Source organism: Erigeron canadensis, chromosome 8 (genome assembly GCF_010389155.1).
Source record: "Erigeron canadensis isolate Cc75 chromosome 8, C_canadensis_v1, whole genome shotgun sequence".
NCBI classification, from domain to species: Eukaryota; Viridiplantae; Streptophyta; class Magnoliopsida; order Asterales; family Asteraceae; genus Erigeron; species Erigeron canadensis.
In genome coordinates, this window is record NC_057768.1 from 49,637,261 (window position 1) to 49,709,349 (window position 72,089).

At 33.5% G+C, this 72,089-nt stretch overlaps 6 protein-coding genes across 8 annotated transcripts; 3 read left to right on the plus strand and 3 right to left on the minus strand.

Annotated features, from left to right (window-relative positions):
* Positions 1 to 27,812: 27,812 nt before the first annotated feature.
* LOC122578492 (protein STAY-GREEN homolog, chloroplastic-like) lies at positions 27,813 to 30,029 on the plus strand. Its single transcript, XM_043750465.1, has 4 exons — positions 27,813 to 28,099; positions 28,193 to 28,366; positions 29,259 to 29,426; positions 29,538 to 30,029. The coding sequence occupies exons 1-4, from the start codon at positions 27,986 to 27,988 to the stop codon at positions 29,895 to 29,897; spliced, it is 816 nt and encodes a 271-aa protein (XP_043606400.1). The 5' UTR covers positions 27,813 to 27,985; the 3' UTR covers positions 29,898 to 30,029.
* A 2,366-nt stretch (positions 30,030 to 32,395) lies between these two features.
* On the minus strand, positions 32,396 to 33,596 carry LOC122578362. The gene has a single exon (XM_043750311.1). The coding sequence runs from the start codon at positions 33,454 to 33,456 to the stop codon at positions 32,500 to 32,502; it is 957 nt and encodes a 318-aa protein (XP_043606246.1). The 5' UTR covers positions 33,457 to 33,596; the 3' UTR covers positions 32,396 to 32,499.
* A 712-nt stretch (positions 33,597 to 34,308) lies between these two features.
* On the minus strand, positions 34,309 to 35,678 carry LOC122578363 (expansin-A7-like). The gene is made up of 3 exons (XM_043750312.1): positions 35,284 to 35,678; positions 34,862 to 35,171; positions 34,309 to 34,762 (listed from the first exon to the last, which is right to left on the minus strand). The coding sequence occupies exons 1-3, from the start codon at positions 35,462 to 35,464 to the stop codon at positions 34,450 to 34,452; spliced, it is 804 nt and encodes a 267-aa protein (XP_043606247.1). The 5' UTR covers positions 35,465 to 35,678; the 3' UTR covers positions 34,309 to 34,449.
* A 197-nt stretch (positions 35,679 to 35,875) lies between these two features.
* Positions 35,876 to 45,533, minus strand: LOC122578514 (glyoxylate/hydroxypyruvate reductase HPR3). Its single transcript, XM_043750488.1, has 2 exons — positions 44,995 to 45,533; positions 35,876 to 36,526 (listed from the first exon to the last, which is right to left on the minus strand). Exons 1-2 carry the CDS (start codon positions 45,424 to 45,426, stop codon positions 36,002 to 36,004), a joined length of 957 nt encoding a protein of 318 aa, XP_043606423.1. The 5' UTR covers positions 45,427 to 45,533; the 3' UTR covers positions 35,876 to 36,001.
* Positions 45,534 to 51,108: 5,575 nt separating this feature from the next.
* On the plus strand, positions 51,109 to 52,940 carry LOC122579592. 3 transcript variants are annotated; one of them, XR_006320668.1, is made up of 4 exons: positions 51,109 to 51,412; positions 51,782 to 51,897; positions 52,003 to 52,504; positions 52,646 to 52,940. XR_006320668.1 is itself a non-coding variant. In XM_043751781.1 (3 exons), exons 1-3 carry the CDS (start codon positions 51,287 to 51,289, stop codon positions 52,430 to 52,432), a joined length of 672 nt encoding a protein of 223 aa, XP_043607716.1. In that variant the 5' UTR covers positions 51,109 to 51,286; the 3' UTR covers positions 52,433 to 52,598. The 3 variants fall into 3 exon arrangements, 1 of the variants encoding a protein (XP_043607716.1); XR_006320669.1 differs by having other exon boundaries at positions 52,668 to 52,940; XM_043751781.1 differs by lacking the exon at positions 52,646 to 52,940 and having other exon boundaries at positions 52,003 to 52,598.
* A 3,151-nt stretch (positions 52,941 to 56,091) lies between these two features.
* Positions 56,092 to 58,272, plus strand: LOC122579600 (geraniol 8-hydroxylase-like). The gene is made up of 2 exons (XM_043751797.1): positions 56,092 to 57,024; positions 57,348 to 58,272. The coding sequence occupies exons 1-2, from the start codon at positions 56,140 to 56,142 to the stop codon at positions 57,954 to 57,956; spliced, it is 1,494 nt and encodes a 497-aa protein (XP_043607732.1). The 5' UTR covers positions 56,092 to 56,139; the 3' UTR covers positions 57,957 to 58,272.
* Positions 58,273 to 72,089: the final 13,817 nt, after the last annotated feature.

A 72,089-nucleotide genomic window follows, 5' to 3' on the forward strand; every position in this document is an offset into this window, starting at 1 on the left:
TGTGAAAAAAACGCAAAAAAGGTATCATTTCTATGAGAAAGTCTTTCATATATTCAATATTTCATCACTAACTCGTTAATCTTTTTTTAGAGTGAAAACCAACGGTTAGACTTTTTCAATTTCTTAATAGTTAGTTTTGTTTTTTCTATTTTCTTTGAAGGTTGTAACTTCATTTGTGTGGTGTCTTTTTTTCTAAAGATTATGAGGTCATGAAGTTTATTTTCCTATTTGTTTTATTGGACTTTCTTGTTACCCTTCTATAGTAATAACATCTAACACAAAAGTCCAAAGTCTAAAATATTAAGCCTAAAATATAAAAATGGAGGCCTTTGTATTTTGAGGGTCTTAAGCTCATGTCTAACCTCTTTATATAGTAAAGTCGGCACTGGTCACGGGTTCGATTTTGTGTTTTTGTCAGGTCACGGGTTTGTGCAGGTCGGACGGGTTTTGACTTGTACATGACTAGTTTGCATACGTGAATAAAAGCATTCATATGTGATCTAATACATGATAACAAAGTTCCCATAGTTCTCATAAATAAAAAGGCTTTCACAAAAACATTCTCATATATACACATACTAGATTATTATCCGCATAATATGCGAGAAATATATATAATTAATGACAGTTACTTTTTTATAATATCATAAGTTGACAAATACTAAACAGGTAAAAATTAAACCACTAAAAAACATGAAGTTACATTAGTGGTGGTTTAGATTTACGTTAACAGTGACCAGATAGTTGAAAAGTCTTGCTAAGTAAGGTTTTCGTTTCTTTGGATGTCTTTCATATATTCAGTCTGCATTGTCATTGTACTTGTGTTTTAACGTTTTGTTCGAATAATTTGGTTATTCACTAAAATTACTAAGCGATTTAATTATTAATCTATATATCGCATGTTGTGTTAATCTAACTTAAAATTATGCATAATATAATTACCATTTTCATACAGTTATTTTTCAGATATATAATTGTGATAGCTTACTATACACTCCATATTTGTTTTTTAGTTCTTAATTAAGAAAGTCGGTTTGACATCTGATGTGTTAAATCGAGTAATAAAATTTATAAACACGAATTACTAGAAAACTGACTACAACACACTTGCGGGCAGTGAACCCGTTCGTATGCAGTATAGCAAACCGGTAAATCTGAGGTCAAACACAAGGACTTTGTTAAGCAATTGTTAAAGTAAAATGATTCAAAAGAAAAGGGGGGGGGGGGGGGGTTTATGGCCAAGTTTCCATGTTGCAAAAGTTAGTAGTAAAGTCAGTAATCCCTCATGATTAATCGAAAAGATAATTTTGGTTGTAATTTATGACTCAAGAGATTTAAAAGCCATCCGTCTTCACTTCGCTCAACAACATGTTTGGATTGCACATTAATGAAGTACAAATTCAAATTAAGTTGATAATCGTGACAAAATAAAGACACAAACTGGTACCACCAACGTTTGTAAAATCATTTACATCACCTAATTAGTCAGTTTCTTTGTAAAAGCTGGTACCACCCATGCTTAAAACAATTTTCCTAACCAACTAGTTTGTTTGACTATCAAATTAACAATTGTGCCTATGTGAAGATAACGTGGTACCACCAACGGTTACATAACACGTTGACAAAATAACTCCATTTATTAAAAGACATTCACTATCATACCATGAACTAGTGATAATTGTTTATAGACAAACAATTAATTGAAAATCACATATATATTCGACTAGTACCACTAACGAAGAACACATATGCCACCAATGTCAAATAATAATTAATAAAGAATTAAATCATCAAGATCTCGACACAACGAAAATTGAAATTAACTTTGAATTATAAAATTGTGTAATCCTACATATTGAATCACTACATCAAGACGGATGATAGAAAATTTAGCTACTCATATTGAAATATATAAAACAAACAAGAATGGAAGAAATCATATTATACCAATTAATTGAAGAAAATTCGGTAGCAACAATGATTGTAATCCAATGCTGAAAAGATGAAAAACCAAATAGCTTGTTTGCCTTAAGAATATTGAGAACAAGAGTATTGCCAAGAATCCACCCTACTTGCTGATCAATTAAAGTCTCTCGATGCCATTATTGATTATCGAGATTACACAGAAAGTGAGCTTGCCCTCTGGACAGAAACGAAAAGGAAAATACAAGCCCTTGAAAAAGCCAAAATGAGTGAACTCCGACAAAAAGCACGGGCTAAATGGATCAAAGATGGTGATGACAACTCGGCTTTTTTTCATGGCTTCATCAATTGCTGGCTCACAAAGAATCGAATTAATGGCCTAGAGATCAATGGAAATTGACACATTGATCCACCATCTATCCGAGATGAAATCTTCAACTTTTTTCAAAACAAATTCAAGGAACCACTACCACAAAGATCGAGAGTCACCTATATGGGCCTAAAAACCCTATCCACCAACGGCGCCGCTTTTCTCACATCCCCTTTCACCCTACAGGAAATCAAACTTGCTGTTTGGGACAGTGACAGTGACAAGGCACCCGACCCCGATGGCCTTAACTTTGGCTTCGTCAAAAAATTATGGGACATCTTACAGATGGATCTTCTCAACATTATGATTGATTTTTATCACACGGGGACCATCAGTTGAGGATGCAGCTCCTCTCATATTATCCTCATACCGAAAAAAAGTTCGGTAAGATCCCTCAATGATCTCAGACCCAAAACCTTGATTGGCACCATTAAGAAGATCATATCAAAAATCTTGGCAAATCGGCTCAAACAAAAGATATCCAAGATTATATCGCAAACTCAATCGGCTTATATGTGTGAAAGGAATATCTTGGATGGCCCACTAATTCTAAATGAGTTGATTTCGTGGCTTAAGAAGTGCAAACGCGAAGCTTTCTGTCTCAAAATCAATTTTGAAAAAGCGTTTGACACAATATACTGGGAGTTGACGCTGTCTATCATGGAACAAATGGATTTCCCGAGACGATGGATCATATGGATCAATGGCATACTCTCCTCAACCCGGTCTTCAGTGCTCGTGAATGGATGCCCAACTGCAGAATTTAATTGCGAGCGAGGCGTCCCCCAAGGTGATCCATTATCCCCTTTTCTTTTCCTGATTGTTTTGGAGGGCTTCTCAAATATTATACAGCGGGCCGCTAACCTGGACCTCAACAGTGGAATTAAACTTCCCAACTATGGACCTTCCATTTCCCACTTACTATATGCTGACGATGCGATTTTGATCGGGTCATGGTCCAATGCTCACCTCCTCAACATCTCTAGAATTATGAGATGTTTCTACTTAGCCTCTGGTCTAAAGATCAATATGAAGAAATCTTGTTTTATGGCATTAACCTACCCTCTGAAAACATCCTTACCTCTGCCAACATACTAAATTGTCAAATCGGCCAGTTCCCCATTGATTATCTCGGTCTCACTGTTGGTGCCAACATGAACCTCATTCGATACTAGGCACCAGTTATCCAAACCTTTGAATCTCGACTTTCACGCTGGAAGGCCTCATCCCTTTCCATTGGTGGAAGAATAACCCAAATCCGCTCTGTGCTTGGACAACGTCCCAACTTATTACTTCTCGTTGTATAAGGCCCAGGTATGTATAATTTCCAAACTTGAATCTATTCGTAGATCTTTCCCTTTTGGGTGTGGGGGGGGGGTCGGATATAAATAAAAAGATATCTTGGGTTGCATGGGATAGGATCACTGATCCAATTTCATCGGGCGGGTTAGGTTTGGGTAAACTGCATGTGAAAAAGCTCTCCTTATTGGCTAAATGGTAGTGGCGATATCGTAATGAACCTCACTCCATTTGGGGACGTGTTATTGCCTCTATTCACTTTTCAACCCGTAACTGTTCATCTATTCCTTTTAAACCAGGCCTAAACTCTTCGCTTGAGCCTTTTGATGTCTCTTTGGAAAGACTAATCACAGGTACTGTTGGTGATGGATTGGCTATTCGCTTTTGGATTGACTCATGGGTAGGAGATACTTCGCTCTGCAACACCTACCCGGACCTATAAAAACTAGAACGTCACAAAGGATGTTTCATAAGTGAAAGACGTAGATGTACAGGCTTGTATCCTCGGTGGGAATGGAACTGGAAGCGCACCCCTTCGATTCACAATGAACTTCTACAGCTACAAGACATGCTTGCACAAGTCTCAACACTCCATCTATCAAACTCTCAAGACACCTGGAGATGGAAACATGATAATACTGGCTGTTTCTCAACCAGATCTATCAAATTCATTCTTCAATCGTTTAGCCTCGGTCCTCACCACTGGATATTTCCTTGGAACCGCCTGGCACCCTCCAAAATTAATATTTTTGGATGGCGCCTCGAGATGGATCGTCTGCCTATAAAAGAGCAACTTCTAAAAAGGAATATCCATCAACCCTCCGTTGTGTGTCCCATGTGTAGCCTTCACAACGAGACCGTCTCCCACTTGTTTCTTCATTGCAGCTTTGCAGACTCACTATGGTCAATCACAACTACCTGGTGCAAAATACCCGCAACAAAACCCTCAAGCATCAAAGAACTACTCGGCCTGCACTAAACACTCCGTCTTCCATCAAAAAATGGGAGGCTGCTCAATCTAGTAGTATTAACCTACTGCCGGACTATGGAAACTCAGAAATGATAGCATCTTCCGGAATAAGACTCCATCCCTTCGTTTCACAGCAAAAGAGATCAAAACTTTGAGCTTTCTATTGCAATCAAATAGAGCTACAAAAACGTGGTTAGATTGGACAAAATGGTCTTCATTTAACATCTAATCTTGATTCCTAGTTTACTCTGTATGTTCTTTCCTTTCAACCTTATTGTATGCTTTACTAGCAAATGTTAAAAAGAAAAAAAAAAAAAAAAAGTCTAATTTTTGTTATAGGAATATCATTTACCCTTTTGTTTTATTTTAACAAATTAAATTAAAATAAAGCACATTTGAGGATGAAAGCTGAGCCAAGTCGAGCCGGGACGGAAGATGTGCGTAAGTAGGGAAGGGGTCATGATCGACAGCTGTAGCAGGGGATGTCATATTTTTGAGCAATAGCATGGTCCCATACTAAAGTATATTGAACCCCATATATATATATCGATTATTGATTATTAAATTGAGTTATCAAAATAGAGCCGTCTTTTTCAGCACCCCCTTTAATTTTATTTGTTTCTATATTCAGTCCCTCTTCTTTCCTACAACACCTTTTCTCTTTTTACTTTGGTCCCAACTCAATTCTCAAAATGATATTACGTGACCTTCTTTCTTTGGGCATCTGTCAGCTTTTAATTAATACCAGTCTTGTATCTTTATTATTATTAGTTATTGTATGTGTTTATGGCGTAGAATAATCATAGATTTTTATTAAAAAATTTGTTAAAAGTAAAGGTTAATTACTAAAAGTTATACTACTAAACATAAACCATAAACCAAAGGTAGTATATGAGTTAAGGGGTTAATAACTATGCTTGTAGCACCAGCCTACTTCAAGAGTTTGTGAAGGGGGATGATTTTGTATTTACATATATGATTTTTATGGGGGAGTTTGTGAGAGGAAACATGGAATGCTTCTAGTAACATATTGGTTTTCTCATTAGTTAAACAAAATGATTAAAAATTACATCACGTTACATTGTTAAACATTGTGTATATACAGTACCTTTTTACGATCCAGAGACACTGTTGTATTGGTGACAGTGTGGAAACAATCACTCCAATTAAAGAGTGGTCCTCACATTTCTTCGTTTTTCTCTAAAGCTTTAGCCCTTCTCAAAATTAAAAAAAACACACTATTTCGGAGTATTAGCTTATTTATTTCCATTTTTTTTTCTTTCAAAAAATTACTTTTATTCATGCAACACTGTGCAAAATTGACAAGTAAAATTGTGTATATCGAAATTACATCAATTCTCCCATCCTAAGACACCTAAACTTAGGTGTGGAACCCCTCACATACTAATATTTTATTATATATTATTAAATGAATAAATGTTTGGGCCCATGATTTTTATGGTTTAAAAAAATTAATATGTGAGTGTCCGACATCTACGCTTAGGTACCTAAAAGCCTATGAGAACACTTAAAAACTACATTTTGATGCATTAAAAGTCTATTAAACTGAAATAGTGCATAACAAATTATCATTATTTAAGTGTTTAACAACACATCGATCCGTCAAAATCGAAAAAATCACGTTTTTTGTTGGACGCATCAATTTGATGAATATGCATCCAAGATGGATGCACAAAAAAAACAACGTGATTTTTTCGATTTTGACGGATCAATGTGTTATTAAACACTTAAATAATGATAATTGGTTAAGCACTATGTTAGTTTTATGGACTTTTAATGCATCAAAATGATGCTTTCAAAATGTTTTATCTCACAAACCGTAAATCGTTAGGCGAAACAAAAGCATGGGTAATCTTAAAATTTCGTCCACTTTCATTAGAGATACAATTCGATATACTTTTGACCACTTTTTAATTTTCGTTTTTTTTCCTCTTGTAATTGTGTACCTACACATGTGTAAGATCATTGTTTTCACATGTAAATTAGTAAATGAACATATGTACAGAACAATGAAGGTTAAGGGCGGAGCCATGGTGGCCAAGGGCGGAGCCTATTAGTCCATGGCGGAGCCATAGCGGCTAAGGGCGGAGCCCGTTAAGTAGATCACCCATCACCGGTCACCCTCTATGACCTTTCACCCTCTATGACCTTTCACCCTCTATGACCTATTACCCTCAATGACCTATCATCCCCACCATCTTTGGTTTATGAATATCCTTAAGGGCGAAACCCGCTCAAAATTATAATTTTTGTTCAACCTACACATGTGTAAGTACCAAAAGAAAATGAAAATTAAAAAGTCATAAAAAGTATATCGAATTAGATCTCTAATGAAAAAGGACGAAATTTTCAGACTACCCATGCTTTTTGTTTTATCTAACGATTTATGGTTAGTGAGATAAAACATTTTGAATGATTTGAGTGGATTTTATTATTTAATTGAAGAGAGAGAAAGAGAGAAAAAAGTGTGATCCATAATAGTTCTTGAGTTCTTTTTTTTTATGAGTTTTCAAAATAATTCAACCCTTCGTATCTAATTATCAATGTTTATGAGTGAATGCAAATAGGCCAAAACACTTAAACAACAAAAATACACCTTAAGGTATAAAAATTCAACTTATAAAAATACAGAATAACAAAAAATAAATAAGCAAAAATGAGTTTTAATAATGCAATAAGCTAAAAAGGTTTGTAAAAAACATGATCTTTTATAGTTAGCCAAAAGTGAAGCAACCGTTTCTTCCCCATCAATTTTTTTATTTTCATCGTTTAGGCCTCCACCGAGTTTTTCTTTTACGTAAATAGTTATAAAACAAAACACGCATAAAAAGTCTGAACTTCATACATAAACAATGATAACACATTTGTACCACAAAAACACAAATGTAGCGACGGTCATATAAATGTGTACATCGAAACACACATGTGTCCATGTCGTTCCATTATCACATACGAAAGTTACACCTGTACCAAGTAAAAACTTTACTTAAAATTATTATACACTTGTGAATATCACATGTGTACCAGTTTTAAAAGTTATAATTTTTAAGATTATTATACATGTGTACTAGCTAAATCATATATATCAGCTAAAAACTATATAGTAAAAATTATTGTACACTTGTGAATAAGATTATTCACATGTTTACCAGTTAAAATGTTTACAGTTACTAAAAAGTTTAAGAATAAATGATATATCTAAATTTCTTTTAATTTTTTGTAATGATTAAATAAAATATTTCCAATATTCAGATAGGATATTTGTGTTTATCAATTAATTATAAAAAAAATTAATTGATGATAAAAAAAAGTTGACAAATTCATAATTGATCACGATTTATCTGCGAAGTCCGTTTCTTTTTTCCTTTTTTCTTGTATTCCTAGTATACCCTTCTTTCAAGTTTTATGTGTTTGTAAATTAATTATGGTTAACTATAATTAAATAAATGCTATAATATCATCTTGTCCCTTCATCTATTTGATCTAATGAACCTAATGAGTTCTCGACAAATAATTAGTTCTCAGAATATCTCTCCTATATATATATATATATATATATATATATATATATATTATATATATATATATATATAGGTAGGGTTAATGTGAGAACCACAAATATGAAGATAACCGTGAGAACCACTAGTTTTCCTCCCTCTTTCTTCTTTTTTGTGTGGTTTTTTATTTTTTTAACTTTAATTTTCATTTTCTGAAACTTTTTTTTATTTTTTATTTTCTTTTAACAAAAACCCATTCAAAATAATTTTTTTTTTTTTTTGTAAAAAATCATATGGGTTACGTGTTAAGAAAACGTATGGATACGGTACGGGCGTTGCCCTACATCCGTTCTAAAGGGGTTGTCACCGAATGCATATGAGAATGGTATGGATTTGATAGGCAGCGATCCAAGAGATGGTGACGTTTGTTACGGTACGGGCGTATAGAGATGAGTTTTCAATGGTTCTCGCGGTTCTCACCATATATGTTGGTTTTCACTTGATCCCTTCACTATATATATATATATATATATATATATATATATAGGGTTTGAGGTTATTTTGTGAACTCATACAAAAAAAAGAATTCAAGAACAATTCTGGACCACACATTCTTTCTCTCTTTCTCTCTCTTCAATTAAATATGGAAATTCATCCAAATCATTCAAAATATTTTATTTTTGTTTTCTTTTTGGTACTTACACATGTGTAGGTTGAACAAAAATTATGATGAGAGCGGGTTTCGCCCTTAAGTATATTCATAAACCAAAGCTGGTGGTGATGATAGGTCATTGAAGGTGATAGGTCATAGTGTAATAGGTCATAGAGGGTGATAAGTCATAGGGGGTGACCGGTGAGGGGTGATCTACCTAACGAGCTCTGCCCTTAGCCGCTATGGCTACAATCTATCACACCCCACCTTAGGCGGAATCGTAGGATATGACGAAAAGATATAGCAATAGCACATGGACTTTATAATAGAGTCATACTAAATGAAATTCAAATAAATGTAAATTTCACAAGCGGAAAGTCTAGGCAACACGCCTCAAATATCAAAAGAAGTAGCAAATTGCAAATAGAGTTTAATGTTTCAAATGCAATCTAGGAGTCCATGAAGTATCTCTTTATTGGTCTTCCTAAAGTCCATAAGCTCACTCTCCTTAAGCATTGTTATTACCTGAAAATGAATGCCGAAAATGTCAACATAACGTTGGTGAGTTCGTAGGTTTAAAGGAATACAAATGAGTTTGTTGTGCATGATATATGAGGTTTGGACAATAGTGTAAATATAAACATGTAGTAGCATGTATGCATACCAAATACCGATCAATGCCATCATAGTTTTCCAACAACACAAACTCATCACTGCTTGCCAACAACACAATCACATCACTACTTGCCAACATCTCAATCATACACTGTAATACCAACAACTACCAGCTGGAGTATATAGTTGGTCGATAGATTTCAAATAGTCTTCAATAGATATCAACAGACATCTATTGCATCATCGAATCAACACAAACAAGCTAGCATACATATTTCATAATTACACGTATTTGTCCAAGAAAACAAACAAGTTTTGGCACAACTAGTAAAGAAATGAAAAATGTTTTGAGCATCATTTTCCCCCAAACAAATAAAATAAAAAGGGGCCACGAAACTCACCTCAACAAGCAAATGGTTATGCAAAGTCCAACAAGGTCGTTAGAATCTACACAACATATATATATGAACAAATTACAATTATGGACATGGTCAAAAACCATCCATTGTAACCCGTATTTGATGAAATACACATATGGCTACTTTCAAAATATTCACAATCTGATTCTTCATATATTATTAAGTTACAAGTCACATAACTTAATATAGAGTATTTGTTTTAATGATTTATGATTATATTCTACAAGCTTATATTCACTGGGATTTTTTGGTAACTTTATCAATTTTTATTCTAGACCAAATGAACTAACCAAGACCTTAAATTTTTACCACTGTAGCTTTTATATGTTAGTTACTTACATGAATTTTTATGGAATTTGTTTTGTACTTAAACTATTTTTAAAAATTCGGTAATTACAGACTAGTTAGAAAAGTCACTGTTTGCGCAAAGAAAAGTTTTATAAAAGTTAAAGACTTTTAAAGCTTCAAAAAAATCCATTCTTTTTTCTATAAACTTTTAACACCTTAAACATGTTCCTGGAAAAGCATAAACTTCCAGATCTCAAAATTTTCGACTCAAATCTGTTCGGAAAACTCAGCTTTGCGCAGTTTTGTTATAAAATTTGTTTGACAACCTTAAACTTCATATTTTTACACGAAAGAAATTCCACCAGAAAGTAGACTTCCTGAACTTAATTTTAGACACCAAAAACGTGACTTAACCATTTTCCATGACCAAGATACGACCTTTCAAAGTTAACAAACTGAATCTGTCCAGATTCTGGAATAACTCAAACTTACTGTTTAAAGACTACTACAAATAAATATTTATATATAAACGTTCAAATCTTTCCAACACCTATTTAAATATGTTATTATAATTTCCATGTCTTCATAATTTGATTTCTTAGATTATATTAATTACTACACTAAAATTAATACGTAAACTTTTAAGACTAATGCGATCTATACTTAAAGTTCTTGATTTAACCATAAAAAGACATTCATTAGTTATTATAAATTTTGCCATAATATATTTTCATCAAATAGGCTACTTATAATAAAAGATCAATAAATAAAAAAATATATTTATATATATGAAAAGAAAAAATAAGTATATTTTACCCCAAGATTGATGATCACTCCTTAAATACCTTAACAAAATAAAATATAATCTATAAGAATTTTAACCGTAGATTTTTATATAATAAGATTCTTTTAAAATAATAATAATAATAATAATAATAATAATAATAATAATAATAATAATAATAATAATAATAATAATAAAAGTTAATTTAGACTCACCAAATCCAGGAATTCTCTAGGATGAATGCTTTGAAAAAAAAAGTTTATAAAACTTTGCCTTGGTGATGTGCTTAGTTGACGGCAGGAGCAAACAAGGAGAAGTTTGTTTTGGGTTTTTGTTTTTTTTATAACTAATAATCCATATATATCTTATATGGTAGAGATAAGTATTTGATTTAGTTTATAGTTAGGATATAATAGTTTATAATCTAGCAAGAGTTTTAAATGGAATATTAATTCCTCACAAGTTTGTGAGTTTTTGAACTTGCTGGAGTTGGACTACAACTCGTTTATTTGTATTTCACTTACATTTATATTAATTCATGGTAACTTCTAATTTGGTTACTAATTATCTTATATTTTAGTACTATGTTAATTTGAGTTTATTTCATCAATAATAATAATTATTATTATTATGACTAATCTAGTTTGTTATAAACTTTAACTCACCACTAAGTAGTGTATACAGGTTTATAAATGTTTAGAAGTAAATATGACGAATAGCTATACGACTAGAGATAACGGAAATAATTATAACCGTCTAAGTTGATGAATATAAAGTGACTAACTCTTAAGATGTTAGAATTCAAGTAATAGGAGTTACATATTGGAATGATCAACATATCTCTATGCTTGTTATACTATGTAGACACATTCACTAGTCAAGAATTTAGAAATTCAAGTTGGAGGCTACAATAAATTTACCGATTTTGGTGACGGATGTCACAGCCATGGACTGACGGGCTTTGCCCTTGGTCACCATGGCTCTGCTATGGATTAACGGGCTCTGCCCTTAACCTTTATTGTTGTGTACATATGTTCATTTACTAATTTACATGTGAAAACAATGATCCTACACATGTGTAGGTACACAAGTACAAAGGGAAAAAACAAAAATTAAAAAGTCATCAAAAGTATATCGAATTAGATCTCAAATGAAAGATGATGAAATTTTAAGACTACCCATACTTTTTGTTTCGTCTAACGATTTATGGTTTGTGAGATAAAACATTTTTAATGATTATGATGAATTTTATTATTTAATTGAAGAGGGTGAAAAATAAGGGCGCGTTTGGTTCACAGAATTTGATGGAATTTGGTGGAATTGGAATTGAATTTCATTCCTTAGTGCGTTTGGTTATTCAAAGACTCTACAAGGTATATATATATTATATATTTTTGTCATTACTAGCTAATCAACCGGTTTCAACCCGGGTTAACTGATAGACGTTTTGCAAATAAACCGAATGATACCCGGTAGCTTTACAATATGTTGTCGAAAAACAAAAATAAATGGAAACAAGAGTTGTATAGTTGTGGACATACGTTAAAACACATTCGGTTCCCAAAAAAACAAATTTATCGGGAAAAAAAACATACCATAGTTTCGACCTATTGTACGAAAAAATAAGGTGATTAAAATCTTAAATAATAATATGGACATTTAATAAAAATCTATATTAATGATGCATATTTGAAAAAAAAATCTATTAAAAAAATATATTTTAAATTTTAAATAGAAAAATATGATGATGTCATAATTAAGTTAAGGGGATGTGTGGTAATACAAATTTTAAAAAATCTTATGTCATCATAATCTTCCTTTATTAATATAACTAGTTAATCAGTCTGGCTTCAATCCGGGCATTTTTAATAAAATTTTAAAAGCAATAAAAATCTAAAAAAATGTATATAGTTTTTGTTATTGATTTATTATAACTCAGCTTGAAGATATTAAATTGATTAACACAATAATTATATATATTACTACCTATTGCATTAATAAAACATAAAAAAACATTTATGATATTATATAAAAAGTATTTATTTTGTTTTTTAATAAAAGAATAGATTTGTAGACATCATAAATAAAATAAAATATTTTGAAAATATTTAATTGGTTATTTATCTTTAAAATTTTATTAATTAGATATGACATCATAATCAAAATAAAAATATTTAAAAAAATTTTGTAGACATGTCACATCATAATTATTTCTAAAAATAATTTAAAAAAAATTCTTCTTTATTATATATAAAGATAGATAAATTTCTATTAAAAAAAAAAAAGCCATAGATGTACATTCATACCTTTGTTAACTAGGGGCATTTGAGAATCTTGTTTCGTTTCTATCTTTTCAAATTGGCCAATACATAATTGTCACGATGCCTTTGAACATCTCTTTCTTTGTCCTGGCAAAGCCAAAGTAATCGTGAACTAATTAAAGTTATACAGTAGTTCTTTAACATCAAAAACAGAGAAATTAGTTGCATTAATGTACATGGAATTTACAAACTATATGTCACATTATACCAACATTGGCACAAGTTTACCTACCTTTTATCTATATTTAAGTTATAAGTTGGTTTGAAAACTAAGGACAAGTTTTTAGATGTTAAATATTTTTTTTTCTTTTTTCTTTTAAGATGGATGTTATTATTTATATATAATGAACAAATTAAGTGAATTAAAATGGTCAATAATTAAAGCAAAAGATATACGAGTATTTATTTTAATCATTATCCAAGACTCATCTTTTTCTATATTTTTTTTTTCCTTTCTAAATGCTCTAATATTCACAAATACGTACGTTGTTCTGCCATGTCTCATCGGATGTGAATCCTTATCATGATTGAAAAAAATAAATAAATATTGATTTGACACTAATTAATACGTCGAAATGTCAAGTCACATTCACATCCTGATTTAGACACTCGCAAGTCGCAACAAATCAAATATTCCAAGGACTTTATGACATGGCAAGTCTTAATGATGGCTTTGTAGTTTGTATATGGGTAAGAGAAACGAAACTGGATGCCATTAGACGTGAAAGGGCCAGAAATATGTTCGTTGTTGAATTTACCTCCGGCCAATATTGTCACATTGAAATAAATTAAATTTTAAATTGATATAAAGGCAGTCACGTCGCATTGTCACCACAAAAAGATTAACTTTTTTGGGCACTAGTGTATTCCAATTAGTCTTGACACTATTATTAAACGAAAGACGTTCATATCTTTTTCCTTAAAGAAGCAATAGTGAATTTATTATTTCCATCAAGATTCCAAACCCAAGTGTCCTCCTTCAGCTGATCAAACTCCTTAGGAATCACACTTAGTAATTCTTGCATCCAAGAATTTTCGCTCACAAGTCTGAATGGTCGACGCCAACTCCAATTCCACCCCGTTATATCTCTCCGTCTATCGACAGTACACTCCTTATCCTTTTCAAGCGCAAACAATCTCGGAAATTGCTTAGCCAAGTCGAGTTTCCACACCACAAATCTAACCACAATCTCGTTTTTTTTCCATTGCCAACAATTCGACTAATCAAAGTATTATTAAAAGACGGGAGTTCATGTACAAATCTAATCGTGTCGACAATTCTAGACCACGTACCTTTGTTTTTGGCAGTAAGGTTAGAAAAACAATCCTTCCCATGAAATGCAGCGAGTACACGAACCCAAAGAGTGTGTGGATTATTTAGAGCATGCCACCTCCATCTATATAATAGCGCATGATTCATCGCTTCTAAGCTTCCAAAAGCGATGCCTCCATCATCTTTTGCAGCCAAAACTGTTGCCCATTTAACCCAAGAAATCTTTTTTCTATCTTTAGAACCACCCCAAAAGAAAGAGCATCTGATGGATTCTAACGTCTTATTCACTTTCTTGGGCATTTAATATATAGATAAATAGTGAATTCCAAGTGATCCCAACACGGATGAGATGAGAGTCGACCTGCCTCCAATGGATAACAAATTAGCTTTCCATTTTGAAAGGCGTTTTTGGAACTTACTCGCAACCGGAACCCAAGAGCCAACTCTTGCCGAGCTTCCACCAATCGGGACACCTAGATATTTAAATGGGAGAGATTCTTCTTACAACCAACCAAGTAAGCCATCTGATCAATCTCGTTGACATCAACCCCCACTCCAATAATAGAGGACTTTTCGAAGTTGATTTTAAGACCAGAGATACAATAAAAGAATTTGAAAGCTTTAGACATGACACTCAAATTCTCCTTGAACCATTCTCCCACTATCATAACATCGTCTGCATAAAAAAGGTGAGACACTGTAATGTTGTTAATGTTAGCACATCTGAACAACCCACACTTTACCAGATTATCAATAGCCACATGGAGTCCCTCCATCACAATTATAAATAAAAAAAAAAGCCATGGGATCTTCTTGCCGAAGACCTCTTTGGATGGGGAATTCCTCAGTGGGGCTTCCGTTAACAAGGACCGAGGCTCTTCCAGAAATAAGACAAGCCTTGATCCAATTAATCAACATGTCACCAAAACCCATAGCTCGCATAACAATGATTAAGAAATCCCATGAGAGCAAGTCGTAGGCTTTTGCAAAGTCAATCTTGAAGAGCATTAGATGTTTCTTCTTCTTTTTGTACCAATCTATCCGTTCATTTAATAAGAGAGGACCATCTAAAATTTGTCTTCCTTTAGTGAAGGCAGATTGTTTCTGGCTGACAATGGTATCAATAAGAGAGGACCATCTAAAATTTGTCTTCCTTTAGGACGGCTCGCCAAAAGCTTAGCAATAATTTTATACTAAAGACCATCTAGACTAATCGGCCTGTAATCAGACATAGTGATAGGATTGCTAACTTTTGGAATCAAAGTGATGAAAGAAGAATTACATCCTTTTAGGATATTAGCTTTATGATAAGACTCCTGTATCATATTGTAGATGTCGGTGCTTAAAGAATCCCAGTGCCTTTTAACAAAGGCAAAAGAAAACCCGTCGGGACTGGGTGCCTTATCAGCACCACAACACCACACCGCAGCCTTTATCTTTTCCATAGAAAACACTGATTCTAGCCAGCTTTACTTTTTCCGAAGAAGAAAGCTGGTTAAACATGCTCTTATCGACAGAAAAAGGAATTCCTGCAAAACTTTTAAATTTGTTAGCAAAATGTTCATGGAAACATTTTTTTTTACCTGCACTGGATCAATAATCCAGACGCCATTGTGCTTAATCCCATGTATATTGTTGTTCTATCTTTTCTTGTTTATTATTGCATGGAAAAAACTTTGAATTCTCGTCTCCCTCGACACTCCACTTTATCTTCGCCTTCTATTTGAAATCACTATTATTCCTTTGCTCAAGCAAGTGTAGTTCCATCACAAGCGATCTTCTCGATTCGAACAAAATGTTATTTCCTCCAACATTGCTTATTTCAGCGCCTATTAATGCAATGTCTTTAGTAATTTCAGCTTTGCTTCGGTCGTTCTTTTTCTCATTGCGCCAAGACTTTATATCCGCTTTGAGGTTCTTTACCGAACAAAACTATCACAATTGGAAACCCCACCCGTGTTCTTCCAGCAAGAAGAGACAATGGCATCAAAACCCTGACAATCAAGCCAAGAGTTAAACATCTTGAACGAAATGGGACCAAAGTCACATGCTTTTTGAGACACCAGCAAGGGACAATGACCTGAAAGGATATCATCCAACGCTACAAGACATAAATGTGAAAATGAGTCAAGAAAACTTTGGTTCACTAGCACACGATCCAATCTGCTAGCCTTCTTTCCATTCAAAGAGATTCTTGTATATTTGTGTCTACCCAATGGTAAGTCATGAAGTTGACCCGAGGAAATGAACAAGTTGAAATTCGATGCATTAGCACTAGAGAATGTAGAGCCAAACCGATCTTCTGGACATCTAACTGAATTGAAATCACCACAAATAAAGTACTTGCCTTCATTATTATCCATAAAATACAAAATCTTTTCCCAAAGTTCAACCTTTTCACTTTCTTGTTGAAGTGCATATACATTAACCATAAAACACCTAATATCACTAGCAATCCATTTTCCTTTCACGAGGATAAATCTCTCGAAAATGAATGAATCTTCTTTAACAAAAATCGATGGATCCCAAACAAAAAGTAAGCCACCCGAGTGACCATTCGCCAAAAATTCAACGTAATCAAAATTAAAATTGCCTCATGTATTCTTCACTCCCCACTCATCCGAAACAGCCATAAAAGATTCTTGTACAACTATAAAACTTACTCGATGTGTATTAAGCACACCACTAAGACTTTCACGTTTCTTTGCACATCCCGTAACACACATAACTTGCATTTCATCAATTCGTTATCCATAAAAAGATCCTTAGCGTCCATGGTTAAAATTAAAAGCAAACTTACACATGGAAGGAAGGGTCTTCGATTATCTTCATCATCAGATGTAATCACCCCCGATCATCTATGACGCTCATCTTCATCTCTCACAGCGGTGGCGTAATCGCCAGCGATAATCAGTTCCGTATTTTGGTGGATACGGTACGGGAGTTGCCCTTATTCGATGTAAGGGGTTGTCACGGGAAACATATGAAAATGGTATGGATTTGATGAGCAGCGATCCAAGAGATGGTGGTGGCTGGATACGGTATAAGCTCCACTCTTGCCGTTTTCGGTGTCATGGTAGGAGATGATGGCAGTGGCGCTGGTCAGAGAAGATGGTGGTGGCGGTTAAGTCGCCGGAGAAAGATAAAGGAGGGAAAAACAGTGACACCCGGAGAGAGAAAAGTGTGTTGGTATGTGTTACAAATCGAGAGGGTGGAAGATTTTTATGGGTGGGATGATCTCAACCATTGATGAGAAAAAAATGAAGGATCATGATTTAATCTTTAGATCTCAAGGAAATTTATGGTTTCAAATGAACAAACCCCTATAACATAATATTTAAAACAAAGACGTTAGGGATCGTAGAGAACTCCACACACTTGGATGAATTGTAGATTATTTCGAATGGATTTAAAAGAATGAAACTAGAAATGCTAAATGCAAGTCTCGAATAGTTAGCAAGGTTGACAGCTAGATGCGAAACCAGGATTTTACGTTGAAGGGGGCTCAACCGTATTGTTTTCCGATTGTGTATATAATATAATGTAAACGACATAACCATTTAATAAAATGTTAGTAGTATTTTATGACGATAGTTTACTTTTATGGGCCTAATGTAAAGGTTTTACTTGCACTCTCATGGCTAGAAATCAAATATTTTATAGGTTGGAGGTGGCTTGGTTCGAAAAGACCTTTATTTCGGTTGGCTATGAGTTAGCCTTGCAATGAAAAACATGGATTACAGTTGGAAGGGGCTAAAACCCACCAGTCTCCCTACTGGCTCCGCCCCTCTTGACAGTGCAAATCCAGTTTTACGCGACTTGAAGTTGCGAGAAATTAAAGAGTGTAAAATGTGATCTAGCTCCAGGATAACCATGATTGAATGAGTTTTAGACTTTTGGGTATACCTGCTGCATTTCAGTGAGCATGGTCTGTTGGCCCAGTATAAAAAAGAAAAAAAAGGTACGAAGCTGGCCCAATAGAAGTGTAAACTGTAAAGTGTTGTTGGCTGGGCTTGAAATGTTTTGCCAAAGACCGAAATAAGCCACCATTAGGGGGTTCATGTTCGTGACCAAACCTGAAACTTAACGTTGGACACATGCATGCATGTTTTTATTAAGAGAAAAATCCATAAAATATATATATATATATATATATATATATATATATATATATATATATATATATATTTACTAAAATCCTTAATAAGGGCTATCTATTTAGTTTTCATATTTTAAAAGGATCTTATTTCTAAAAATTTCCAAATAAAGGTAACATTGTTCGTTAGTTTTTAACACCAATGAAACTGCCTAATAAAGACACAACATTTAATTGGGATAAAACTATGTCCTTCAGTAAAACTCGAACTTAATTAAGTCTTGCATTACTAAGACTATCTCCAATGCTAAGGACGCCCTGAGATGTCACATCATATCCTTACAAATCCTTACTCATTCTTATAAATCCTTAAAATCATATAATTTTATCTCCAACCATACAAACATTCTTACATATCCTTTAACTCCACTAAAAACAAAAAAAAATATAAGTTATGGCACCTAAGGGCATGCCCTTAAGGGCATGCATCAAAAAATCTTTAAGTTTGGACAAGCTTCAACCGCAAAGGATATACAAGAGCACCTAAAGGCGTCCAAAAACATCCTCATTGGAGATAGTCTAAGAAACTTGTAACATAGTTGTCAAGGCAGACAAACACCAAATCGTCCTTAGATTTTATCGGATCTCCACTTCACATGATAATGCATCCGAAGCACATGCTAAAGCAAAATAATACCACACATATGACATATCTCAAACAATATACATAAAGTAGTAGTTAATAGTTAATGTCATACAACCCAACAACAAAGTGAAACTCACAAGCTTAAAAGATAGGCGACTTTTGTACATTAAAATATAAACCATTCATTGCTTTCTTTAACCCATCATTATAACTTAATTCACAATACCTTCTTCCTCTGTACTATATCCTTTGTCAACAAAGATTTGTTTTAATACCATTCTCATCCAAGGACACCATGCATTACGTATACCACATTCTATATAGTCTTCCATTGAAAGTATAACATGAAAATCCCCCAAATTTCAAAGAATTATATTATACTTTGAATTTTTTTTATATAATTAATTACTTAATTAGATGACTCTTGATAATACTTAACTCATACATTATTGTTTGAGAGTCAAACTATACATAGTGATTGTTTTGAAGCATTCTTTTTATAGATTGTCCAATAGTGCAAATATCAATAACGGACCACTTTTTCCTAGGTTGCTTCTACGACTCTCACAAGAATAAGCAGGGCAGGTCAATCACAGTTTTAACACTTGTTATGTGAAAACAAACCTTTACGGAACTGCATCCATCAGTAATGTAGGCAGCACTCGGGGGCATATCATATACGACGGCTATTATTACCTAGTACAAAAGAAAGAAACCAGAATTTATAAATAGCATTATAAGAAGACATTGATTATCGATCAAAACATAAAAAACATGAACCTATTATACCCATTTTTCTTAGATAATGACTAAAACACAAACAAATTTAATCATGTCGATAACTAAACTATACATGTCGGTCATACACATTTTTTTGCGTACGAATAGCTTAAATTAACCAAAAACATTGAGGGTATAAGTGAAGAAATTTATGATTCAAACAACGAAATAAAGAAAATAAGGTAGATTTATCTAGAAATCAAAGGATTTGTTATATATAATTTGGATTCAATACATAAACTAAAAATAATTTGGATTCAATACATAAACTAAAAGGATTACCCATAAAGGAAACAAAATATAAATTATATCTACATCTAATGATTTTGAATACATCTATCTTGTGATTTCCTGGTGAAATTTTTTTTTTATGACTAAAGGCAATAAAAGTAATTAAATAACACAATTTTACATGTTGACTAATGGCTGTTCTGGACAATGACGATTTCATCACGTGAAACGAAAGGAAAAACTAAACTGAAAATACATCATAAAATTATAGGAGAAGAGAGGGTAATAACAAATGTGTAGTTGTAGGCACAACAATTAATTATGTAAAAAACCAGTCGCAACACTTCACCGTCATCATCACCACCAACACCTCAACCACAACCAATCTCCATTCGACCCGTTACCGTACCATACAGCCAACCACCCTTTCTTTACGTATGTCAACCCAAACCCACTAAAGTTTTCGAGAATGCGGCACTACTCGATTATCTTTGACTTCTTAAAACATCGACGATGTAAAAGAGCAAAATTCATTACCTTTCAATTCAGCAAAATCCTAAAATCAAGCAATGATGAATCCTAATATTCTTATTGAAATAACCTCTCTTTATATGGAATGAAAAACTTATCGAAAAGATAGAATTATAATCACTTCAATTCAACAGTCAAAGTTTATCATCGCAAATTCAAGTTTTAACAACTCTTTTAATGCATATCCAAATACCCTCACAAAAAAACAAATCTAATTTCAAGACAATAAAATGTGCAAAAAAGTATATTAGTGAAGTTTACATATGGGCACCCATGTGTACAGTTACGACAAACAACACAATCATTAGAAATAAAAATAGTATTAGAATGAAACACTAAACGTACATAGGATTAAGAAATAGGATTAAGAAATAAAAATATACGTACAGTTATGTACGAACAGTGATCATGTTAATAAATGAACAATACATAACATACCCATTTTATTGTAGCATTAATAAATTTAACAATATAAATTGAGGACATAAGAACACAATAAATCAAAACATAAATATGAATTGATTAAAACCTATTAATGAAAACACTATTGTTGATAAAAAAAAAAAAAAAAAAAACATGAAAAGTTATGATTAAATTCATCTAATTTAAAACCCTCAAATCAAAAAGCGTAATTGATGGCAAAAAAAAGAGACTTTATTTGTTTCCTTAATAAAATAGCAATTGATTGTATAGGGTGTGATAATCATTGATACAACTTAAGAAAATCGGTGAGCATGAGTTGGTGTTGTTTATCAATTTTAGGATTTCCAAAAACAACCAATACACCTTGTGGTTCAAATAGCAAATAAACTCACATGTCAACCCGGAGGTTGTGGGTTCTATCCCCACCTCCGGAATTTTTAATAAACTGTTATTGTAACTCTTAAATGCTTATGTGGATGGTGATGTAAGCAAAATAAACACTAACGTGGTTGCCGATTTGTCATTTGGATTATTCTGGCGATGCCACATAGGAAAATGCTGTTTCGACTATATTCTTAATCCTTTAGAAATCAGATGTTGCATTTGATTTGATCAGCTTTTACTTAAATTCGATTTATTTGATGGATTGCGATTCTTTAAAGTTGATTTAATTTTATAAGTAAAGTTGGCTCAACTTTAACTATTTGATTAAAAGTAATGGTCAAGATTAAAATTTGATGTTTGAATCTTGACTTTTCATTTTAATCCAAGGGTTAAAGTTGATCCAACTTTATAAAATAAAATAAAGTTGGATCAACTTTAATTGTGGAATCTCTATGACTCTTTCCAACAGTGGCATTAGCGGCTCTAACAGGTTGGAGAATCTCCCAAAGTTAACTGATTAATTAACGATAAGGATGCGATGTTTTGAACAATTAGTTTTTTTTATAGATTATTTTTTAATAACAGTTTAATAAACAATTAGTTTTTTTTAAGGTGAATTTCGTTGGAAACTTCGTGTCACGATTCGACAGCGGAAGGTCTAGCACACGTTGTCTTAACCGGATCCGCGCTAGAGAGCTCCCTCGAAGTAGAAATGCCTATTTCAAATACCCGATGGGGGAAAACCCCCTATTAATTCGCCCGAAGGCACGATGATCAATAGGGATAAACCCTGTCTCCTCAGACTTGAACATGGGTATACCCAAGCCAAGCCTTCATAACAGGACTTCCTTATGTCCTCCCTAAGGCTTGAACTCAAGACCTCATAGATAAGGGGATGGTATTTCAACCATTGAGCTAATGCTCAAGGACTAACAAACAATTAGTTGGTTAGTTTTTTCTCCTCCAAAAACTTACCATTTAACTACTTTGACCACTAACAATATCCCCAACAATAAAAAGAATTTCCACTTTTAGAAATTTACTATTCATTATTGCTGCGAAATACTTTTTTTACACGACAAAGGTTTGGATACAAACAATTTATAATAGTATCAGTGTACAAATACTTTTATGCCAGATATTCAAATCCAAATACAAACAAAGGCAACAAAACACGTAACAATAATAATAATAACGTATGATAACAATAAGAATAATAAGACATATAAAAACACAGAGCAAAAACAATAATTATATTAATACAAGTACTGACACTTTGATGCCGGTGATGTAATATAGCGTCTTTTTTTAAGTGTAACTTAACCAAAATGAGGAAAAATAATCAAAATTAAATCTTTAAGGATAAAACCATAAATATGTGAAAGTTCTTTGAAATAAATACGAGATACGAAGAATAAAGTTGGTTTTGAAAAACTGAAAACGAAAACTTTGATGTGAACAAAAGTTAAAAGCTCGAAAGAGACGAAAGTCAAAAAGTATTATATCTCAATATGAAAAATGAGTTGTACCTTAATCGTTGAAGTTTGTATTTTCTACGTTAGTTTTTGGTATCTACGAATAAACTAAAACATGATTGAGATATTCTTGAAATGACACGTGATGTAATTCTTGATCGACATGTGTTCATTTAATTTATTTATTTTATTAAATTAGCTTTTTTTTAATTATACATATATATTCAATTTTCTTATTAAATTTAGAAATAAGACTTAAATGCAAGAATGGTCCTTGTGGTTTGTTAGTTTTTGCAAAGGCAGATTCTCTCTTGAATTTTTAGCAACGATGGTCCTTGAAGACATGTTTCAGTTGCAACGACAGTCCCTCTTTAACAGACCGTTATATAAAGTCGTTAAGTTTTCTATGTGAGTAGCACATGAGAGGTATTAATGTCTTTCCACCTACACAAACCTAGGGATGTTCAAAACTATCCATGCTTATCCGAACCTGTTATCCAAAAATCTGATATTGTTTTCTTCAAAAATTCGATACCCTATATTCTAGACTTAAATTCAGATAGTGACTTTTAAATTCAGATAGTGACTATTGAAAAAGTTTAAGAATTTTTTTTCTTAAACCCGAAAGTATCCGAAAATGTCAAAACAATATCGAAAAAGATTATTTTCAATATCCGAAAATATTCTAAACTTTACGAAACAAATATGAAACTTAGTCTCAATATGAGATATCTAGGATAATTTTTTTTTCTAAAATTCAGATAGTTCGAACATCCAAAAACTTCGAATATTCAAAAGATATTCAAAATTTTGAATATGTTTGGATATTGAAATTATAATACCCCGAATTTTTAATAAATAATAATAATAATAATGTAAATAATAATAATAATAATAGTATCTACCAATAAACTAAAACATAATTGTAGCCCTTATTTAATGACATGTGGTACTGTCTTATAGCGACAATTGTCCTTTTGATCAAATAAATTAAATTATAAATTAAAAAATTAGGCTGACGTTTAAGTCTTCACAATAATAAAAAGACTATGTTTCCTTATTATCTAATTATATATTTATTTATTAAAAAATTTCAAGTACGTGTATAAATTAATTATATCACATCGTTTATATTTGTTTCTTTGATTATTATTATAAACCTTTTTATAGGCTTACTTTTAGAAAGCCAATAGTTTTTTCCGTTTTCTCTTCATCTTGGCATGCTAATCGAAGACTAATGCAACTTTTACCATCCATGTGAGTCTTTTCGTAAGGTAGACAATGATCATTATCAGTTAACCAATGTTTCAATGTTTATGGTGTGATTTTCTTTTCTTTAATCCATCTGTTATCTATTTTTTTTTCTCTCTTGGTTATGAAAATTGTGCATATATATATATATATATATATATATATATATATATATTCACATATCTTTCATTAATTAGTTTACACTTTACGGTTTGTTTATAACTTAATGCGGTTTTCTTTGCCTCATATCAAGATTGTAGTTGTTTTTTGGTATTGTATGTGAATCATTTATAACATATACATAGTCAATCCGTACATTGTACGGGTATTAAGACTAGTTTAAATATCTATTGCTAAGCTTCGAATTAAAAGTTGAGGCTAAAGATTTTTAAAACTTTGACTCATTGACTGCATTCTAAGGTAAACTCTTATTTTGATTTGTAGGTTAAAATATTAAAATACCATTCTACTAGTTAATCAACCCGGGTTTAACCCAGACATATTAATTAAAATTGTAAAACTAAAAAATAAATTAAAAGAAATTATGTAATATTTGTTTTTAAAACATTATAACTTGATATAAATCTAATAATTCAACTAAAACAATAATTATATAGTTAATAAATCAACAAAATAAAAAAAACATTTTATTTGTGATATTATATAAGAGAGATTTTTTATTCTTTAAACAAATGATTGATATTTTCAGGCTATTTCTATATATATATATATATATATATGACATCATAACTAAATAAAAAGAATTTTTAAGTGAAATATGAATTTACCACATCAACAACTTTCTAATAATAACTATAAAAAACAATCTTGTTTTATTATATATAGAGATAGGCAAAAATATGGCTGGGTTAAAAGTATATTAATGTTAATTTCTAGCAGTTTAATAATATTACGGATTCTGGTTTTAAACTTTGTTTATTATATATATAAGGTACAGATTCCTATTTTAAACTATGTTCGTTATATAATAATACGGATTTCTGTTTTAAACTTTTACGTATATGTATATATATCAAAACTATGATTTGAATTCCGTTTGTTCCTTCTGCGTTACTCTGTTGTTAAAATGATTTTGATATGTCTTTTAAGGTCTCAAAACTATTTTGTTCGTATATGTCATATGTTATGAGCTAAAGTTTTAAATAAATTCTGAAATTTTGGAATAATGTACGAAAAATCTTTATATGTTGAAATTCTTATTCTGAATAAGAAAGCTTTTGAAACATTGTACGATATGATTATTTTTGAAAAGTCATTTATAAATTTGTTGTGGTATATGAGAATATGATATAAAAATCCCGAGCTAAAAACCTGTAGGGGTACTACAGGCACATCATTGGGGGCACCGATGGTGTGACACTTTCGTGATAGTGTGATTGGTTATAACGTCTCCATTTGTAGGTGTGCTATAAAAGTATTGCCTTTTTGTTTTGGGAGGCGTATGAGTCGACTCTAATTTGTAGTTTCTGTTCTGGTAAGGTGGATGGTGGTGTTGTGCCGGACACACCATTTCACATTTGTAGGGTACATTTGGATATGCAGGTCCATTGTACATATGTCTGGCATCTGTTTTATCATTCCTTGTGATTCGATATGCAAATGTATGCGTTTTGTTTTGTTGTAGGAGCTCGGTTGGCTTTGAAAATATGGAACTACAAAATATAGGTATTTTGATATTGTTGGATTTGAAAATATGAAGCTTTATAAGTTTTTTGATAACGTTGGATATGAAATGTTCTTTTGGTAATGCTAAAATATGGATTTGATGATATGACTATATTTGCTTCGGATTATTATTATTTATTTAAAATGTGTCTTTGATTCGTTAAAAATATCTTTTAAATCTTTGTATGAGTTAAATGATTTTGTTTGAAAAACATCTTGTCTATTTTTGAATATTGCTATATGTATTCCTATATCCGCGGCTGAGCAATTGGCTCAGCCGCAGTTTTTCTTTCCCTGCGGCAAGTATCAAGAAATAGTAGAGCAATGGACTTTTAGCTAGCTTCCGCGCATAAAGGATTTGTTTAAGATGAAGGTCAAGAATTGTGTAGGCTATGATAATTGTAAAAATATTAAGGGAAATTCCGTTTAGCACTCTTGTATTATTGTTTTCAGTTCGACAATAACACTTCATATTCGAGTTTAGAAGTGGGTTGTTACAGAAATCCTTTATCCGAAATTTTGGGTGGATATCCAAGTTTCAGCTATTCGACTTTTAATTATTCGAACTTTCGCATAATGAATTTCAATATCCAAACTTTTTGAATATTCTTGGATATTTTCGAATGCCCGAGATTTCAAAAATCATTATTCGGATCTGAAATTTAGGATATCCGAAGTTCGAATATCTAACTTTCTAGATAAAATCAGATCGGATTTCCAGATTACAGGGTCGTATACGGATACTTTTGAACACCCTATGTTTGTGTAGGTAAAAGGACATTGATACCCCTCACGTGCTACTCACATGGATAACTTAACCGCACTAATTAACGCATTTGTTAGCGAGGGACTGCCGTTGCAGGTGATACATATCTTCAGGGACCACCGTTGCTAAAATTCAAGAGAGGGACTGCCGTTGCAAAAAGCGACAAATCACGGGGACCATAACTTCATACTCACGCATCATGTATGAGGCATATTCGTATTTGTTTATGATACATTCTATATAACTTTCGTACATAGTACGGATATTAGAACTATACAGTGTCACACTAGTAATGTATATAAATTTTAGAGTTAAATGCAAGAACGGTCCTCGTGGTTTGTTGTTTTTTTGTAACGATAGTCCCTCTCTTGATTTTTTAGCAAAGGTGGTCCCTGAAGATATGTTTCAGTTGCAACGGCAGTCCCTCTCTAACGGAGCCGTTAATTAGTGTCGTTAAGTTTGTCACGTGACTAGCATGTGAGGGGTATTAATATCCTTTTACCTACACACAAACATAGCATGTTCAAAAGTATCCGTATCTGATCCTGTAATCTGAAAATCCGGTATGATTTTATCTGTTACATTTTGTACTAAGGATGTCATTTTAAATTGTAGGCACTTATTAAACCCTTTTTATTTCCACACAAACTTTTTAAGGAAACATGTAATATTTTGGTTAGAAAAAGATAGAAAGAAAGTAATATATCAACATCATATTTTTTTTCTATTATTATTTGTATTATGATCGTAACACTTTGTCATTGTTATAAGAGCATTGTTTTTGTATCATATTTCGTCATTTTTTCTGATACAATTATCTTAATAAATTTAGATAATTTTTTTAAAAAGAAAAACATCCACAAACGTTATGACTTTCGGAGTAACATCCGGGTGACATATCTCGGTTAACTCTAAATTTTAGGTTATACCACTACCACCTAAACCGATCGAGTTGAATAGATATATCCATGGAACAAACACCACAACATTTGGAAATGACAAGAACAGCCTTAAGAAAACGTGGTGAATCCTGGGCCATGAAACACGTCAGCTTCACCGAACATTCAGGCAACCTTGTTTTAAACGCCACGCTTCATTTCACTACACGCCTACTCTTTCAGTTAATCTTTCAAGTTATGTCAATCTTGAAACATTCTTTTCTTCTTGTTATTTTTATCCTCTTCGGTTTATATATATCCTGCCTTACTCTCTGTACTACACCCAATAATACACTTTTTCAATTTATTTAAATCCATATATTAATTAATAATTAAATTAGTTTAAATGGCTTCGTTAATCCTTCCTACACAACAAAATCCTCTATCTTGTTCCTTTCTGCATCAAAACACTCTGTTGTTCACCAACAACAAGATGAAGAAAAGTCAGCCCATGGTTCCTGTAAGATACTCAATAAAGATTTTTTAATTTGTGTTTCTTTTGGCGGACTCGTAATTTTATCTAATTGTTAACTGAAATAATTATTTACTGTAGGTTGCAAGATTATTCGGGCCATCAATATTTGAAGCGTCAAAGCTGAAAGTGTTGTTTGTAGGAGTAGATGAGAAGAAGCATCCTGGGAAACTTCCAAGAACATATACGCTTACCCACAGTGATATTACTTCTAAACTGACTCTTGCTATCTCTCAAACCATCAATAATTCCCAGGTATTTTATCTTCTTCTTTTTAATCTTTAATTGTTTTAGTTTATAACTCAAAACCCCATATGGAATTGTTTATCCGATCCCCTTTTCTTTGTTAGTTAGTAGTGACCAATTATTTGGGACAACACGTACGTACGGAAAGTGGTATTGTTTAGCCTTTTTTTCTTTTTTTTTTAGTAAATATCTACAGTATAATCTAATATGTAAGAGATAATTGGAATTATGGCATAATGGAATGAATGATCCGGTGGCCGGGAACAAAAAGTCTAGGAAATACAGACTGCACTCAACAAACATCAAATAAGATTCATTCAAGACCGACCAATGCCAAGATTAGAAATGGATAATAACTTTTGGACATTCCAAAACAGTAAGATAGACTAAACTTTTTGCTATAGTTAAGCCATATTTTGGATTGTTGGTTGCTAGCTTGAAATAATGGATGTTGACTGGACCCACCCTAAGACAGCGGTGCCATAACCGAATTGAACAAGGAAATTAATTAGATAAGTGGCATGCACTAGGTTGAAAGTCGGTAGACTACACGCCGGGTTATGTGATATTCCTAGCTTATTATGGATGTGTACGTTTGGTATCGCAGTTTATATGTGTATGCATTGCAAATCTCCAGCTTACATATGTTTGATGTAGCATATTTCCGGCTTACATCTATGGAAATGAACACTTACACCCATATGCGTATTAAAAGCATAAAATAAGCTTACTAGTCCATGGCAGTCAGTAGAACACTTGAAAACGTGTGTTGCTCTTAGAAAACCTAAATAAGCCCAAAGATCGTTACACAATCTAAACATCCTCGATTAGATAGTAGAAGATCAAACGATATGCTATACGGCCAAGTACTTAATGGATACTTCAAACTTTTGTGTTGCAGTTACAAGGTTGGTATAATAAGTTGTACAGAGATGAAGTGGTAGCAGAATGGAGGAAAGTGAAAGGGAATATGTCTCTTCATGTTCATTGTCACATAAGCGGCGGCCATTTCCTTCTTGACTTGTGTGCTCGCTTAAGGTTCTTCATTTTTACCAAAGAACTTCCTCTGGTATAACTACTATTTTCAATTGACAGGGTAATCTTTGTAAAACATTCTAAATGTACAAAGTTCCTTTTTTTTTCTAAAATAAAAAATTTCTGCCCTTGAGTGGTTAATCAGGTATTGAAAGCATTTGCTCATGGAGATGGGAATTTGCTAAACAACTACCCAGAGTTACAAGATGCTTCAGTTTGGGTTTACTTTCATTCCAACATTCAAGAGTTCAACAGGGTTGAATGTTGGGGCCCGCTTAAAGAAGCAGTTGGACCCGTGTCCACCTCAGCAGCATCTGGATCCACCAATATTAATGTTGAAGGTGAATCAATGAAATGGGAAATACCGAAGCCATGCCTGGAAGACTGCTCATGTTGTTTCCCACCAATGAGTTCAATCCCCTGGTCTCATGATCTTTTGAAGAATCAAGCAGCAGATGATAATGATAATGGTGCCACCCACCAAGGGTTACAACAAAAAGCATAATGATCAAGATTTCTCTTCTCGGTGAACTTCCATTGTGTATAAAGATAATTACCAAGATAAAAACAGAAAAAAAGGAAATGGTGTTTTTTTGTATATATATATAATATATAGCAATATTATCATTCATAGCAAGTACAAAATTTGGTTTCTGTATAAACACATATATGACCTACATAGTTGGGTTTGTTTTTTAAGAAAAACTAGGTTTTGATTGCATATCTATGCTTAATTTATTAAATTACGGAGTATAGCAGGAGCGTTTAGATTAACCTTCAAGACAAAGGGGTTTCTCTTTAGATTTATTGACATTCCTTGTGAGTTGGTGTATGGGTTGTTGGAACTACTTTAGTGGGATCGACATTGATTATCTATTATTTTTTATATGATAATTGACAATAACTGAAATTCATATATCTAGGAAATATATAATGGACGTATTTATTTTTAAACACATACAATAGGGTTTTTCATTAGATGATTGGAACTATGAGGACTAATGTTAAACACATTAAACACCAGAAAGATTAAATGTGTAAATACTCTCATCTCTACTCCTTAATAAATCAAATCCTCCTTATTAGTTATTTATGTCTTTGAAATACTTTATTTGCCTTTAGTCTTTTTGGTTTTTTTTTTTCTTTACGTAACTACGCAAAATCCCTAATAAAGCAGACCGTCTTTCCCACTACTGCCGCCGCATTGCGTGGGTACCATGCTCGTTATATATAGAGAGCATTTAACCCTAACTTAAGGTTAATAAAAGAATGAATAGTCACTCATAACACATCCTAATCCCTCACTAAATTCGTGTGTGTCTTTCTCATCGGATTCGTGCATTACATTAGCCGAATCTTCTGTCCATTATTACACAATTATTTTATTTTAGGAACCCGATATGTTTAATGCTCTTTACAGGTTTCATAGGAATCGAATCGTGTTTATTCCAACATGTGGTATTATTGCTTAGTGGAATATATGATCGAGTAGTTTCGTTGTTGGCACGATGATTGACACGATGTACTACAATGGTCCGTCGGTAATCCAATTTGCTGTTAAAAAAAAATAACGAGCATATGATAAGACATAAATGATTAAGGTGAAGTGGTTATGATCAAAGCTAATATTACGCACATCTCTTTTATTGTATGGGCGCGCTAGCTAGATAGAATTACTTATCTGTGTATGTTCTGTTTTTTTTATATAATCACATAGAGATAAGATGCTGTATAAATTGATGGCGAGATAGAACCCTAGCCATGGAAGGATCGAAACTGTGAATTTCAGAAAAATCTAAGTTAAAGATCGTATTCAGATGAGAATTATAAAGTTATAGTAACACATTGAAGAGAGAGAAGCTTAAGAGCTAAAAAATTTATGATAACTCATTGAAGAGAGAAAAAACAAAGAGCTTAAAATTTTTGAAGCCTTATATAAAGCCTTCTTTCTAATGGTAAATCTTATAGAAAAATGTCTTTAGTAATATAGTTAAGAACTAAGAAAAAGGAGAGTATTTGTCTTTTCCAAAGACTATAGTCATTGTCATTGCATAAAAGAGTTTTACACTTCATTGGATTAAAGTTTTTCAATGGCTTTATATAATACGGAAGTAGTAAAAAGTTTTTATCAAACCCTTTAATGTAGAATGCTCTAATGAAACTCTATGGTAATTGGTAAATTAAGGTACATATATATACTCTTTAATCTTTATCATATTTAGATATGATGTATAATTAGATGCAACAAGGCTGCAACAATTTTCATGCTTTAAAAGGGAAACAATAAAGAAAATGTTAAACCACTTCGCTTTTGGTTGTCTTTTGAGTATTGGCAAAGACATGATCATGCTTTTTATCATACCTCTAACTTCCCTTACAATTTTAATTATTTCTTTTATAGAAAGAGTAACTTTATTAACTTATTATTATTATTATTATTATTTTGGGAATCGAAAATTCATTAGTTGATGATTATAACTTATAATGAACGTTAATTATCTAAGATTGGGTAGTGTAAAACAAGTATTAAAGTATAACATATAAGATAAGATTTTGACCCTTAGATCATGGTTAAATTGATGCACGAAGATTCATGAAGCAATTGATGCATGATGATTTTCATGATGCACGGTGATCCCCAGTGAAAAAAAACCTATTGTTTTGTTTGTTTTACTTTAATACTTGTTTTATTAATTTTACCTAAAACCTAATCACTTAATCACCACAGCACCTAGCTAGATGATATTTTATCTGCACTCTGTTCACTTTAAACCTTTTAATTAACCATATACAAAAAATTAATAAATACAAACAGCATATATACTCTTATATATATTATTACATATATATGAGTGATACTAGAATGTACTGATATGGGATCAAGCAAGGTACGTGTTAAATGTTTTAGTGAACTGCTGTAAAAAAAATAAAAAATTACCTGCTTTAGTGAACTATATATATATATATATAAATAGATGGTTCGAGTTTAATTTTCGACTTTAAACAAATAATTTATAGGATTGTACGTAACAGTGAATTATGGTTACAAAATGTATGTATACATGGTAGTATAAATATAAACAATTTGATCAAAATCAAAATAGTAATTAACTTACCGATCGAGGAGCCCTAAGTTCTTGCTCAATTCTTGGACTAGTTCTGGTTGCAGAAGCAGTATGTGCCCTGATCACGTGTCCTACCATTGAAACTTGTAGTGCTTCTTCCTCATACGCCCTTCTCTCCATTTCCTCTAATCTTGCTTTCTTCTTTACCTTTACGAACATCGCGATCAAAAGCAACCCAACCAGAAATACAGCGATGCCAGCACCAACCGAGCTTCCAAATGCAACGGTCCACCTTTTCATCTTCTTCCTCACCGGCAACAATGGGGATTGCACCACCAGCCCAAAATGCCCATGGCTCATGGCAACACAAATGTTGGGTGCAACCTCTTTTTCTAGTGTCACCTTTCCATCTCCTCTGAATGTTGCACACATCTTTATTCTACCATCTAACGTTGAGCTTCCATTCGATGTGTAATTAGTAAAGTCTATTTCAATCCCACCCTTATCTGGGGACCGAATTTTAACCTCAAACTGCATGTTAAAATTCGCATCGTCCCCAGAGTTATAAGCTAGTAAACCTAGTACAGGTGACACAAGTTGGTAACCAACTAATTGATCATAGTTATCATAGTAAATATTGGACCAATTGTTTCCTAGGTTTTGGGTCACTATAAGGATTCTTTCTATACAAGGATGAGCTTCTACACCAGCTTTCAGGTGGAATTCAGTAATAGTTGCACCATATCTCTTGAGGCTGCCACATCGGTACCTTGACGTATAAACCTTAATGCCAGTGAGATTTGATGGCAAGTTGATTTGGTACGCTCTGCCCGTCCTGAAGTACTTTTTGTATGACTTGAACGTGTAATCTCGAATCATGAGATCTAGGAGCCTTGCGGATTTGATCCCTTGAGCTTCAATGTGAATCGATCGTGATGTTATTAATAAAAAGAGGGCAAGCATCACCCATTTGAGATAAAGATGATCACTATACCCCATTAATTAATTAATTAGCCTATCCCAAGGAGATACTAGATGTACTAGCTTGTTTATTGGTCTTTTTAGAATATGTTCAAATTTGGGTAGTTTCTTGGGCTAGCTTGTTTGGTGAAGAAGGCCAATTCTGGAATATGTAGTTCCTTTGAAGTTGAAAAGAGAATGACTTGAGAGATATGATATATATATATATATATATATAGGCAATGAAAGAAAACGGGATGAACCAATAAGATGGCGATGTTGATATTTGTTTTTGGTTTTGTGTGAAAAATACTAGAGTAAAAAAGAAGAGAGTGTAGCTTGGATATATATATTATCAAAATGTGTGTGTGTGAATTGAAGATGGAATAACTATAATAATAGAGGGGTTTATTGTGGTGTGGGGATCAACTTAACGACCAGTCATACTATTAATTAGTCTTTACTTTTTTTTTTCAAAAAGATGATTGCTTTTCAAGGGTGTGGGAATGATGATAGTCACCTAGCTAAAGGCTTCTTTTGCATATATGTTTAAGTATATTTACATCTATATATATACTGGATGGGGTACGTAATTCTTTATTCGAGTCTTGAAGGAAAGATGTAAATTAATTCGATCATATATAGAAGGTGAAATGGAGGAAGTGATAAGTTTTAATTCTTTCAGACTCTTGTTTGTTACTGACAAATGTGAATAATTTGACAGACATGTCTATATATATGTAAAAATCTGGTGCGATTAAGTTTTAAAGAGAGAAAAACAATAATTTTGTTTAATTGCTCTCTGTATCTCGGTCACTAATTATGTCATTTGTGAATATCAAATTTCTATGTATAGTTGTATGCTCTTATTCAAATACTTAAGAAAACATAGTAATTAAACAGTTTCTTTTTTTGGTATTACAAGTAATAACACAAACAATGTATTAATAGGCAAAAAGAACGTGTTGCAAATCCTAAAGAAAAATTTGCAAAAATCGACATGATTAACATGCAATGAGGTCGATACATCAATTAATGGAAGTTGACATTAGCTTGGTAAGTTAATCCAAGGTTCCAGTTAGCCGGGGCAACATTGTAAGCTGTTATCGTCTGTTTGGTTGTGAAGGAAGTTAGCCTAAATGAAAGGGCTTGGCCGCGAAGTGTTGCAAAGGCTTGATATGACGCGCCCCAGTTATGGCTCATGCTTATCCAAGCCGTCTTGGTTCCTTTGACCCACATGCTTTTGATATCACCTGCACCACCAACGTTCATAATGTAGACGAGGAGCCAGTAGCCGTTTCCTTGGAAAGAAAATCTAAGACCCCCTTTCCTTACGCAGGGCACCCTACAAGATAAAAGAAAACGTTTTAGGTTAATGAACCATTATCCTACGTTTTAGGTTGTGCATAAATAGTCGTCGGGCTCAAAGAAGAGGCATACATACCTACGGTACATGACTGGGACAATGCCGGCTTTCCATTGAGCGATTTTCATGAAAGCGGGCTTGGCCATGTCGAAATGGGTTCTAGGTGGGTTGCACCATCCGCCGTTATTGGAGTCCTCAGACCAGTTAGGGGGGCACAGGTTTGTGGCGGTTACAGTAACAATGCCTCTCGAGCACCATGGAGATGTGACACATCTCATCTGATAACATTGTCCGCATGCATATCCGTTGTTAAATAGTGTGGAGCTTAATGCAGCAGTATCCGTGCCGTATCCATTTGTTATCAAGTTTCCATATCCACAAGCACCGCCTGATTGAAACCATTACAATACTGTTAAGACATTTCAAAACTGCAAAAAACTAAATATGATTTGAACTTCATTTTTCTATCATATATACTATTAAGAGAAGTAGTACTATACCCATGGTTGAAGATGCAGACTCATCCCCATAAAACGTGGCATGGGCAAGAGTCCATGCACTCGGGCGGTACACAATTGGCACACGAGGGGAAGCATACCCCGCTGCAACCAATACCGAACCAAATGAAACAAATACGGTGATTGCAAGGCAGAATACCCATGATGGATGAAATAAAGCCATTGTATTACTTATGTTTATTTCCTATGGACTTCAAAAAAGTTAAGACACATTTATAGGACCCGAAAAATTGCTAGAAAAGAGTGGGTTTGTGACCCTCACGAAGAGTTATATTTTTGCAAGTCAAACTTTAATAGTTTTTATTATAAGGACACACAAAGTAAAGGTTTGTACTAAGCTGAAACTGGGTGACAACGTGCCAGCAGGTTTTATTGTTATTAAAGAGAATTAGTATGGGTTGTTGGGTGACAATTTTTAATTAATTAATATAATTGTTGCATATTCAAGCTAATATGGAGAATTAGTTAAGGTCATATAAAATCATATATGTTGTGAATTTTCTAACCCTGTTCTGCAGTTAATTTATGTATGTATCTATCTGTATCCTGGAGCACATCTGCAACAATTTCAAACTTGAACACAAGATAACATGCATATATGGTTGATACAATCGAATGTTTTGCTAATTAATGTAACATAATGTAACATATACTGCAAATTAAAACAGAATTACAAGTGTCAAATTAATCCAAACCAACATTAATCATTAAGATTAAGTTCAGACAAAAGTGGCTTATTTGCAAAAAACGCTTTTATATTCCCAATAACTAACTCTTCCACAGCTGCAATTGACTCTGGTGTTAGAATAGCTTTATGAGGAGACAATACAACGTTGTCCATTTTCATTAGCTCTTGTGGTACCTGAGGTTCATTCTCAAACACATCAAGACCTGCTCCTCCAAGCTTACCTTCAACCAAGAATTTCACTAGGTCCTTTTCATCCACCAGGGCCCCACGCCCAATATTTACGATAATGCCTTTGTTGCCAAGAGCTGTTAAGACATCATGGTTTATAATGTGGTGGGTTTTTTCAGTCAACGCGCAGCAAACGATTATAGCATCACTATTGGTTGCAAGATCAAGAACAGAGGAGTAGAATGCATAGGAGACATGTGGCTTCTTATATCTTGAGCTATAGGCAATGGTGCAGCCAAATGGCTCCAACCGTTTAGCAACCAAGCTGCCGATATGTCCAAGCCCAACTATCCCAACTCGTTTCCTACACTACACGATGAAAGTTGGATATCCATTACTCATTAGATAAATTTCATAACAGATTAACCTACATATCCAATATATTCGCATTCTTTAAACATTTTAGATACATAAGATACCCATTATCACCTAATTAGCCACCAACCCAAAAAAGTCAAATGACCTTATACGTATTATATACCAAGGAGTATGATCCCTCTAATCCAAAAACTACAAGTTTTGATTTTCTCAATTTCATGCCCAATGGTGAGCTAATCTCCATCATCTATATTATTATGGTAAAAACATATATCTTAAAAGTCTCATTGATGGTCTTATATTAGAGTTAGAGCGGGTGAGCCCTATCCTCAAAATGCAATCCGAGCTCTTTAAATTTAACCCTATAAGCAAACATTCTCCTTATAAATATATATCTGTGTAGTCAATTTTGGTGGGATTTCCGTTTTTGGTCCTCTTCTAGAATTTCGCTCCTGATATAATCGGTGATATTTACCGATATCACACCGATATCGGTCCAAACTTCAGTGGGATTTCAGTTTTTAAGTTTATTTTATGGTTTAAGTGCAAAAATCATTCCTGTGGTTTGTCAAATTTGCAGTTTTCATCCCTCGGTTAACTTTTTGGCTAAAATCATCCCGGTGGTTTGCACTTCGTCCCTACTTCTGTTAAGTCCCCCTATGTGCAAGTCACGTGATGGGCATTTTCGTCATTTCACTCCACTTCTTTAGAATCGTCCTGTGGTTTGTTCGTTTTGCAATTTTCATCCCTGTTATTATTATTTTTTAAATTCAAACATTTGTTCATAACGTGTCAAAACCCGACCCGACCTGGCCCACCCCGAAACCCAAGCTATGCAACAAAATCAAAAGAGTGATCCCGCCCGTTACCTTATCGGGCGGTTTGGTTCGGAAGGGCCTAGGTCGGGTCTCGGGTTTTCGGGTCATATGTTAATCCCTAGGTTGATGTTGTAGGACAAACAAAGTATCATGGGTAGTTGATAAAAGATGTTCTTGATACTTTTCCTAACTTCGGGAAAAAAATTGCCGACCACTCATTTATGAAACAATGTTACCAAGGTATTTTTAGTACGGATGTTAACTAGCATCCTTTTTCGATATAGCGAACCATTACTCTGCTTCTTTAAATGGGACTTATTGTTTATACATATCATAACATTCGCAAATATATATGTATATAAATAAAAGATTATGCGGACAATGTATTTGATTAAATATCTGAATTTTTTTATATAAAAAAAATTAACTATAGGGATGAAAATTGAAAAAAGAACAAACCACGGGGATGATTTTAGAGAAGTGAGACAAAAACTTAACAGAAGGACGAAGTGCAAACCACATGGATGATTTTGGACAAAAAGTTAACGGAGGTATGAAAACTGCAAATTTGACAAACCACAGGGATGATTTTTGTACTTAACCCTTATTTTATTTTATTTATTTGTTTTTTGTTTTTTATCCAGACTTAAACACAACATAACAAACAATAAGTATTAAAACTAATCTATCAAATATTGACACTTTTAAGCTTGACTTTTGATATTTCTATTAAGTAACACGCATTAATTATTATATATATATATATATATATATAGATATTACATAATATTAAAAATTGTTGATATCCCATCAAGATAACCGATATCTCAAGTATAGGTCCTTGACCAATAATTCATTTTGGACCGGTATAACTACATAAGTAAATATACGGACACCCTTATATCCTAAAGATAATAATTAGTAATGCTACAAAAATAGATCATTAGATAAGCCATAATTTGTAAAATTATCTATTTGAAAAAATAAGGAAGCTAATGTTAGGTTTATGGTGACATGATAATGCAGCTAGTTTAGAAGGTTGTTAAGGCAAAGGGCTTACTACAGCATGCCTTATAGCAACAGCCCCTTAATTTATTTAGGCCCATTTTGCTTGGTAAGTTGGGGATCAAGTTAATAACCCTAATTTATCTATTATATATAGTTGTCATGTACTTGTAATTCCTGTGTGAGAGATTAGAGGCTGAAAGCTTTAATAATATTTTTTAGTTGTAGCCCGTGGATTAGTTCACGCAGTTTAGTGTGAGATACCACGTTATATCTCTCGTGTTCTTCCTTGTTATTTCTCTGGTCTATTCTGGTTATTGTGTGTGTGTGTGCAGCCGTATTCCTAATAAGTGGTATCAGGGCTAGGTTTTGCATATATATCACACATTCACCCAGCTGTCACCCAGATTAGGGTTGCAGACAAGTCCAGCCACCACAGCCGTCACCCAGTTTAGGGTTCCGGCAAAAACCAGCCACTAGAGCCACCACCGCCAGCCAAAATTAGGTCTGATTTGGGAAAAATTAGGCAGAATTAAGTCTGATCTGGTAGAATCAGGTCTAATTTTGGGCAGATAGGGTTCAATTGGGCGGATCAGGGTTTAATTGGGTAGATTAGGGCTCAATTGGGCAGATTAGGGTTTTCAGTTTGTGAATTAGCAGCTTTCTCTTGTTAGACGCTCTTTTTTCGTGATCAATTTTTTTGTTGAGTCATTGTAATGGCAGAAGATAGAAAGATTACAATTGAAAAGTTTAACGGGAAAGGTTTCGGTTGGTGGAAGATGCAAGTAGAAGATTTGCTAGTTGAGAAGGAATTGGACGTGGTATTGTCCAATGAAAGACCGGAGACGATAAAACCAGACAAATGGGAAACTTTGGATAAGAAAGCTAAGGCAGTTATTCGGCTAGTTATTCGGCTGACATCATCTAAGGATGTTGCGTTCAACATTCTGAAAGAGAAGACCGCGAAGGAAATCATGGATGCGTTGTCTAATATGTACGAGAAGCCTTCGGCAGCAAATAAAGTTTTCTTGATTCGAGATTTGGTGAATACAAGGATGAAGGAAGGAAGTTCAGTAACAGTGCACATCAATAATATGAATTCGATTTTGTCTAGACTTGAGTCCGTGCAGATATTCGATGATGAGGTCCAGGCTTTGCTACCCGACAGTTGGTCTGGAACTGTTACAGTTGTTACAAGTTCAGCGGGATCCAAAAAGCTCACTTTTGAAGGGATTCGAGATTTAATTCTAGGCGAAGCCGTCAGACAAAAGAATTCTGTCGAATCATCAAGTGACTTGTTAAATGTAGGTAGAGGAAGGAGTAATAACATAGGTAGTAGACACGGAAACAAGAAAAGGAGTCAGTCTAAGGCTCGTAATGATGTGACCTGTTGGAACTGTAAAGAGGTCGGCCATTTTAGAAATCAATGTCCGAATGAAACTAAAAAGGTGAATACTACTTTTGCTTCACATGATGAAGCAGATGCTTTAATCTGTAGCGTAGAAAGTACTGTGGATTCTTGGGTAATGGATTCTGGTGCTTCGCTTCATGCTACCCACGACAGTGGGACGTTGAAGAATCTTAAAGCAGGGGACTTCGGAAAGGTTAAGCTGGCAAATGATGATATACTTGATGTTACGGGCATAGGAGATTAGGATATGATAACTTCAGCCGGTACTACTTGGACATTGAGAGATGTGAGGGTTATTCCAAGCTTGAAGAACAGTTTAATTTCAGTTGGGCAGTTGGATGACCTGGGGCACGAGGTTAAGTTCAAGAATAGGCAGTGGAAAATTGTTAAATCTCGTGATAGCTCATGGACACAAGAGAGATTCCTTATACTTTGTTAGCTTAGCATCAGAACATCAGAATAAATCAGTTCTGGAGAAAAAGGAACTCCGGTTCACAGAATCTCGTGGGCAGAAAAGGGTTTGCTTTGCAAAAGAGAAACCTAGAGCCAATGTGAAGATTCAGGACGAACGAGTTAAACCAGTCGAGGGACATCATGACAGTGGGAGCATTGGCAGCAAGATAGTCAAAGCTTCAGTTAAAGCTTCCAAACGACATGGGTTGTGAAAACCAAGATTTCGATTGATAAAGTCTCCCCAGATGATTTCTTGCTTACCAAGGAGAGTTACTAGGCGTACAAGTACAAGTATTCACAGCGGAAGGCAGTTTGAAGTTTATCAAGCCTCCAAGTGGGAGATTGTTGGGTTTATGGTGACTTGATAATGCAGCCAGTTTAGAAGGCTGTTAAGGCAAAGGACTTACAAGTTACAACAGTATCCCTTATAGCAGCAACCCCTTAATTTATTTAGGCCCATTTTGCTTGGTAACTTGGGGATTAAGTTAATAACCTTAATCTATCTATTATATATAATTGTCATGTACTTGTAATTCCTGTGTGAGAGATTAGAGGCAGATGGCTTTAATAATATTTTCTAGTTGCAGCCAGTGCATTAGTTCACACATTTAGTGAGAGATACCACCTTATATCTCTCTTGTTCTTCCTTGTTATTTCTCTGGTCTTTTCTGGTAATTGTGTGTGTGTGTGCAGCCGTATTCCTAATAGATAATATGTCCAATAGACGGTCTTATATCAAGGAAAGCATGTCATCCCCTTGGATCCACAAGTCAAGATGCCATTTATGACTCTTGATACGTATCACCATAAGGTTATAAGAGCTTATGGAAACTTAAGTTTACTAGCTTTTGGAATATTGCTTTGATGTTATGGAAAGATGCATTACCCCCCCCCCCCCCCTTCTTTTCCTCTTTTCCGAGGATTCCACCTATGAAAACTAATATGTATTTCCTTCATGAAATTTTACATTCCTTAGCTATAAGCGACAACTACTTTGTCAAACATATTATCTATACTCCTATTATAAGCATTTAACAAGGGTATTTCATTACTATACAAGCAAAAGAAGCATATGTACAAGAATCTTAATTCCTGTAGTCTTAAAAAGTCTTAAATTTTAAGACTCTCTACAGTATCTATGAATCTTCCTCAAGATGGCCCCCACTTCCCCCATTTGAGCGGGATTCACTTTGGACTGATAAGCTCCCTTCATTTCAAATTTCAAATTTCTCTCTCTATCTCTCTCTCTCTCTCTCTCTCTCATCTGCTCAATTCCCTTCATTTCAAATTCAGATGCTCTCTTTTAGGTTATAATTGATTCTAACGTCAAACTGGTGCTCTTTAATTCAAAATAGTTCTAACCTCTCATATCTACTTCTCGATTCATATGGGTTCCTCTCAGATCTGAGTCTGAGTCTGCTTTCCAAGATTTTAAAACAAGGACGCTCCTTCCCACCTAGGGTTTCCACTCCTCATATGACACAATTCCTCTCGTCTAGATTTCATCTCTATTCCAAATCTATGTTTATTACTTTATTTTGCACAAATGAATAGTATTTCTTTTAATCTTTAACCTCCAAGGGTTCTAAACTTCTAATCATTTGAAAACTAGAAAAATGGTGAGAACTAGAAAACAAATCTCCACCATCCATTTCTAAGATCAAGATCCATTTTATCTCTCCTTCTTCCCCTTTGTAATCTCGTTTTTCATTTCCTCCACCACCATCCACCTTCTCCGGTCATCTTTTTCCGATCAGACGACGCCACCACTGCCGTCGTTCGTTTTCGGGTGGATACACTACGGGCGTTGCCCTCATCCGTTCTAAATTGGTTGTCACCGGACGCATATGGGAATGGTATGGATTTGATGGGCGGCGATCCAAGAGATGGTGGCGGTTTGATACAGTACAGGCTCCGCCCTTGTTGCCGGCGTCGGCCCCAGAAAAGGAGAGGGACAGATCTGGTGGTCGTGGTGGTCGTCGTCGCCGTCGCCGAAGGAGGAGGATGACTGATGGTCGGAGATGATGGTAGTGGTGGTGGTGATGGTCGGAGATGATAATGGTGGTGGCCGGAGATGATGGTAGTGGTGGTGATGGTCGGAAATTATGGTGGTGATCGGAGTAGTAGCAACAACATGATGAGAGAGAGAGGAGAGAAACTTTAATCTAGGTCGTAGATCATGGTTATTGGATGGCCAGGATTTTAAAGAAACAGTTTGCAAATGAACAATTTTCTAACCTCCAATCTATTTGTAAATGTAAATTGCATTAACATTTGTTTTTGTTTGTATGTTTGTGTTAGGGGTTGTTGGGATCCAGGTTTGTGATTTTGGTTCTTAAATTATACTTTTGTTTAATTTGTAAGTTACCTGATTTGGTTATTTTGTATTGAAAGTCTTCATTAATTATGCTTTATTGAAACAATATTTATAGTATTGCAGGGGATTACAAAGTTGAGTAGTCAGAGGAGTGATTACGCATCAAACGGTTATTTTCTTTCCATTAGACAATGGTTAGACATTCATTATCCAAGCTGTTTCTGAACCAAGAAGTTGCTACTTCTTTTGTGATTTTACAAATATGTTGGCTCTTTCACTAGTTATTTTGTCAATATATCTTAAAATTTTAATTCAGACATTACCCTCACAGTTCGATCAATCTGTTATTATAACTATTATCTTCTACTCGAAGCTTGCAGAAAACGAAGAAGAAGATGCAGACAACATGTGACCAACTGGTTGAAGCACTTTACCAAAAAGGTTTACCAACTGTTTGCAGCTGCTCTGTTGGTTACACATCTCTATTTGTATCATGTATTTTATATTAATTAGCATAGATTGTGTATCATGTGATAGTGCATGGTTTCCGGTTATCTGTTTATCTTTTAATGGTGTGTGTTTTGTAACAGGGTGAACGGCTGCATTTTCTGCAAACTTGGGTGCAGAAGTCGTGGATAAACCCGATGGACAGTCTTCTCCAGACTCCAGGGACCAGCCAGATATGTTTGAAGAGACTTTCAAAGAGTTGCAGAAATGGGCAGACACTAAATCATCTAAATTTAGCACTCTTTTGATGATACGTGAACGACATTGTGGTAGACTTGGCATTGCACTAAGGTAATGTATGCATACCTGGTATCATATCAGTAATCTGTACACTTATTTGAATTAAAAGTGGCAGAATGGCTAGGTCGGGTAACAAAGAACAAAAGTTTTATGAATACTTACCGTAATTACAATGTTATATTGTTTCAGCGTAAATTGAATTTTTATATAATATATAATATTGGAGGTTTTATGCCTCAATAATACGATTAGGCCAATTTTTCCTGTTCCATTGTCAGCTTTTATCATTTGTATTTCACTTATCCATTTGACCCATTACATATTACAAATAACCAAAACATTCGATTTGTGAGTAATTCGGTAATAATTGCCACCTCTATTTAGAGGTAGTGTGTGTGTGTGTGTTGAGACCATAATGCATGGTGAGAGCGGAGTGATGTTGTGTTTGGGCAAGTGGTGAATGGGATGATCAAAGAGTGTGTTGTTGATCAATGATGACTGCTGTAGCTGCTCGAGGTGGAATGAAGACGCGTAGGCCAGATTTGCAGCGGGTTTACATGACCAGAGCATCTGCTTATAGGGATGCATTGAAGAGCTTGATAAAAGGTTACCAAGAAGAGATACAGGAACTCAGGAAGTCATGGAGAAAAAGGATAACCCTAAACCCTTTAAACAAAATGATGACCCAAAAAAGTCCACTTAATAATCAAAGGATCACGAAGCTCTTTAATGTTTAATGTACCCAGGATGTATATTTTGCATTTTAATCATAAAATTGGTCAGTTTTCTAAACTAATGCATCAACCAACTAGAAACCATTTCATTAGCTCTATGCGTGCCCATACATAAAGTGTATGGACCTGGCAATTTCAAGTTGTTTTGTACGTTTGTATATATAACCATGGAATTGGTGTGTACTTATAATTTTTTATAGCCAAACTTTTCAAATTGTGGTCATTAATAAAGAGATTGGGTTTCCAGTGAAGTTTTTATGCATCTGTCATTGTTTAACATTTTTCTGTTGGGACAAGTCTTATGGGGTTTGTTTAATTTTTGCATCTAAAGTATAGGTTATATAAAAAAAATGATAGACACGGTTAGATGCTACTTTGAAAATGTTGTATTGCCGCATATCGTAGAAAAAGTTAAACAGTTTGTAAATTATTACCGTAATTGCATCTCGCGCGTTATGAACCGTCGCCGCTGCAACGCGCGGGTACTAGACTAGTAATAACAAAAACTTCAGTTACAAGCTACTAACCTCAGGCTAGTCTTGCCAAAAGACATAGCCAACTAAACACTCCACTTATCTCTCTATTATTATAAACAAACCCCCATACTTGAACACCTTACAAAATCTTCCTCTCTTCACTTATATTCTCACCACAATGCACGAATACAAAGCTAGTATTGAAGAATGTTAGATAATTACATTTACCATATTACAAGTGAAATGATTTATGTTTAACATGCAAAAACAAGTTGTATGCCCTATTTATTAGCAATTATGCATAACAATTCTTCCTAAGAATAAATGGTACTGACCGAAGGTGTTATCAAGTGGAGCTAATACTTAAAATCAACTTTGTTTACTCGAGTCACGATCGTTTATCAAAATACAGGGCTCGTGAGCCGTATCAAGGCATCTTACATGCTATACTAGTATAATAAAGAAAGAAAGAAAATAGGGAGGGAGGGACCGACTGACCGTGTTACCAAGTGGATAATCGCCATTAACGGGCCACAACCCAGCCCGAACATACTTATCAGAAGCAGACAGACGCCGGAGGACGTCCAACAAAAGCCCAACAGCATAATCAGCGCCGTCTTCAGAGAAGGCATCACCGGCGGAAGTGACACGGATATTACGGCGCCGGCACGCTGCTAGATCAATGTGGTCAATACCGGCGGATGTTCCAATAACGCATTCAACAGACGGGTATTGGTCCAAGTGGTCGGAAGTGAGTGGGTTAGGACCGACAACGATTAAGACCCGGGCGGATAGACGATGGACCGGGTAAGTGGGGTCCGAATGTTCGATCGGGTTGACGATGTGTTGGAGCCACGAGACCGAGTAATTGAAGCTGGGGAGACGATGGATTATGGCAACAGGGAGGTGGTCCTTATCGGTTGTAGCCATTATTTGACCGACAAAATTAGCAACTTGTTAGTCTACTGTGTCTGTGTGTGGCCACCCGGCTTTTCCGTATAACGCCTCAATGTAATATCTACCAATAAGACTATGAGGAGTGCAGGCATGGTATATATATATATATAATATAATCTCATTAATAACGACGGTTATGAACAGTAATTGTTTATAACCATGATTTATATAAATTTAGCTGATTTGTGAACAGATTGAACATTAGTAAAACTGGTTTTAGATTTTGTCTTTGAATCCTGCGGCCAATGGTTCGACTCCCCGGGCTTACATCTCTTTTTGGTTTTTGAGGGTTAATGTTTTACTGTCACGTGCATATGTGACAGGTCACCTGTCTTTACTTTCTTATTCCCTTTTTATTAGTAATTTGGAGCTTCTCCTTATCTAAATCACACTCTTCACCTGATCTAATTATGTCCACCTCCTCCTTTAATCTTAAGCATTATTATTAGGTAATGTTTTTGTATCTCTTCCATCTTTATGTCTTTGATTCATCGATTATATATACAGGTATCTTATTTTCTGCGTGTTCTTAATTTATTATATCTTCTTATTTTCTGCGTGTTCTTAATTTATTATATCTTCGAGATTCTCTTATTAACAAAGATTTGGCATTGGGTGGGGAAATACAACGGGAGAACAATATAGCATTAGTATTGTATACACCCTATAAATTAATACATGATTCTTGATTATATTACTCCTATGTTATAGAATATAAGATGAATTAAAATTTCAAGTGTAGTGAAATTAGGTCATTTTGCTTTTGAGTATTTAATGAGTTGATATTTGTATTATGGTAGGAATATCATATGTTTTTGTACCTATAGAAACTATGTGCAGCAAATATTAGATGGTTGCATTAGTGGCTCAACTCTACCAAATAAACTCTAGTTCCCTTTTATTTGGGAATGCCCTTCCACCACTCACAACACACCATATTACATTTGATGAGATTAGAGGCATTCTCTTTTTTTTGGGGCATTCCCTTGGAGTAGGACATTCCCTCTAACGACATTCTTTTTTTTTTTAAATTAAATTATAGAAATAATGTAATTAAATCTAAAATTAAATACAAAATTTGAATAATAACGGATAGATTGAACAGTAACGGCAAATTTTTAAATTTAAACTTTTTCACCTATAAATACCTTCATCCTCTCATTCCAAAACCACAACTAAAAATTTCAAAAAAATCCACATACCACACACACCTATAACCATGAACTTGGACTAGCTCGTAGCAATGCCCACTCCGGGAGGTAGAGAAAGTCAGGATGTGTCATACGATACTCGTCTAAAGCAACTTCGACAAGCATCGCGTTTATTTCATTGTTCACACGAGCATAGATGTGTTCGAACTTGTGAATTGAGTGGCGCATCTTCCGCCATTTTCCTTGCAAACTCCCAACGCTCCTTTGCTCGCCTTGATGATTTTCTAGATTAATAAAGACTTCCCTTACACGACTCCAAAATGTTCTTCGTTGTTGGTACGTCTTTGCGTTTGGATCTTCGGCTACGTCAAGCCAAGCTCTCGCTAAATAGTCTCATCTGGTGTCCAAGGTCTAGCCATTTGTTGTTTGAGTGTATAAATATTAGGATAAGAATGAAAGAAATAAGAAGAATATGAGATAAAATGAGGATTGATTTGTTAAATGGTAATGTGTATGTATATATAGTGTTTAAATTTAGGGGTTTAAGAAAAACATAAATGCCTTGGGATGGGAAAAAACAGAAGAAGGAGGGCTCATTCGACGCGTTCAAAATCGAAAGGGCTCTCAATTTTAACGGGCGGAACGCCCCCCGGAACCGAGACCAGGCATTACGGGGGCGTTACGGATGATATTTTCGAAAAGGGACGGGCTACTCCTCACGGTCTAAACGTTTATTGATCGATGTCGATACGTGCTTAAATATTTAAGTCACAAATGTCCTTTTAGTATATACCAGAGAAAATACTCGCGCGTTGCGTCTGAAATAGTAAGAGTGATAGGTCATAAAGTGTGATAGGCCATAAAGTGTGATAGGCCATAGGTGGTGATAGGTCATAGGGTATGATAACCAAATGCCTTAGTCGTACGGGCTCCGCCCTCGGATTTAAAAATTCGTCAAAAGTATATCGAATGACATCTCTAATGAAAGAGCATGAAATTTTAAGAACACTCATATAACTTTTATAATATTTCGACGTACGGTTTTTGAGATAAAATTGAGATTCGGACTGAAAAGTGTACATATACATGCTTGTTTAATTTTGGTTGATTTGATTGATGACTTATTGCTTATTGTAGATTATTTGAGTGATTGTTGGATGGTTTACGCATATGATTGTGACATTGTGACTATTAGAATAGTCGTACATACATGGAAGTCGGTTATGCCTTCAAAAGGTTGTTAGATGTGGTGGGAAGGCTGCGGGTAACTCTATATATAAGCATCTGGGACTTGATGAAAGCAAAATCCTCCAAAGTGTATGTACATGTTGTTCAGTGGAAATGAATGGACTTGTGATTGGTTGATGTACTTCCAAGTGTTTTACACTTGACAACATGCTTTCGTACTTAATGATTGGCTGATGTACTTCCAGGTGCTTTACACTTGAGAACATGCTTTCGTACTTATTGATTGGTCGATGTACTTCCAAGTGTTTTACATATGAGAACATGCTTTGCACTTATTGATTGATTGGCTCACGTTACGATTTGTCTTATTGCTTGATTGCTTGTTTGATTGATTTGTTGACGGTTTAACCTATTATTGTTGGATTATGTGTTTGGTTTGGATTGTATGATATGATTAGGATAGTAGTACATACATGGAAGACGATGATACCTTTAATGAGTTGTTAGATGTGGTGGGAAGGATGCGAGTGACCATGTATACAAGCATCTTCGATTCCTTAAATGTAAAGTCGTATGAAATGTATGTGCATTGTGGTTTGGATGATTGGTTGTCGTACTTCCAAGTGCCTTGCACTTGAGAACATGTTGTTGTACTTATAGTTTGGTTGGTGTACTACCAAGTGTCATACACTTGAGAACGCGCTTTTGTACGACGTACTACCGAGTATTTCATACTTGAGAACATTTTGGTTGTGGTGGCTTTTGTTGTAGTTATGATGCATTTATGATACATTATTTGATGTCTTATTGTTTGGACGTGCATGTTATGTTTTCTCTAATTAATGTGATTAGACTCTTGTGCGAGTACTAACATGTGGCAAGGGTACGCCATGAGTAACCCTCTCTACATTTTTGTGTGATGCGATGGTTTACCGTAAGTTATGATTTACTTGCACCTTGTACATGTCATGATTTGCCTATACTTTACACATGTTGCGACTTGGATGGTTCCTTGTGAACCATTACTACGAACTTACCCACCTAGTGTTGAACTTGTTTAGTACACTTTTCAGGTAATCAGGTGATTCAAGTGCGATTAGCATGATTGAGGTTGCATTAGAACCCGGGCTTGGACTTACGTGGATCACAAATTCATTTGCCCTACTTTGACTTTATGCTTAGGATCGTTTGCCATCTTTTGATATCATTTTGTAAACGCTTGATGGCTACATGCTCCTTGTGCATTTGGTACTTGTTATGTCATGTTTGGATCCACCGGATTCCTTGTTAATCATTTAGAATTATTCTACGATAATCTCATGCATATACTATATCTTTTCGGTAATATTTCGAGCCTAGCTTGGGGTGTTACAAAACCCTATTTACTTTATAACGAGAGAAAGTACCCGCGCATTGTGGCAGTAAGATGGTGGGGGTAATAGGTCATAGAGTGTGATAGACAAATGTCCTAGTCGTACGGGCTCCGCCCTCAGATTTAAAAATTCGTCGAAACTATACCGAATGACATCTCTAATGAAAGATCATTAAATTTTAAAAATACCCATGTAATTTTTATAATTTATCGATGTACGGTATTTGAGATAAAAGATTTTGAATGAATTAAAGAAATAAAATGATTTATGCAGGAGAGAGAAAAATGAATGGTTGAGATGTATATAGATGTATCGTACATTATGCATTAATATGTGTAAATTGTTGAAAAGTTGAAATTTGAAAAAATTCGGAAGAAACAAATGCTTTATAGTGTAGTAGAGATAGAGATATAGTATAGATATAGATATAGATAAAAAAATAAATAAATATTAAATTTGAAATGTCTATTTATATTTAAACAATGTTATATAATTAATACACATATATCTATTACTTATCGTATTTTTGTTATCTTTGTATATAGTAATATAACTGATCTAATAGCTTATTCACCAATCATAGTTCTTCATTTTATCAAATTAATATATTGATGATGTCATTATTAATTTAATTATAAACTAAAAATCTTAAAAATCACTCTCCAAATATATTACTCATTAAATACTTCATTTATAATTATTTTAATCAACATTTTTTTGTTTTCAATTACAAATTTACACCTTTTAACCATTAATTTCAATAATAGATAATAATAATAATAAATGAGATATATCCAATAGAATAATAGCTAATATATAATCAATAAAATAATAACTAATATATATCTTAAGTATACGTTCAATCATATAAATATAATATTAGTTACTAAAAAATAAATACAATCTAATGTAAATATATTAAGACTTTAAAAAATAACTGTACTATTGTCCTTTTTTTTTGAAGTATTGTTAGATGAACAGGTAATCCACTTTCATTAAAATATTATTCATAACATGTATTTATCTTAAAATTTGACTGTAAATTTATTTATTAATAAGGCAAAAAGATATACCGCTCATTCCATTATTCATTAATTCCGAACATTGGAGATCTACTAGAAGAATGAACGTTCCGATTAATCTCTAACTTTTAAGTAAAATCCACCCGCTCAATGTTTCTGCTAGCTAAACATGCATGTAAGCTCAACTTTTTGGATGAAACATCTGTTACGTTATTAACATCTTTCATGATTATTTTTTGGCTATTTTTCTTTTGAGTTAATAAGACTTTTTAACTTGAATATAATTTAATGTTTATAACAATGTAAACTCGTGTATTCGACACAAGACTAAAATCTCAAATGGATAATTTAATCATTATAACAATTTTCTTTACATTTTATTAAAAAAAAATGGATGCAACTACAACAACCCTTTTAACCAATGCTATTGTTATCCACGTTCAAACATCTCAAATCAACTAAATATTCAATTAGATTATTGTTAATATAATAATATGTGAGTTCAAAGTATCATATACTTAAAATTTGTATTACTGAATCACAAATACAAATTTTAAATATATATACTACGTTTGTAATTATACAAGGGAAGGTTTTTATAATACATCAATAATGTGTTTTACAGATTTATATTGTACAACACAGTAAAACAAATTTGGTATACTACTATTTTTTGGGGATACACCAATAAACGTGTATGCAATGACACTATGACAGTTTTATAATTTGTAAACAAGTTGAAAACATGTTAAGTTTTCGATCACATGCTTGCGTTTAAAATTGGGATTTGTTTAGTTAATAAGATCTTTAATCTAAAAAGTGACAATATATTTGTTTTTCTATTTTTGGGGTTTTGTTAGTGGACTGATGAAATAACTGTATTTATATAATTTTTTCTTTTAAACGGGTCCAAAACTAAAAGTAAAAGGATGGGTAGTAAGCTGGATAATTAACCGGTTTTAAATTTTGTACAGTGGTTTCTTCTTCCGTTTCCGATTCCAAAAAAGATCACATCTATAAATCAACCTTATCTACGGTTTGTTCCTAGGGGTATATGTATGTAAACCAGTAATATATTTGTATTATTATATTTATATAAATGGAAAACGGTAACGGCGGCGGAGTAGATGAGAAAATCGGCAGTGAGGATGTGATTTCGAAGCTGAAAGATGACGGTGATTTCGATAGACTCCGTCTCAACCTTATCCGCAAACTTAAGGATAATGTGAGTCACACACACACACGCACTTACTTTTCAATTAATTAATTTTATATATTGTTGTTAGTTTTTTAGGGCTCTTTCTTTCGGATGCTTGTAGTGTTTCTTCTTCTTCTTGTTTTTTGTTCTATTAGTATCACTGCAATTTGTGTATATTTTATGTTACAAGGTAAAAACCGTTTTGAAACTGGTGTACTATACTTGTGGAATCATAGACCTGGCAGGGCAGGCAGGGGTTTTATCGCCTTATAATAATGGATCATCACCCTTTCTTAAATAATTAGTTTTTACTGACAACCCTAAGGGCTGTCACTAACAAAACCCTTATTATTATATAGAAGATTATAGAAGATTCTCTGTCTGTTTAATGCCCAGGAAGAGCTGCGCAATAGCATTGTGTCAATTGTTAAGCAGTCTGTAGCAATTAACCTTCCTGGAGCTGACAACTTGAAGCCTCGACAACTGGCTGATGCCATCCATCAAGAAGTCGGGTAGCTTTTTTCTTTTCTGTTAATGGATACCCTTTTAATATCATGACTTATATGTTGTTTTCCAGACATTTAGTTCTCTAATCTTGTACTCGTTTCAAATTGCAGGGGCAAGTTAAATGAAAAGATCTCTGATGTGCTGTGGGAAATTATCCGATCATCTGATTCTGATGGCATGAAAACTGACATCACTGAAACCGTGAAATCCGTTTATGATAAACTTTCTAGACCAAAACGAGACAAATATACAGAGTCCATAGTACATGATCCAAAACGAATCCGTAACGAATGTCATCTTCATACATCGAATAATGAGTCAACTGTTGAAGTCAATATCATATCTGATAATGAACCGAAAGAACCTCCTGGTTTCTCACAAACTATTTCTCATCAGATCGACATTATAACTCCAATTACGCTGTCGATGGAAACAATGAACCACCAAACACAGAAAGGATCAAACAACGATACCCATGATAATAAAGAGCAAGGTGATGATAGTGATGACGACCCTGATGCGCCACCTGGATTTGGTTAACGTGTCGTAATTGATTTGGAATTTTAGCTGTCACAATTTGTAACCAGCTATCTACATCTCTTGTGGTTAAAGGTCAGTAATTTTAGAATGTCATCATGCAATTCTTAGACTATATTCCTTGTTTTAAATTATATATTGGTGAAAATTAGGTGGTCAGTTTTTATAACTAGCAGTAGTTTCTATTTTAGGATTGTTTCCTTTAATTCATTTCAGATAATGCAATTTTATGGCAAAGGTTATATATTGAAGGCTTGAAGCTATTTCTGTTTCACATGGAGTTAGAAAGAATATGTAGAAACACACGATGGCCGTGTATGTGTTCAACTGCCAAACAAACATAGGTTATCATTTTTGGCCTTGTTTTATGTATTTGCCTTGTATGTAGTGAAGATATGTTTATGCTCCTTCGTAGCTCTTCAATTGAAATGCTGTTAGGATATGAATATCTGTGAGCTTGTAAAATGCAGTTATCAGAACACAATTCTTAGTGGCCGTCTTGCATTCAAAAGAATAGAAGCATGCTTCAGAAGTCATGTTATGCAATAACTTAAATATTTAACCAACATAAAAGGGGGGGGGGGGGGGGGGGGGGGGCAAAAAATTTTTTACTTGTTAGATGAAATAGCTGCAGCAGATTCAACCCAAACTATTCTACTAAGTTATTCAACCTAAACAATTCTACTAAGTTAGATAGTGATGGGCTCGGGGAGATGATCCGAGCACATTGATGGGTAGTGACTAGTGATGACGACCCTGATGCTGCAGCACCTGAATTTGGTTGACAGTTAATCAATCATTTCAAAGTGTAGCTGCAGCCCAACAGTTAATCTTTCAACTTGATGGACCAGTTTTATCTACATCTCTTGCGTTAAAGGTCATCTGTTGTGATATTATGAGGGCTTTCTTGCGATATCGCACAAAATCTCTGAAATAGCCCTGATGATCAACAGTACATTTAATCTGATCTGCAGTTTGCTAAATTATTAATAACTTCTATATATTCCCATGTTTGATTTTAGTAATGTGGTGTTTCGTGTTTGTAGTAATTTTGGTCACAATTAATCAAGGGGACTAGAAATAAAGATTGATATACTTGGTAGGGTAATGCGGGAGACGCATCCATTATAGTCTAGTAGTCGTTGTAATCAGATTTCAGAGTGATGAAAATTCAAAACTCCATTATCTTAAGGGGTTTGCTAAATAGTGCATAAATTATTTGTACATTTATCATGAAAATCAGGGGTGGGCTTTTAATATGGAAGGTAAAAGTTGTTTTATGCACGTTAAATAGCATTTCCCTTATCTTAATCTTATCTAATCTTAATCTTATCTTAATATATATTATAAGACAGTTAATTAATGACTTATTAACCAATCAAATCACTTAATTTCATCAAATTGCCTTTCGCTTATGTTACCATTGAGATTAACTATAAATTAAAAATCATAATAATCATTATCTAAATATATTATTATATTGATATTTATTTTAATTTGTAAAAAAGTCTCATTAATTTATATTTTTTTGTTTTTCATCAATAATTTACATTTTTAACCTTGAATACGTAATTTATATATATTTTTAGCCATAACTTGAGAGAATTTTTAAAAAATTTACAATCATTTAATTATTTAAAAAAATTCAACATATGAAATATTGTCTACAAAAATTATTTTAAAACCTAATGACTTATTAACAAATATTAGATTAGATTTTTATAAATTTTAAGTATTAATATTTAGTTTAATATTTAATATAAATACAATTTGAACTCTAAATACATATCCCAACATAATAACAGATAATGATATACAACATCTTTATCCTAAACACAATAGGAATCACAAAACAAAACACGATTTACAACAGAAGGTTACTTAAATACTAAATCCAAATCAAGATGAACTCTATTTAAGATTCGTTCTATCTCTCAATCTAAAAGGTACATAGTTTTTTTTTTTTGTTATATTAGTTTTGCGTATTAATGTTTAAAGTTACAATTGTCACTCAAATCAAGAGTCCTAATTTTTATCAAACAATATGAAAACAATTCTAATTGTTATCTAATTATCATAAGACAGGTGATTGTAAATACACCTATGCGTGCCAATGGTAAGGTCTTTGACCTTGGGAGGTTCCACCTGGGTTTTGGTCTCACTTCTCACATTTGTGAGGGTTGATTGATAGGGGTTTTTCGAGAGTTTTGGTTTTCAGGCATACATGCAATTTAGGAAAAAATAAATAAATAAACCTATCCGTGTTATGGGTTCACATCATGATCAAGTACATATACTTAAATGTCAAGTGCTATTTCTTAATTATCTTTTACAATAATATCACATTATGAGTACAACTGGTTTTTAAAAAAAAATCTATTATAAAGAACTTATTATAGCATGTGCCTTGTAGAATGACTATGACAAACAATGCCATCAATATGTCTCAGCTAATAATGACAGTGACGAACCTATGATTATTGTACTACAACTTGCAATGTATAACACTTAAAATCGTATATATCTCCAAAAATATAAGCTTTTATGAATTAAATGTATGAAGATCTAATATTGATAATATCGTAAACTTGTGTCTAGTGTTGGACACGAGTCTAAAATCTAGTTTCTTTCTAAAAAGCTTTTCTTTTCTCTTCTAAAAGCTAGTATATATAATATATAGCCACTACTAAGATATGATTATCTTTTGTACTGAAATTCTGTAAATTAGTTTTTTATGTTGCCATCTTAAATTTAGTAATATCATGTGTAGAATAGTCTAGAAACATATATATATATATATATATATATATCAATAATCCTATATTACTCGCACCAGCGGTCGCTATCAACACCATCCGTTACCGCCATTAGAACACTGTCTCCACTGCCATTATTATCGCCGCATCGTGCGGGCATTCGTCTAGTATATATATATATATATATATATAGAAAAAGGTTTATGTGAGAACCATTTGGATTATAAGAACTATGAGAACTTTTATATTATAATTTGATGTTCATATGTGAATGGTATATATGAACATATTCGTTCATATATGAACTATCAAATTATACTTATAATTACATGTGTTCATATGTCAATAGTTCTCACATGAACCTTACCCTATATATATAATATCATAAGGTTCTTAATTGTGAGTACCTTTATATGTATGAATACCTTGAGAATTCTAAAATTATGTATTAGATCATAATTTAATAATTTTAGTCCCTTGTTAACAATAATCCAAGTTCATACGAAAAAAAAAAAAAAATAGAAGCTAAAAACATGTAAAGTTATGTATTAATAGATTTGTTGATATGTGAGTGTAGTTTGTCACATGTATCATTCACATATGAACTACCCTTATATATGTTGCCTCTTATAATCTCACGATCCGAGGAAAATCCATTAACTTGTTCGCCCATAAACACAACGATGAATTAATGATATAACTTGATGCTTGCTATATATTCAAGTGGGTCTCCCCGAATCAAGACATCGTCGAAAGACACCGATGGCATTAGTAGACTTTTGAAATGGACACTAGCTTGTTTCTAAAGGTACCAAAATTTAAAAAAATAGGCTGACACAATGAGAACACGGTTTTTGTTAGAAACCTTCCTTTTTTATATATAGCAGTGCCATTGTACCGTATCCATCATATCTATCACATATATAGTAGTAACAATTAAGAAAGAAACAATTAATGGAGTTGATATATCTAATACTCTCCCCCATTATTATTTCCTTGTTCTTCCTCTTCCATGGCCTCAACCTTTATCGGAGGAGAAGGCTACCTCCTGGTCCCCTCGGCCTTCCCATCCTCGGCAATCTCCTCGACCTTGGGGCAAAACCGCACGAGTCCCTTGCCAAGCTTTCCCAGAAACACGGGCCCCTTATGACCATCCGACTAGGCGGCATCACAGCCGTTGTGGCATCCACACCCGAGGCTGCAAGAGAAATCCTTCAACGCAATGATGTAGCATGCTCGGGTCGTCCTGTCCCAGACGCTGTCACCACCTTAAAACACCCTGACACGGCCGTGCTATGGATACCACCCAACGAAACATGGCGGGCCATTAGAAAGGCCCTTAACCTGTATCTCATCAACCAACATAAACTTGACTCCCTCATGCAAGTCCGTGAAAACGTTGTGGAAGGTATGTTAGAGTTCCTTCGGGAGTCTGCAGGGCAGGAAAAGAGAGCCGTGGACATTGGAACGATGGCATTTGGGGTGGCATTGAACCAGTTTGCTAACACGTTTTTTTCAAAAAACATGTCTGGCTACGAGTCCAGAGAGATCAAGGGGTTTCAAACAGCTGTGGAGATTGCGATGGAAGTGCAGGGCAAGTTCAATCTAGCAGACATATTTCCGGTCCTGAAAACGTTGGATCCGCAGAAGGTAAGGGTGCGGGCAAAGGCGACTTTCGACTGGTTGGATGACGTGATTCAAGGTTTTGTAAATGAGAGGCTAAAACATCGAGAGGCCAAGCTTCCAAGGTTTAATGATATGTTGGATTCGCTGCTGGATTTTAGTGAAGAAGATGACAAAGTCGACTTCAATCTCACCCACATCAGGACTTTACTTGGGGTAAATTAAATTAAATACTTCCATTTTCTCTACTATTTACTATATATGTATTTCCGCCATTTTAAGAGTATTATTTTATTGGTTGTACGTAATCGATCTTATTTAGGACAATTGTGTAAAATAATCGTCTGCCTTAAATTTAAAGCTGAAAGCTTTTTAATCCACAAATTAAAAACATAATTCCCATGAATTGAATGAACCACACAGATTTAGTTTGATGCTAACGAAAATATATAAATATAACGTAACGAGATGCTAAGAAGAGCTATATCGATTGACGATGATTAATTGGTTATATATATATATATATATATAAATGGCAGGATGTGACGGTTGCAGGAACAGACACGATTGCAAGCTCAACCTCATGGGTAATGGCTGAATTGTTACTTCACCCTGATATGTTTATGAGAGTCCGTAAAGAAGTCGGCGAAATAGTGGGAGAAGATGGAAAAGTTGAAGAGGCCAAACTCCTTGACCTGCCTTACTTGGATGCTGTTATCAAAGAAACAATGCGACTTCATGCAGGGTCACCTCTTTTGGCACCTCACATAACCGAGACACAAGTCAAAATCGGCAACTATCTTTTACCAAAAAACACACATATTTTTGTGAATGCATGGTCCATGGCACATGACCCAAAGTATTGGGATAACCCGATGGTGTTTATGCCAGAAAGGTTCTTGGGAAGCAAGGTTGATTACAAGGGGCAGTATTTCGAGTTTATACCGTTTGGGTCAGGCAGAAGAAGGTGTCCTGGAATGCCGTTGGCTCATAGGATGCTGAGTTTGATAGTGGCCTCATTTGTGTATCATTTCGATTGGGAGCTTCCTTATGCCGCAGAAAAGATGGACATGAGTGACAAGTACGGGCTTACATTGCTTAAGGCAACACCCCTTGTTGCTACCCCTATACCGGCGGCCTCTCAATAATTAATACTACTCCAATTAGTAGTGACGACTACGTACTGCTAATTAAATAAATACCGAGTGTATTCCAAGATTGAAATGCCCGGACTGGCAGAAATCCATCCATCAAACTATTAAGGGTTACATACATATATACTACTAGAATAAGCTTCACACATACGGGTATGAAAATAATTATTAGTAAACGAATGAGTATTTGTGTTGCATATCTATATATCATTCTAGCTATAGCATCTACTGTTATATGGTTATATATGATATGATGTCTTGACTATATATTTAGTGAATATGTAATACAGTAATTTGGTAATATACTCGTATATATATAGTTACATTATTAATTGTGAGAAATATTCATATTTGGATGGCATCGTACACGATTATTGTGGGGTAAAAGCATAGCTCTAAAAAGTACTACTAAATAAAGTTTTGCTAGAGTTATCCCACATCTATTCGTATATACCCATTTTATCAACTCTCTATATGTATGATCAATAAATACGGAGTAATATAATTATGAAAAGTACTACTAAATAAGATGCATGGGTCTATATTATTGTGATTCAGTCAAAGAATTGACATCGAACGGAAGTATATATATAATTTAAAAATGTTACTACTTTTCAAACGTGTAACAACTTAACCTGCGTAATTAATTTCATCTATGAGCGCGCATTGAATGATAAGTTCAGAATCAAACATTACAAGCTAGCGTATATCATTTTCTTAATTAAGGCACACCTCCGATCGACTTAATTGATCATCAGCGCTGCATCTTGGAAAACTTGCTACGCCGTATTTAGTTATGTCTGGACTTATTTGCTTTCTTTCTTTCTTTCTTTCTTTCTTTCTTTCTTTCATCTAACATAAATAATTAAAAATGGTCAATGCAATGCCACTGTATATATATGCTTGAATCCAATTAAGTTCAGAAGTTAGCTAGCTAGCTAGCTAGCTACTCGACATGAATTCATGGCTGCTGAATGAGTAACATTATTAACAAATAAATGTTATATTTTATTGACAGTGACTCTTTACAAGTATTTGTACCAATCTTAAAAGTGAATGCTTTACTATGGGACGAAGTGCTGAGTTCAACCTTGAAATTTCTGACATCGCTGTGACAATCATTTAACTTTCATGTTTGACAAGGGATAATTCGTTACAATTATTGTAATTTTGTTTTTGTTTGGTTATCCATTAACTTGCTTAAAGAGGATAGTATACATAATTACATACGAGGGTTGGTGCCCGCACGTTGTGGCGGTTAAACAGTGATAATAATACAAAATAGTGGAAGAGGAATCGATATGCGTGTGTGTAAATAGAAAGGAGAGAAAGAAGTGATTGTATGTTAGATATTGTGTTTAGAAATATAGAATTAGAGATAATGTGTGAATTAGGGGCAATATGAGGATATTGAAAAGATTGCTGAATTTCCTAAAATAGAAAGTCTAATATGTTTTATAAGGGATTATAGAAGTAGGGGTATTTTAGGAATAATGAAAAATTGCTTAATTTCTTAATTCCAATACCTTTTATAAGGGTTTATAGATATCATATATGTAGCAGATTAAGCCAAGGTGAACTGGGCTTTCGAGATTTAGCCCAAATAATGGAAACTAATTTTATAGTTAAAGAGTTCTAGAGGTGGGCAAAATATCCGGTTCTGAAAAAACTGATTTGGATTATCTAGGAACTTGAATTAATTAGAACCGGTTCCTCAAGAACCGATAGATAGGAACCGATTCCCCTTTTTTTCAAAAAATCGGTCCCGAACCGTTTCCGGAAACCAATCCGAATAACCGGTCCGGAACTGCTGTAGCGGAAGATTTAGGATAAATAATTGAACCTGGTGATTTTAAGAATACCAAGGGATAACTCTTCTAGCTATCGTTGATTCACAACGAATACCGATAATCAAGGAATTCACACACTAACACACACATGCAACACTACAAAAAAAGAGGCCTTCAGAGACTGAAAAATCAGTCGCTGTTGATTATTCAGAGACTACAGCTTAGTCGTAGAAAGTATCAGCCTATATAAAATAGGAAAATCAGTCTCTATTATTCAATTATGTGATAGAAAGGAAAACATGAAATTTCTATCATATATCAATAATCAAAACTATTTTACAAAGCATCGTAACCAAACATATATATAGTGACACTAGTATTTAATTTGACCTCCATAATTATTAAATAACCAAATAATAACTCATCAAGTATTAAGGTTATGGACCCCAAAAGTCAAGTTTGTGTGACAACCTCTCACGTTCCAACTTCAAATGGTTATTGCACATAATTGTGGATAATTTTAGTTTACTTCTAAGATGTCCAAAATCACCAAGAACTTGACCGACATCATTCTCCCCTGGTTGAAAAGAACTCAACCTCGAGTTTTTCTTTGGATCAAGCCACCCGGGTTGAATGGGATATCGGGTCGTTGGGTTGAAACCATCAAATTCGATGTTGAAAACACGATGGACAAAGATAAAGATGCTTCTTGATTCAAAGAACACTGTCCAACTCTTCGAATTTCCAACATCCATGAAAAAAGCCCTGTGATTATTTCATCACTGAATTGCCCGATGGCTTGAAATAGAATGCTTCCATGTCGAGCCATATGTTTTACAAGTGTTGGAATTTGTGATCTAGCATCCATGTGAAGATGAGTCATGTCGACTGTTTTTTCATTCACCAAAAAGTTGACTTGTAGTGGACAAACAATGCATGATCATATCTTGGTATTATCCGTTTGAGTTACAAGCATAAATATTTCATCATCTTTTGCATATTTTGGAATATGGAAGTCTTCAAAAACTGCACCTTCATCCATCCAAGAATAGCATTCTTCATCCTTATATTCATCGTAAATGGGTGGATAATCATATATTATATTAACACTAGAAGACATCCTGATCATGATTTCGGCTCTTTTCGGCTTTGTTACCAACTGATGTAGCAGAAGATTTGGGATAAATAATTAAACCTGTTGATTCTAAGAATACTCATGGACAATTCTTCTAGCTATCGTTGATTCGCAATGAATACCGATAATAATGGAATTCACATACTAACACACATGTGATAGAGAAGAAAACATGAAATTTCATATATAAATAATCAAAACTATTTTACAAAGCATCGTCACCAATTATATACAGTGACACTAGTATTTAATATCACCCCCATAATTATTAAATAATCAAATAATAACTAATCAAGAATTAAGGTTATGGACCCCAAAAGTCAAGCTTGTGTGACAACCTCTCGCGTTCCAGCTTTAAATGGTTATTGCACATAATTGTAGATAATTTATTTTACTTCTAAGATGTCCAAAATCACCAAGAACTTGACCGACATCAGGAACCGATTTTTCCGACTGACGAAACTAGCCGTTACTAGCCGTTAAAACTAGTCGTTTTTGGTCCTTTTTGACCATTAGGAGCCATTAGTTACCCTTTTTTTACTTAATAATTACCATTTTGACATTATACAACTAGTATATATATGTAGCATCATTCAGGATTGTTTTTACACATTCCGTCACTTACAAACATTCTATATCTCTTACAAAAACACTATATTTTCATAAATCTCTTAACAAAATCACTATATCTCTACATATTTTATATTTATATATCACAAGTGTATATATATATATATAACTCTATATATATATATAAATATTATATACAATATATATAGTGTATATTAAATCTCTCACAAAAAGGAGCATAATTCCGCTTCACAAGCGCAATCTACCGGTGCTGGTTCCACAAGTGAGGCAACGGTGGTGGCTATAATAACGGATCATAAAAGAACGGCTCCCGTATTTGAACATTTTCAATTGGTTAAGTTGTCGAATGGTGATGTTAAGGCTCGGTGTAATTATTGTCACCATCTTTTTGTGAAAAATGCAAACTCAACTTTGGGAAAACATGTTAGAAATCATTTTCCGGTAAAAAAAAAAAGCACAAGAAGCGGGTACCATCTCACAAGGTCAACAAATATTGGCAAAAATGATGGTACTATTTTTCATTATTCGACGGAGGGGGTTCGTGAAGGACTTTCCAACTTGACCATTTGAAAAGCTTGGCCATTCAACCATTGAGATGATCCGAATGTCACTTCCACATTTCAAAACTTACTCCAACCAAGGTACACTACTCTAACTCCTTCTACATTAAAACGTACATGTATGAAAAATTGGAAATTGGCTAAAAAACTACTTATAACAGAATTTGAAATTTTAAATGTAGTTTAGATTTGACAACCGATGTTTGGAGTGCTCATCATGGTTTTCCCGGTTCTTACATATGTGTTACGGCGCATTGGATAGATCCTAGTACTTGGCAAATGATGAAGTGCACGATTGCTTTTGAAAATTTTGAGGAACCTCATACGGGTGAAAATCTATACTATAGGTTAAGGGATGTGTTTGCATACTATAAAATGGAACAAAATATTTTTTCAATATCATTTGATAAGGCAAGTAATAGTACAAAAGCGGTGGACCACTTGAAACTAAAATATACTCCTAGTTGTGATGGTATTTTCTATCATGGTCGATGTGTTACACATATTCTTAACTTGGTTGTGCAAAGCGGTTTGGGTGATAAGGTCATTGGAGAAGTTAAGAAAGACTTTGTAAAGATGTTAAAGGATGTACTTTTGGGGGGTAAGACTAGACATGAGAAATATATCAATTTGTGTAAAGATACCGATTCGATATATTTGACACCTCATTGGGATTGTCCTACTAGATGGAATTCCACTCTCACAATGTTTGAATGTGCTTTACGTCTAAAAACCACTTTAAAACATTTTCATGATGACCTAGTTGACAACCATTTGACATCTTCTAAGTTTGACCTTTGGCACATTATTGAAACTTTAGTAGATTTACTTGAAGTGTTTAAAACCGCCACGGTTTTGGTTTCGGGGGTTTATTATTCTACTAGTCATTTGGTGCTTCATCAAATTTATGAGACTTGTGAAAAATTGGTAGAATATGAGTGTGTGGATGATAGTGTTTATGAAAACATGGTGAAAGCCATGAAAGATAAAATGAAAAAATATTTTATGGAAATGCCCCCAATTTTTGCTTGTGCCGCCGCAATGACCCCACTTTAATGTTAGCGGCGTTGAGACACTTATTGAAAAAATATGTGATGCTTTGGAGATTTATTAAGCGCCCAAGCTTCAACGGTGGCTAGTGAATCCGCATTTTCAACTAGTGGAAGAGTTTTGTCCATAAGAAGAACAAAACTTACACCGGCATCATTGGAGATGTGTGTTTGCTACAAAGACCACTTGGATGCCATGGAGCGTAGACAAGACAAATCAAGCCTTGAAGATACTTTAGACCTTGAAGAATATATTCACAATGAAGAAGTTGAGGAAGGTACATCCTTATCACTTTCAGATGAAGAGATTCAACTTGATGAAGCTCAAGCTCAACAACAAGTAACCCCACTAGACATGTATTGAAGATAAAGATTGAAGATGAAGACTTTTATTTGTTTCAAGATGAAGATGAAGTTTGTATTTGTTTCAAGACTTTGTATTTGTTGCAAGACTTTGTATTTGTTTCGAGAAGACAAATGAAGACAATTTGAAGACAATGAAGATTGAAGACTTTAAATTTGAAGACTATTTAATTTGTTTAAGAGTTTGTATTTATTTGAAGACTTGTTATTTGATGTAAGACATTGTTATTTGGTTGAAGACATTGTATTTGATTCAAGACTTTGAACTTTGTTGAAGATTAAGATGGTCTATAATAAAGGTATGCATTTTCGACGAAAAAGAATGAATTATAATGCATTATTAGTGAGTTTTTAATTATTTCAAGTTTTTTTGTGAAGTAACTTGAAGTTTTTTGTGTCAATTAACTAGATCTAATCATTTTGGAAGGCATCTTCGGTCTTAGGCTCAAGCTATTAGTAATCAAGTGACCCATAATTGATTTACGTAGTTAAAAAGTGATCTTAACGGCCGTTAAAAGAATTATTAGCGAGTTTTCAATTTTTTTCAAGTGTTTTTGTGAAATAACTTGGAGTTTTTTTGTGTTAATTCACTAGATATTATCATTATGAAGGTATTTTAGCTCTTAAGGCTCGGTGTATTAGCAATCAAGTGGCCCAAAATCGTCTTACGTAGAAAAATTGGCCTAAACAGCCGTTAAATGAATTATTTGTGAGTTTTCAATTTTTTATTCAAGTGTTTTTTGTAAAATAACTTGGAGTTTTTTTGTGTTAATTCATTAGATATTATCATTTTGGAAGGTATCTTGGGTCTTAGGCTCGATCCATTAGCAATCAAGTGGCCCATAATCGATTTACGTAGTTAAAAAGTGGCCTTAACGACCGTTAATTGAACTATTAGTGAGTTTTCAATTTTATTCAAGTGTTTTTTGTGAAATAACTTGGAGTTTTTTTGTGTTAAAATTCACTAGATAATATCATTATGAAGGTATATTAGGTCTTAAGGCTCAGTGTATTAGCAATCAAGTGGCCCAAAATCGATTTGCGTAGTTAAATTTGGCCTAAACTGCCGTTAAATGAATTATTAGTGAGTTTTCAATTTTTTTCAAGTGCTTTTTGAGAAATAATTGGGAGTTTTTTGTGTCGATTCACTAGATATTATCATTATGAAGGTATTTTAGGTCTTAAGGCTCGGTGTGTTAGCAATCAAGTGGCCCAAAATCGATTTAGGATGAAAAAAAGACCTTTAACGGTCGTTAAGTTTTGAAAACAATATAAAAATTAAAAAATAATAATTAGGAACCGATTCCAGGAACCGGTTTCAAACCGTTTCCGCTTCTAATCAAAACCGATTCCTTTTTGGTTGACCAGAACCAGATCCGGTTCCTAACCCGAACCGGTTCCAACTCAATGCCCACCTCTAAAGAGTTCAAGGCCCTCATATATGTTATGTAGTCTTTATTTATTTATTTTTTATAGCAAATGTAGAATGAGTGACATATTCTCTTTATAAACACAACTTTTATTCTAGAAACTCATCTAGCAAAACCCCTTTTCCACATATAAAGATCCCTTAAAGTTGACCAATTTTATATGTTAAAGTTACAACTTTAACATTTATATTAAAATTGGGAATTATGATTCAAATATCAAGTTTGAATCTTGTGACTTTTAATTGTAGTATACGAGTAATAATTAAGGTTGTTTTTAACTTTACGAAATCAACTTTAAAAATCCTTAATTATGCTTACCCTATGTCCAGTGTTGGACACAGGTCTAAAATCTAATGCAACAACTATAATAACATTAGTTGTAAATCCTCCACTTACATCTAATTTATTAAAAGCATATATCTCTCATAAACTATATCATCTATCGTTAAATGACAAAAATCGTATGAATACTCTCACAACAATCATTTTTATCATTAAAAGGATCATTCCACATACTTTTAATAATTTTTTTATTGTCAATTATCTGAGGTGTTTTCAAGTTTGTTATAGGGTACCTTTACATACAAAAGTTTATGAAATAGTCTGCTTGTTCAGATAAACATAAATTTTTTAAATGTAAATAACTATATACACATGTGAATCGAAATAGCATTTACACCTTCCATTCAGCCGTTATACGACATCGAAAAAACGTCATTGTATGTTAGTGAAGCTTTGCACGTATCATAAACAACGAAATGTTGGCCATGAGCCGTCATAAGTATTCAAAGGGAAGACCTCAAGCTTTACCATTCTAAGAATCGAACTCAAGACCTTGAGTAAAACTATAAGTGCATCTAACCGGTTATACTAACTTTCATTGCTAATTCACCCGTTTATTCATATATATTAAAAAACATGCATTAATAGTTATTACATTCTAATGTAGCTACCAAACGTAACAATGGAATGGTAATAACTCATTCGATTATCATGTTCACTCCGTTATCATGTCTTTTCCATTTCGTTTCATATTAACCAAACATAAAGTAATACAATTATAATGAAAGTTATTTTAATTGCCGTTTATTTTGTTATACATGTTTTTTAATATTACAATGTGCTTGATACATTTCCCTTTCATCAATTAGATACTACGATGTGTCGATGTGTTGATGCCCTTTTATTATATTGAATTGCTATATGGCCCTTTCATTGTATTGCGTATATTAATATATTATTGCATATTCATCCCTATATAATTAAGAACTTAATTAGTTCATGAATCTAAACAGACATGTTTTTCTGAATTATTGGTGCATTTGATTGCATTAAAGATCATATATACTTTGGAGCATCCGAAATGACTTGAAGTTTAATTTACTTTCTTCTTATGTGTAACTATTGATTAGCAGTTAACTTAATGCCATGTTCGAATATATAACTGAACATTTCGTAACGGATCTGCTTCAACTACACATTATTAGACTATCCGCATGAGTTCAGGATGTTTTTTGATTCTAACAAATATCCTAATCAGTATGACATGTTAGCTTTTTATCCATTCTTCTCACAAACACTTTTTACCCACAACGATAATATATACATCCTCCTTATAAACAACAAAATAATTTCCAAACATAACTTTTGTCTTGTATCTTCATCTCTCATCATTCTTCCCCGTCTTTCCTTACAAACAACCAAGAATGGACATCCTACATGTCACCACCCACATCAATATTCCTTCTACAAGCACCTTCCATGTCATCACAAATCTCTTATGGACATCTTTGTTGTGTACGATCTTAGTAAATTAAAAGATTTACTGATATATAAAAATGGATTCTCATATATAAATATATTAAAACTTGCATCTCTATATTGAGAAGCACAACTCCTTAATAGACTAACACCCATTATTTAAGGGGTGTTTGGTATATTAGAATGAATTAGGGAGAAAGTGGATAAAACACTTTCTCTGTTATTAAATTGAAAAGTAATATCGTCATTCTATACCTTTTAGTGACTGAGTTATAAGTAAAATAGTAGTAAGTTGATAAATTAGATACTGTATAATAATTTTAAATTTCTTAATTGTCCCACTTTCCCTTTTATACGTGAAACAAAATAATGTGCTCTTATTCTCTAAACTCTAAAGTAGTACTCGTATACATTGATCCTGACTAGCTAGCTGTGGATACTTAAGCCTATTTTTATAGGAACTTATTTCTAACTCACGTCTAACACTATTCATCCGTTTCTCTCTCTTCTAGATACACCAAGCCACACCTCTCCTTATAACCCCCATTTCTTTCCCACTTCTTACACTCACAAAATCAAAAACAAACCCACACACAACCTTATATGCAGAGGCGGTACCAGAAAAAAATTTCAAAGGGGACAAACTTAGAATACTTATGAAAAATAAATCTAAAAGAGGACAAAATGTTAAAAACCTATAGAAAATTTTTAAAATTTTATGAAAAAATTAAAAATACATGATAAAATTTAAATTTGGAGGGGTGCACGCTTATATGCGCGTCCAAGTTTAAAAGAAACCCCTTAGACGTCATTGTAGATGTGACCGTGCTAATAGCGTTTACATCAACTCGTGCGTCGGAAGCATACAAGACGCAAAGATGATTTACTATAAGGACCACACTTATTGCTCCAGATTCTTTGTTTATATATTTAATAACCACCTGTAATTTGTTTTCACCTTTGTCATCTTTACAGCCTCACATTGAAACAATTTAGACTTTAGCAATGATAATGGGGTTACTTAACACTTGTTTATATTTGAAGTTAGACGAGACCCATGTTCTTAATACAAACAACAATTCAAAGTCTTTGATTTAATATTATATATTATAAAAGTAAGGATAGTGTTGTCACACATTTAACTTAGGTGAAATTCTTCTTACATATTAATTTTTTAATGTTTAATGTATAATGAATAAATAATTAGCCCCATATTTTTTTATGGATTAATAAATTAACATTTGAAAAGGATTTCACTCAACTTGTATGCCTACAACACCATTCACTTTCCCCTATATATGTATCCGAGAGAGAATTCCTTCAAGTTGATCCTAACATGATTAGTCATGTTAGGATGATCTTGGCCCTTGAATGAAAATCAAAGACCAAGATTCAATGATGATCTTTGAATATTGAACATTATTTTTTATTCAAGGGCTGAGATCTCCTCAACTTGACTCAATTTGAGGGAATCCTTACCCCATGTGTATTACATATACGGTTACAATGCAATTTGTGAGTACAGCAAACTAGCTATTTGTGAGTACAGCAAACTAGCTACATCCCTCTACTACATGGCCAATTCACAAATAGTAATATTTAGATGCAACTTGCCCTGCCTCATAGCCGCCCATTACCAATGTTGCTTCGACATCAGACAGCTACGTTTATTTTACTTCTTGAAACTGTGTAGTGTTATTATTAAAAGAGGATTAAGATTCCTTAAAGTTATAGTAACTTTATAGGTAAAGTTAGGATTATCTCCATCATTGAATTAAAATCAAAGGTTAAGATTCAAAAATGATTTTTTAATCTTAACTATTGATTTTAATCCAATGATCTACATCCGTCAACTTTACCTATAAAGTTGATATTAACTTTAGAGAATCTCAATCCTTATTAAAATCACAAAATATGGGGTATATATATATATATATATATATGGGTGGGATAAATTGATTTTACGTCTTAATTTGAGTGCAAAGGGTCCATGTAACTTACACATATGTAAGTTGCGTAAGTCGTGGTGGCTGTGGTCACCGTCGTCGAAAGATCATGGTGGTGGTCAAAGATCATGATAATGGTCGGAGATGATGGTAGTTGTATAACTTTGTGGTGGCGGTGGTCGCCGTCGCCTGAGGATTATGGTGGTGGTCGGAGATGATGGTGGTGGTGGGAGGAAGTGAAGTGGTTGGGATTTGAGCGTAAGGAAGAAAATCAATGAACCCTTTAGACTCAATTTAAGACCTGAGCTCTATTTACTTTTTTCATATATATATATCCAACTCTAATTCCAGAGAAAAATCCATACTAGGAAAACCCCTGTCTCCATTCCTGAGAGCATTTTGCTCACACCAGGATTTGAACCCAAGACCTCTCTGTTTCAGGCTCCACCATATACCAATCCATCATATATATATATATATATATATATATATATATATATATGGGATGGTAATATAAGGTTGTCGGGTATCTAAGCTCAAGTGAGGGGTTCCACACCTAAGCTTAGGTGCCAGAGAGCCTTATATTTCCTTTTCTATATATATATATATAGGGAAAATGATCCGTACTGCGCCGCTTTACATATCTTAGGTACTGTCATGTTAAAAAAAGTTACAAATTAAATCTTTGAATTTGATAAACATACACAACCCCCCTTAAATTTTACATAATCCCCACTGCTTTACCTATCTTAGGTACTGACAGTTTTACCTAAGCTTTCCCCATATATATATATATATATATATATATATAGGATCAAGAAAAATTATTACACCAAATGATATTATTAATTTCACAAAAGATTCGCGATGCTTACTCTTTGGCAGTTTCCTACTTCTTTTATATAAAAACAAACACAGCCTCGTCGGATTGTGACTGGTGGGCCAGGTTTTCTATGATCATGGAGTAGGATACAATTGTTAGAGAACCTTTAACGCCGGCGTTTAACTCAGTGTTTTCAGTCCAAAACCCCGAAAATTCGGCGTGGAGGGTTAATGGCAGCAGCGTATTTGTCGGTGTTTTCCTCCAAAGTGGTGGCCACCAATTTGGTAAGTATTAGCGTATTGGGTTTTTGCTATTTCTTTTGTTTTTGTATTTTTCTGGTACAAGGGTTGTTAAACTGTTAAAGTAAATAAAGCTTATTTTTAGTTCAAATCTTTGTTGGGGCTATTTGCAGGCAGATGTCTTGGAGGAAGATGATAGGAAAAGTTTGAGATGCTTTTGTATACTAATATAAAATTTCACTTAACCCCCTAAAACTAGTACAACTATGTTAACAAAGATATAAACAAAGAATCTGGAGCAATAAGGGCTGTCCTTATAGTAAATCATCCTTGCGTCTTGTATGCTTCCGACGCACGAGTTGGTGTGGGGGGCAAGGGGGTCCAATGCGTCCCTTCAAATTTAAATTTGGTCATGTATTTTTAATTTTTTCATAAAATTTTAAAAAAATTTTATAGGTTTTTAACATTTTGCCCCCTTTTAGATTTATTTTTCAAAAGTTTCCTAAGTTTATCCCCTTTGAAATTTTTTCCTGGTACCGCCTCTGCATATAAGGTTGTGTGTGGGTTCGTTTTTGATTTTGTGAATGTAAGAAGTGGGAAAGAAATTAGGGTTATAAGGAAGGGTGTGGCTTGATGTGTCTAGAAGAGAGAGAAACGGATGAATAGTGTTAGACGTGAGTTAGAAGTGAGTGCCTATAAGGATAGGCCTAAGTATCCACAGCTAGCTAGTCAGGATCAATGTATACGAGTACTACTTTGGAGTTTAGAGAATAAGAGCACATTATTTTGTTATTACAAGTTAATTATTTTTCTCTATATATTTATATGGAATTTATTTTTTCTTAATTTTCATCTTGAATCTGCTCAATATAAGCAAACAACCTTTAATACTTTCTACATGCTCAGATTTTTTCATCACTTTGTGATACAAGTACTATGTTTAGCAAGTACATTTATTATTTAAATTCATCCTTATATGGCATTATATAAACGAAAGACGAGTTAATATGCTTAAGTTGAAAATCTATAAATTTGATTTGATTTTTCTGGTATATTTTAGGTTTATGTGCCATCAACCCATCATCATATTTAACGTCTTATATTAGATTTAGAGATCAACTTTATCATTATCATTGTCCGCTCAATAAAGGAACATGATAATGGAAAAACAAATGATAACTAATCCTTTTTCTTGTTTTTATATATTATAAATATAAAATATAATGTTTAATTAGGTTAATTTTATATTAAAATGGTAAATATTTTTGAAACCATACCAATTTGATAAATAAGTTTTCCTACCACACCAATTTGGAAAAAAAAACTCTACCTTTTATAGCTTTAAAGGTGACGATTAATTTTCTTAATTTAAAAACTTAAAAATTCATTTAAATCATATCATGGTAACATGTGAAAAATCAAAGGTAAGATTAAGAAATAGATTAAGTAAAATCCACTTGTCTCATTCATATGGTTTCAAAAATATTTTTAAGCTTAGGTGGATTAATTATTTTCCGAACTTTCGGCTCAGAAATATAATAATTAGTTACCTTTATATTTATCTATATTATTACATCCGGCCTTAAATATACATTATTTAATACAGTTTTTCGAGTTAACTTTATCATCAATCCATGATTAAGAAAATGACTTTGTATTAAATACAAGATTCATTTCTTATATATATTTAATTTAATGTCCATTTATTATATATGTTATAGGTAAAATAAAACAAGTATTAATGTAAAACAAATAAAACAATAGGGTTATCTTCACTAAAAATCACTATGCATAATAAAAATTATCGTGCATCAATATATTATTTGTGCTTCGTGAATCTTCATGCATCAAATTTATCATGATCTAAAGATCAAAATCTTCTCTTATTTGTTTTATTGTAATACTTGTTTTACAAGAACTAACCTCTTGCTATATATACTTTGATATAGAAAATTAGTTAAGGGATGATACTAGTTCTTGCATGCATTCTTTAAAATTAATATGGATTATTTTATTAAGTGTATTAAATGATAATGATACCATTAATGTTATGTTTTTCTTTAACATGTTTTTGTTGTTTTATTAATATATAAAAAATTAAAATGAAATCTATCTTATAGAATGTTAGAGGTATATTTGACACTCTTTAAAATCCTTAAAATTGTATTTTCCCTCTTCTATCTCTAACTCCTTTATATATATATATATATATATACTAGGTATTTTACTCTGCGCGATGCGCGGCTAGCTAAAAAGATTATTTTATACATTAGTAAATAGCTATTCTATAGGTTTATTATGTAAAAATTGATTATGTTATAGTTCATGGTTAATTCATGTATCAGTCTGGTCACCCTTTGTTTTTTCGGACATGTCGATAGCACAGTCACTTAACCTACTACAGTGATTACACATCCCTTCTAAGAACATTTAACCTAAG

What these genes read in the sequence shown, in the direction of transcription:
- LOC122578492 (XM_043750465.1), top strand. Translation starts at nt 27,986, where the DNA reads ATGGCTTCGTTAATCCTTCCTACACAACAAAATCCTCTATCTTGTTCC. An exon ending in AAAGTCAGCCCATGGTTCCT is followed by an intron (nt 28,100 to 28,192) that starts GTAAGATACTCA and finishes TATTTACTGTAG; the next exon opens with GTTGCAAGATTATTCGGGCC. An exon ending in AAACCATCAATAATTCCCAG is followed by an intron (nt 28,367 to 29,258) that starts GTATTTTATCTT and finishes TTTGTGTTGCAG; the next exon opens with TTACAAGGTTGGTATAATAA.
- LOC122578362 (XM_043750311.1), bottom strand. Translation starts at nt 33,456, where the DNA reads ATGGGGTATAGTGATCATCTTTATCTCAAATGGGTGATGCTTGCCCTC.
- LOC122578363 (XM_043750312.1), bottom strand. Translation starts at nt 35,464, where the DNA reads ATGGCTTTATTTCATCCATCATGGGTATTCTGCCTTGCAATCACCGTA. An exon ending in GTCTGCATCTTCAACCATGG is followed by an intron (nt 35,172 to 35,283) that starts GTATAGTACTAC and finishes GGTTTCAATCAG; the next exon opens with GCGGTGCTTGTGGATATGGA. An exon ending in GTCCCAGTCATGTACCGTAG is followed by an intron (nt 34,763 to 34,861) that starts GTATGTATGCCT and finishes TTTATCTTGTAG; the next exon opens with GGTGCCCTGCGTAAGGAAAG.
- LOC122578514 (XM_043750488.1), bottom strand. Translation starts at nt 45,426, where the DNA reads ATGGCTACAACCGATAAGGACCACCTCCCTGTTGCCATAATCCATCGT. An exon ending in ATTATCCACTTGGTAACACG is followed by an intron (nt 36,527 to 44,994) that starts GTCAGTCGGTCC and finishes TTCATCGTGTAG; the next exon opens with TGTAGGAAACGAGTTGGGAT.
- LOC122579592 (XM_043751781.1), top strand. Translation starts at nt 51,287, where the DNA reads ATGGAAAACGGTAACGGCGGCGGAGTAGATGAGAAAATCGGCAGTGAG. An exon ending in TCCGCAAACTTAAGGATAAT is followed by an intron (nt 51,413 to 51,781) that starts GTGAGTCACACA and finishes TTTAATGCCCAG; the next exon opens with GAAGAGCTGCGCAATAGCAT. An exon ending in GCCATCCATCAAGAAGTCGG is followed by an intron (nt 51,898 to 52,002) that starts GTAGCTTTTTTC and finishes TTCAAATTGCAG; the next exon opens with GGGCAAGTTAAATGAAAAGA.
- LOC122579600 (XM_043751797.1), top strand. Translation starts at nt 56,140, where the DNA reads ATGGAGTTGATATATCTAATACTCTCCCCCATTATTATTTCCTTGTTC. An exon ending in ACATCAGGACTTTACTTGGG is followed by an intron (nt 57,025 to 57,347) that starts GTAAATTAAATT and finishes TATAAATGGCAG; the next exon opens with GATGTGACGGTTGCAGGAAC.